At 43.8% G+C, this 72,089-nt stretch overlaps 1 protein-coding gene, 1 long non-coding RNA gene and 1 pseudogene across 5 annotated transcripts in view; 1 reads left to right on the top strand and 2 right to left on the bottom strand.

Annotated features, from left to right (window-relative positions):
• Positions 1 to 12,956, bottom strand: part of LOC311580478 (interleukin-1 receptor-like 1) — a 14,601-nt gene extending 1,645 nt beyond the window's left edge. The window contains exons 1-7 of the mRNA XM_084752117.1: positions 12,271 to 12,956; positions 12,000 to 12,162; positions 10,435 to 10,503; positions 9,017 to 9,158; positions 8,585 to 8,724; positions 5,059 to 5,205; positions 3,416 to 3,583 (exon numbers count right to left, since the gene is read on the bottom strand). Coding sequence (XP_084608243.1) covers positions 3,416 to 3,583; positions 5,059 to 5,205; positions 8,585 to 8,724; positions 9,017 to 9,158; positions 10,435 to 10,503; positions 12,000 to 12,162; positions 12,271 to 12,438 — 997 coding nt within the window. The 5' untranslated portion in view covers positions 12,439 to 12,956. The remainder of the gene's footprint in view (positions 1 to 3,415; positions 3,584 to 5,058; positions 5,206 to 8,584; positions 8,725 to 9,016; positions 9,159 to 10,434; positions 10,504 to 11,999; positions 12,163 to 12,270) is intronic.
• A 13,985-nt stretch (positions 12,957 to 26,941) lies between these two features.
• Positions 26,942 to 47,443, bottom strand: LOC311581175. Of its 3 annotated transcripts, XR_014773680.1 has the most exons (6): positions 47,335 to 47,443; positions 44,131 to 44,245; positions 32,517 to 32,601; positions 30,717 to 30,756; positions 28,366 to 28,583; positions 26,942 to 28,167 (listed from the first exon to the last, which is right to left on the bottom strand). It is a non-coding gene; the product is annotated as an uncharacterized lncRNA (long non-coding RNA). The 3 variants fall into 3 exon arrangements; XR_014773681.1 differs by lacking the exon at positions 30,717 to 30,756; XR_014773682.1 differs by lacking the exons at positions 30,717 to 30,756; positions 32,517 to 32,601; positions 44,131 to 44,245; positions 47,335 to 47,443 and adding an exon at positions 29,137 to 29,954.
• An 18,357-nt stretch (positions 47,444 to 65,800) lies between these two features.
• Positions 65,801 to 66,709, top strand: LOC311581921 (microtubule-associated protein RP/EB family member 1-like; annotated as a pseudogene). Its single transcript has one exon. The product of its transcript is annotated as a microtubule-associated protein RP/EB family member 1-like (transcript).
• The last annotated feature ends 5,380 nt before the right edge of the window (positions 66,710 to 72,089 follow it).

The following is a 72,089-nucleotide window of genomic DNA, read 5'->3' as shown; positions in this document are numbered from 1 at the left end:
TAGTGCTCACTGAAGAAGGGAAACGTGCATGAATGTAATGAAGCCATGAGCAACTCCAGATCTTAGACTGCAATGGTGAATTCTCATCACCCAGAGTGAGAAAATGATGTGAAACAGTGCCAGATGGAGTCTTTTGCTGCTTGAGACTTTTCATGCTGGATGGAAGGAGATGTGGAGTGGACTTCAGGGCAGAGTGGGAGACAGCTAGCCAGAACACATGCACAGGGCAGTGGGCAAACACGAGCTTCCTCAAAGGGAAAAGCCGTGCTCTGTTGGCAGCTGTGCTGTTACTGGGTAGAGGAAGGGTCAGAGTTCATGCACTGAGGAAGGGGATGTGGGAACTATCCAGAAGAGAGCAGTGCAGCCTGGCAAAGATGATAATAGCCTGATTTCAGGAAGCATCCAAGTGTCTGACTTTGGCTGGTTGGAAGTGTTCATATAGATTAGCTGGGTGAAGTGGGAAGATGGAGATCTGACAGCTAGGTAGAGCCCCATAGACAAGGGTGGTCCTATAGATCCTTGAACAGATGTGAGACACAGAAAGAGGCAGAGTGACCAGTGTCCACTATTTTCTACCCCTACAGCAGCCAGAGGGAGAGCTGGGGATACAGGGGAGCTGGGACAATTAAGACTGTACCCTCCCAACTTGTGCATCTTCAAGCCATTTATAATAGTGTCAGCACTGATCAAATATTGGAGAAGAAACCAGATTGCCCTGTGCACATGCCTGTCAATCTATCGGTACTTATGCCCTTCTCTTTTGGTAGGCATGTCAATTTAAAAAGCAAATGTGAACATCATTAGACGTATTCTTATGATACTCTTTCCCCATTCTCATTTTAAACCCTTGCTATCTTCAGGGGAATCAAAGAAGAGTTGGCAGGAGGTCAGAGAAGTCTTGCTCTAATGTGTGGAGGACAGAAAAAATCTGCTTATGTTGCTGAAGTTGTGATAAAACTGTCACAAGTACACAAGATTAACTAAGAATGCTAAGAAACAGACGCCATTGTTCTGCCACCCTGAAAATGCAAACTTGGAAACTGTCTCATCAACCTGAGGGAAATCAGAGGGATTTTCTCTGGTCTTCAGACGCCTTTGATATAGGCTCTCTGGATATCAGAATCCAAATCTTTTCTCTGGATCCTCTGTTGGTCTCCTGGAGAGATCTCAAAATTTCAGAGCTGGCACTGCCCAAGCATCGTGTCCTTCTCCCTGTTTCATGACCCTAGAGACTCCAGGTGCTAACTCAGGGAGCACAGAAACATGGGGGAGACCATTACAGAAAACCCACAACTGGTCCAAAAGTAGAGAGCAAAACCTTGGTGGTGCCAAGCCACAGTTGGTAATCTACCACATGACTCCTTTGCCTAAGGCTCAGGGGACATCTGGGAAGAGAAGGTGAAAAGATGTTAAGAGCCAGAAGACCAGGTCAGCTGTGAGAGGCTGTGCCTCCCAGAAATGACAAGGAGGCTTCACTCACGGCATCTTATCATTACAGATGCCCACATAAGACTTGAATATGTACAAGAGCAACAGATATGCAAACATGTAAAGGAAAATCTCACAGGAGCACAGCCATAGACAAAGGACTACAAGCAAACAAGAAATGTCAAATGTAGAAGAGTTGCCTGGGATGCACCCTCTAAGTGGTTATAAAATACCAAATGGTCAACCCTGAAATCATATCCACACAGGCAACACTAAATGGGATGGTCAGGCTAGGTGTGTGTGTGTGTGTGTGTGTGTGTGTGTGTGTGTGTGTGTGTGTCTGTGTGTGTCTGTGTGTGTGTGTTTGTGTTTGTGCTTACGTACATCAATAACAAAGAAAAAAGACATGATTTAAAGAAAGAGCAAGGGTGAAGAATTGGAAGGAGGGAGAAATTCTATGTTTAACTTTTTCTGGGTCTGGGTTAACTCACTCAGGATGATTATTTCTAGTTCCACCCATTTCCCTGCAAATTTCAGGATTTCTTTGTTTTTAATAGCTGAGTAGTATTCCATAGTGTAAATGTGCCACAGTTTCTTTATCCATTCTTCAACTGAGGGACATTTAGGCTGTTTCCAGGTTCTGGGTATTATGAACAAGGCTGCTATGAACATGGTTGAACATATGTCCTTGTTGTGTGGAGGAGGCTGCTTTGGGTAATGTTTCAGGTTATTCTAGTGAGATGTGAATGGAACAAAGTGGAGGCCATGGCAGCTAGTACCCAGGCAAAGCCCTTGACTGGTACTGCCATGTTCCGTCCACACTGCTGTAAATATGTCATTGTTAGTACAGGAGTCTGGTGAGAACAGCAGATGATGGGCAGCTCCTGAGGGACAACCTGAAAGCTCTGGCTGTGGACCAGCACGATAGCTCAGTGGTAAAGGCACTTGCCACCAAGCCCAAGGACCTGAATCTGATCCCCAAAGGCCATGATAGAAAAAGAGAACTGGCGCTTTGCAAGTTAGCCTCCAACTCTCATGTGCATGTGTGGCACACACAAAATAGACATAATTTGAAATATCTTTGGTTTTAGACAAACATGGTGGCTCATGCTAAGTCATAACTACCGTGTGTTTCAAGCCAGCCAACACTACATGGTAAATTCCAGCTACACAATGAGTACCGTGCATTTCAAGCCAACTACATGGTGAGTTCCAGACCAGCAAGGGGGAACCAGGAAAGGCACTGTCTCAAATTAACCAACCAATCAATACTAAGTCTCTGGTCTTGAGTTTGATGACGAGCAATAAAAGTCCTTTACCAATCAGTCAAGAGGCCAGATTTTTTGCATTAATTACTTTTATTAATGCATATATGTTTATTATAAAGTAAGCATTCTAACCTAAAATACCCATTACAACTCATATGTTGTTATAAAAATGTTAATTATCTCTACTTCTTACTATGGAATTACTATAATCTTCAAAACAGGATGATACATTTAAAAATTCAGCATAGGGAATGTGAGAGTGTAGTCCACCTATCAAATGACAATGCTAAGGTGGGGTAAGAATTTTTATCTCTTTAGAGATCCAGTTATGTTATGTGCGTATGTTTTTGTTTATCCTAGGTGTCGGATGGGGCTCCTTCAGTTGGTACACAGCCATGAACTATGATTGTCTCGTGCTCTAGGAGGGCGTGATTTTTGCAAACATATAATTCTCACTACATATTCCATGCACTTAAAGTTTTTTGTATTTAAAAAATTTTAAATCTATGTATAATGTGTTAACCATCATGATGACAGGTTCTGTGGTTCTCCTTTTCACATCTTTCCCACCCCCCTTTGTCCTTGCACCCCTAATTACCTGCCCCAGACTCTTTCCCTCTGTTCATGTTCTATGTGTCCTTTTCCCCACCACATCCCTCCTCATTTCCTCACATCACCCTCTCTTGTTTTTCCTCCCTGACCCCTGGTGGCAGCGTTACCTTGTCCAGGCAGCAGGTCTCTCCCATAAATGCACAACTTGTAGCCATATTTATTCTCAAGAACATCGGGCAGAGTATGATGAACAAAGAACTCTACAGAGCTGGCTCCTGCTGAGCTGCCCCAGAAGCCCCGTGGATAAATAACATAAGCATCATAGAGCTTGCCATCTAGAATGAGATCAAGAAGCACCACTTCATTTGCTGGTTCTAAAAACTCTCCTCTGTCTACTGAGAGACAGTTTCCTGCCATGGTTTACCGCTGTAAGTAAACATCTTTCATCCCCCAAACACTCTAAAGTCAAGAGATGTCAACAACCCAAACCCATAAAAGGTGACCAGGAAATAAGAGACCTGAACCAAAGGTTTGTTTGTTTGTTTGCTGACATATTAGCTTGAATAATAGAGAACAGAGAGTCTGTTCAGAATACTTCAAGGTTGTTTAAAAGCTTATAGTATTTATCATCATGGATGGGGCTTCCTTCTGTGCCTTTTGCCTATTATATTTTTCCCACACAGCATTCCTTCTCATTTATCCACATAACACAGGTTCAAAGAACTTCAGCTGATACCCGAAGCCATGAATGGTACCAAGTCCTCTATTCTACATTGTCACACACACACACACACACACACACACACACACACACACACACACCACTAAGACTAGTTTACAAACTTAGCACATTAAGAAATTAACAACCATAACTCATAATGAAGATAGAATAGTAGGCAACAGGCATCACTTGATGGCCATTATTTCAAAATGAAATAACTGTTACTCAAACACAAGCTCCATGGTGCTTTCAACAGTAAACTGTTAACTAATACAATAGTTGAGCAGTGGGTGGGTTACAGATACAGCGTGGATACACTGATGCTTCATGTTCCAGGCAGGACAATCACCTACCACAGAATCATGTTCAATTTAAAACTCGTATTTGTTTCTTTCAGCGATTACTTACTTAATCTTTGCAAGCTTCTGTTGACCTTAGGTAGCTGAAATGCCAGGAAGCAAAACCGAGGCTGTGAGGGAACTTCCTCTGGAGGAGTGCCCATGCTCACAGGCTGCAGGCTAACAGTGACCAGGAAGTGGGATTCCCTAAGCAGCCGGAATTCCTCACAATTCAAAATACCACCTGCTAGTCAATTGCTTCGAACACAAAGACCTAGTGTGTTCGCTCCAGGTGAACATGTCCTCCCTTCACCAGAGCACTTCCCTTCCATGTGTAAAAGTTGTGCATGTGTGCACTCACAGATCAAGGATTCAGGGGAAACGAACCCCTCCTCCACCTGCTCAGAACTGGACCCCAGGAATGGTTTCTAGTTTTTTGGGTTGTAGAATTTGATCAACACATACTTGCTGAAACATTGACATCTGTATGGCCCTCAGGCCCGGTCTGCTAGTAGGGACTCCCTATGACCAGCAATTGCACCAAGGAGAATATTTGAGATGAATGTCTGAGGGTCACAAGCATAAGAAGTGACAAAGCAGCATGGAAAATGATCTGTGCAGACTCAAACACCTCACTGATGAGGTTACAAAGAACATGGACATTGGGTTTGGCAATATGACATCAATAGATAAATAACCAGCAGTCACTGGGATTTTTTCTTGTGAAAAGAATCTTGAAGTGGATACTCACCATTCTGAGTTTTGTAAGGTGTCACTATGTCTCTCCAGTAGAGTGCAACTTCAATCCAGAACACTTTTAAAACTATCACCAAGACACTGAGAAGCATTAGCAACATACTGCATCCCACAACTAAGTGGTAGGTGCTTCGACGATCAACTATGAAGAGACGGGGGCGCGAGAGAAATTGTCATTAGTATTAGTGAAATAAGACAGGATGGACGGTTGCCTGAGTGGGGACAGCACCTGAACCCACAAGATATTCTCCCAATAAACCAACATCGATTTTTCATAAATACTTTCAAAGTCAAAATTTTACTAGCCCATACTCTATGGAAGTCTTGAGGCTTGGTAGCACAGGGTGTTCTTAAAGGTAAAAGAGACACATGTAAACCCAACAAAGACAGGCAGTAAAATCTGGCAGAGGCATTTTGAACAGAGGTTGCTCCATTCTAGGATAAAGAAGGAAGGCTTCCTATAGAATGGATCAGTAAAAGATGAAGAGTCCTCAGAAACATCCAGAAAAGGCAATGCTCTCCTGTGTGGAGAGGATGCTGAGGCCATGTGCAGAGGCAGAAGTGTGCTATGAGAACTATATGAACTCAGTGTGGGGAAGTAGTGGAAGATGTGGCCAGGGCTGTGCATAATCAGACTCTTGCAAGGGAATTGGTCCTCACTTGAAAGGGCATTAAAAATGAAAGTGCAGCAGGATTTATCTGATGGTGATGGAAAGCTTGTTTTTATGGGAAGGGATGACATGTTCAAGGGCGACTATTTGGGTGGAAGATGAGGCTTGGAACTCATGAGGTAAATAGAATGGGATTGGCAAGGTCAGTGTTTGCTGGTGACCCAAGGAGCGTAAGTCAGTAGGTCAGGGAGCTTGTGGCATCTAAGGAGGACATAGAAGAAAACCAGGTCACACTCCACTGAGTATGTGTGATGGAGAAATCAAATTGCTGGTTCTGTATGCTGGTGCTTTATGCCATTGAGCTCTTCCCTCAGCATCTCTCAGCTTAGTCCCACATTCCTTGTTTCATAAAACACACAAGGAACATGGCTTCCAACTTCAAGAATTTGTAAGACACAAGTTGAACACAGGAATTGTCACCATTCATGATACTCTCGGCAGTTGTTAACTTTATGATCTTTATAAACTCATGAGCGGCACTGCTTACACATGAATGTGAACAGACTCTCATGTCTAACCTCTAAGTGCTTCTTTTTTAATTTGTTTGTAAGTCCTCATGTGAGTCACCCTATAGGACTTCCAGGTCCTGACATGAAAATCTCTGCTAGTAACAAATCCCTCTCCCACCCTTGATAGTTCATTCTATTTGTGGATCCAGGAAAAGGAACTCGAGACACAAAGTCTGTGACCCAAAGATGAGGAGTGAGCTGAACCCGGCCAGAGCTTGCTGCCTTCACTTATTTAGGTTCAAGTAAGAGCTTCCAAGGAGCTCATTCAGAGGAATTATCCAGAAGTCCAGCAGGATGTGGGCGAGGACAGAATGGAAAGAGCACTTCTTGCTGGAACTCTTGTGGGTGAAGCAGCTATGTGGGAGGCTGAAAGCATTCACATGGGGCAAAACTTGATTCAAGATGTCGAAGAAAGTTGACGTTCAACATCAACCTAAGTGCTTATGCTTTTATAAAGAACAAGTGATATTCACAACAATGACTAGACACAAGCAACACAAATGCCATTGTTTATAAACAGGAAAATCTCATCTGTGTTGAGTCCTGGCTCTAGGATTACAGTTCATGGGAAGCCCCTGGGATCACTCTGCCCTTGATTCCTCAGTAAGTGAAATTGTGGACAGTGTGGGTGTGGTGGTGAGAAAATAAACGAGAAACTCCAAGGGAGAGCAATTAGATCTGGACTGAGCATGAAAGCATTGAATATGTATATGACCATCGCAGACACTAAATTTGCCCCTAACAAGTGTTTAGAAATATGCAGAGGGAGGCTTTTAAAATTTGTTATTTAAATTTAAGAAATATCAGAATTGTAGAAACAAAAAAATTCATTATAATTCAATAGCAATACACACAAGTTTTATTTGATATGCTGAATTGTGGAAACAGTATGAACACATTGATTTGAATAATAATAGTTGAATTAAAAATAAACTAGAAAGTATAAACACACACAAACAAAACGAGTATAAATTTCCAGATAACACAAATCTAACCAATACAAATGTAACTAGAGAATATTCAGAAGTCTAGACAAAAGACAGTGTTGGCAGGAGATGGTCTGAAAGACACTAGGCTGGACTAACTAACAGTGTGGGTGTGGCTTCCCTTTTCCTGTAAGATCCACAGTGATCACTACCATGTTATAACACTGTGCTGTGGTCACAGTCATCCCAAGGAAGGTCTTTATCAGGGGCAGATGCCCAAGATCTCGCTGAACAGGACAGAACTAAAGGTCATTTTTGAGTCACAGCTCTGGTCACCCATGAATCACAACTTTGTTTTGTAAAAGATTCACAAGTCAGAAGCTAAAAGCAAAAGCAAAACAGGCTTTTATCCCAGCACCTGGGGAGGCAAAGGCAGGTGGAACTCGGAGAGTCCAAGGCCAGGTGGGTCTCCATAGTGAAAACAAGCAAAAACAAGAGAAATCCCAAGGACCACATCAGACAGAGACAGTGTGACTGTCAAATCAGTACCTCCATCCTATCCTTTTCATTAATATATTCACTCAAATAAATGTCTCGCATATTGCTATGAGCCTAGAGTCAGTACCTCTTTCCTTTCCCTACCCTCTTGATATTTGAAAAAATAACTAATTTTTTTTTACATTAGTTGTATTGCCTCCAAGGGAGTGGTCAGTACCATAAGAGAGTGATAAGGGTCAAAATATTTTCTCCCCATTCTTCTAAAATGGGATCAAGTCAGTCTTTTCCCTATCACAATGTCTGTGCCTGTGAACTCAGACACCCAGCGAGGATATTAATAACTTCTCAGAATGAAAAGTTTTTAAGTTGTTTTCTGTGACAAGGTCACACAAAGTGACACAATATGTTTGTTACTGCTTTGAGCCCAGTATAAACACCATTGTCCCTTGAACCTGTGTGAAAGATGGCTGTGGAAGGCACTACCAGATGGAGAGGAGCCCAGAGAGGAGGGAAGGAGAGAGAGAGGGAAGGAGAGCATGTGAGGGAAGGAGAGAGAGGGGAGGGAGACCATGTGAAGGAAGGAGAGAGAGAGGGAAGGAGAGAGAGAGGGAAGGAGAGCATGTGAGGGAAGCTGAAGAGAAGGGGAGGATTGTGGGGAGACCAAGCAGGAGGGGAGCACAGGGAGGAGGAACAGAGTGGCAAGGAGCCCCCTGGAAGATGGGACCATTCGGGAGGGACCGGATTTGAGGAGCATCCTCAAAAGGAGAAGCACAATTCATGAGACCGGCCAACTAGCCCCATGCTCACGATGGATGCCCTGTGACCAAGCTGCAACACACAGTCATCTGAGAAAATGGCTGCAGCTTTCAGACGATTCAGCCAGTTTAGTCGAGCAAAGTGTGAGGGACACTCCTTACTTGGCTGTTTCTTTCTCAGTCTTATGGGGTGCCTTGTGCTGCCATGAAAGTTCATGGCCATACAGTCATATTGCTGGGACAAGTCCTTGTCTGTCACTCCAGTTATCCTTAACATGGAGGTTAAACAGCCCATGTCGTTGCTGGAACTGAAAAAGCGGCATGTTACTGGATAATGTTCTCCTGGCAAGTGCGAGGTTTGAAGAGGGAGAAAGGGATGTTCCACCTTCAGTATAGAAATATCTAGGCACGGTGATATATGTTCATATTATATCTCAAAGATGGTATATAATAACACTATCATTCAAGAAGAAGGAGAATCTCTGTGAAGTTGAGGCTAGTTTGGCTCCATAGTAAGTTCCAGGCCAGCCAAGGCTACATAGTAAGGTGATAGATAGATAGATAGATAGATAGACAGACAGATAGATGACATACCTATGATTTTGCCTTTCTTTTTCTTGAATTCTTGGTTCACTATAATTTCCAATGTTGCTTTTGTTAATCTGCCACAGGACAGCAGTCAAGATCTGAGAGCCTTTGCCAAAGCAGGCTACACAGGTGATCGTAACTGTTTTTCCTAGAGGAGAAGTGAAGAGATTTACTAGGAAAATTAAATTCTGCAGGTGGCATGCAGTTTCACTCAATGCAGTAAAATCTTCAGCAGTTCTGCCCATGGCCCATCCTCATCTGCTTCCTGTGTTTTCTGTGGACTCCACCCCCACTTCCCCAGTGTCTCCCTTTCCCTCACAGCCCAACCGGCCTCTCGTCTCAAGGAACACTGAGCTGTCCCTAGGCTCACATAGTCATGTAGGAGTGCTGCTAGTTGAAATGTAAATTTCTTTTTCCCTGGTCCATTTCACGCCTTTCTCTTGCCCCAAAATCCCCCTTTTCCCTCATTGAGGGCAATGAGCTACCTCCAGAGACAAAACAGCTTTACCCAAACTAACTATTCTCCTGGATGTAAACATTCACAAAGCGTGCTCTCCAACGCCCCATTTCCTCCAGCTCAAGATGTTCTTTCAAAAGTGAAAACATCAGAGCTGGTTGTGGCCACAGTTATACATTCAAGCCCCCTTCCTGAGTCTCAGGCTCCCATCAGGAACTTGCCCTAAAGTGAGGCACATAAGAGGCATGAAAACCTGAGAGTCTCTGGAACGCACAGCTATGGAGAAAAGTTCAGAGGCTTCCACACTGCAGGTGGAAAGGGCAGTTGATGCTATAGTTAGATGCTACTCTTTGGCAAGGAGGAGGGTGGCAGGAAGGATTACACACGGAGTTATATGTGATCTATGTTGCTCCCCAGAAATGAGGAACAACGTTGTCTAAAAAGAGACGACTGCAAAGCACAGTATTCATCAGAGTGATACACTGAGGCCAGGAGTGTGGTAGAGTTAGAGGTCTCAGAAGAGTGATGAGGAAGGCATGATCATCATGGTGTTTCACTGAGTAAGTCCTTTCCACTGTGCCCAGCTGCTCATGGAAACCAACAAGAATAGTAACACAGAGATTCATAATCTCTATTCTCATTCTTTGCCTACCACTCATCTGTGACCTTGGGTGTGCCTCTGAGCATCTCTGAGCCTATGTCCCTCAAAATTAAGGTGAGGACATCGGCCCACTGAGTAGAAAGGACAATAATAATAGATGCCTATATGAGAGCTCTATAAACTCCAGGGCTCAATACAAATGCAGTGTTGCATTTTGCTGTGATGGGGATGGGTGTTTCCATACTGTCACCTCACATGATTACCACATGCCTTCTGCTAAATACATGGCCCTTTCATAAAAATACAGACCCCAAATCCAAGGGAAACATCTCTGAGATTAGTAGGAAGTTGGTTAAGATTTCTTACCTATTTCGACATCAAATGTCTCATTTTTTGAAGGGGCTGTTATGACTGGAAAGATAGAAAAGCCTTTTTCTAAAAGTTAGAGACAAAAAAAAGAATATAAGTATTTAAGTATTGATTGGTCATCAATATAAAGCTAGTGTTTTCATATTTTTATTTTATGTCACGGTATTATGTTAACTTTTTTTTTTTTGAAAATAACCTTTGGCAATGAATACACACAAAAGAAACAAATATTTTAAGCAACACTTTTTCTGATTACCATGAATCTTTTCTGTGCTTTCTGTTGTTTTGTATATCACTAGGACAAATTCTGATCTAATACATTGGTCATTTCAAAACCATGATTTTGGAGAATGAGGATAAAAGTACCGAGAAGAGGAGGTCAATTTGCTCATGAACGTGATGCTCTCATGGGCCCACAGGTGTGCTGCTCACTGCTCTCCACCCCTGTGTTTACATGTAGATGGGGATGCTTCTCCTTTCTCCTTCCTGTCACCACTGAGGCTGGGACAGGGGCAAGCGGGGACTTCTCTCTGAGCACACATGAATCCTTCACCCATGTGCTCATTTATTTCAGGGCATTGAGATTAAGAAACATTGCAGCAGTTGACACTAAACAACAAGAGACACAGACACAACTGTGGTCTAGTGATGCTTATTCTAGCAATGCGGAAAAGGCTCTAAGCAAAACATTTTCTCCAACATTGCATCGTCCTTTTCCTGTTCAGTGCCAGTTGGATGGTGAGGCCCCATCTTCCCTTTGGAGGAAACTGTGCCAAGAAGACCATATTTCTGTAAACTCCATCATATATGAATAGGAAATTGACTCCTCTAATAGGTTCTGTAATATTGAAATCACTTTTGTAAAAAAAGCAGTTTTCAAGATACTGATGATGTCAAAAGCACTGTAAACAGAACTGAAGACTACTCAATAGTGTGTATAAAGGTCACTGGGCCCTGATACACTCAGACATCTTTGTTTGTGGCTTCTACATCTATGAACCAACCAGCTACATATGCACATTACTTGCTTCTTTGCTATGTGTGGTGCAGACTTTCTCTTTGTCATTCTTCCCTAAGAAGCAGTATACCTGTTTACGTAGCAGTGCATCGGTTCTTACAAGCAATCGAGAGATGAGGTAGACTTTAAAGGTTAAAGGGAGTAACTTCTGAGAAAATATATAAAAAGGATCATTCAGGATTTAGGCAAATGAACATTCTGAGCATCAGTTAAGAAACAACAACAATAACAAAAATAACAACAACCAACCAAACAAACCAACAAGCAAATCAAAGTAAATTTTGACAGAGTTATCCTTAAAAATGAAGCCTCTCAAAACAGAATAGCTACGGATTTTATTCAATAATATAATATCTCTCTCTGGAATTCTCAAACCATGTGCTGCCACGTCAGCACCTTCCTGTCACAGTAGAGTATGTGGAAATTAAGAGGAAGCACAAGGAAATTGGATATGGCTGGAGGACAGGAAATACTACAGGAAGTACCCAGGTCTTCCTGGTTGTTTTTGTTTGATCTTGCACACCTATTGAAGCCGAGAGCTCACCTTCAACTGTGAATGATCTGCTTGTAGACACATGGTAACCGGTTCCGTTCTCCGTGTGTGTGAATTTGCACGTGTAATCGCCTTCATCGTCGGGGCCCACATCGTCAATGAACAGGTATTCCCTGTGTGCCCTGAACCTCGGTGCCTGAAGAGCTTTGCAGTTCTGAAGCAACGACAAACACATTCCATGCCTCTTCCACTGACTTTGTCACTTGCAACTACATCAGTTGTGCGCATTTTATCTATTTCTCCACAAATTGCGCACTTTTACCTTAAACCACTGCACAGGTGCTGTCCAATTGTAGAGGTCAATTGTTGGACAAGTTATCTTGGAATTCTTGTCTGATCCATGTACTGTTGAGTACATCAAATAATCAGGAATGCTGCAGCCTGGTGGCTTTTTGTGTATGGTGACATTTACATATCCAGTCATGTTCATTCTGGAATTATCAATGGAGACACTTATTACCACGGAGTAGCTTAATCCAGCTCTATCCCTAGCACAATGTTGCTTTTGCAAAAAAAGAAAAAAATTTTGTAGTGGTTCTTCTCTTACTGCAAGAAAATCATTAAAATCTCCAGCTGTAAAGACATCTTTAGCCTTGACATGAAGCAGAGGCCAGAAGTGGCTTCACCATATCCACACACATCACACCCGATGGAACATGAGGATCCTAACTAAAATGTTCATGATCCTTGAGCCAAACGCAGTTAAGCTACCTTTGTGGGTTGCATCATTTTATTCTCACAGTGACCTTTTGGGGATCATAATGATATTACTGTATGAGTTTTACAGACCAGGCAGCAAGAGACAGAGACGTCACTTGGTGGCACCACACACCTAACTAGTAGGAGGGGATGGATTTGGAAACTGTGGTTGCCAAACCTACATCCAAACTAGGTATAGTTTGGTGCCAGATGTTTTATGAGTAGCAGAGATGGTGTGAAATCTAAACATGTGGCAATTGCAATTCAGTCTAAGGGATCTGCAGACATAGACACCATGCCTGTCTCTACAGTCTACCTCTTTGTGATGCTAAATATCTGGGCTTCCATTTGATATACTAGTTTGATCTTACTCCCAGACAACTCTATGGGTCACTAGAAAAGTTGGACATTTTTCTAGTCAGGCTGCAAATGATATATCTTTCTGTTATATATTCAACAGCCCATCACCCCTCAGGTCTTCTCATTTGTCCTTTCTTGTTCAAATCACTTTATTGATTTAGCCATTCTACTGAGAGTCAGAGCAGAAAGAAAGTAAGGACAGCTGGGCTACCAACCATTCATGAAAGAGGAGCAGCCACAGGCTCACAATGCTTTCCTTAGCAATACCTTTTGTTAGTGCAAGTGTAAATCCCAGAGTCATCCACTCTGGCTGGTAGAAACTTCAGACGATTTCTTGAGGCAAAGATCTGATTTCTTCTTTGAGTGGGAATACTTTCGTTTGTGTTTGAGTACCACTCCACAGGGTAAAGGGAGCCTCGTATTATGGGGCAGCTCACAATTAAAGCTTCATTTTCTAGACCGAAGAATTGTTTACCTACAAATAAATATACAAGCATGATCCTGAAATGACTTTGCAAAAAGACCACAGTTCTTTTATATAGATTAATGGCTCTGTTCAGGATTAGTTTTTCAAAGGAATCATATATTGTAATGTTTGAGAGAGAATAAGTTAATGATTAAAAGTGTTTACTACTCACTTCCTTCTGAGAGATTTACCACAAAGAATGAATGAAGTGGAAATAATTTTTCTAGCAAAAGATTTAGCCCCCAACAACTGACAGCAAACAACTTAAATGAGACAAAATATTTCCAGAATTGCTTAAGTTAAAAAACATACCACTTATCTGAGAATCAATACTTACTGCCCTCCGTTACTGTGAAATACACGGGAACGGTCAGAATTGCCAAAGCCCAAGGCCCCATTCTCTGCTTGTCAGTCACAGTCACGTGCTGGTAATTGATTGCTGAGGTCACTCTGATGGATCAATGGCACTGGATGGTAATGGTGTCTTCACAAGGGTGCTGAGGAGTGTTGTGTGACTTAAGATCCAGAAGAGAATCATTGAGATGTAACAAGAATAAATTAATTTAAAAAAAAAGATCCACATTTGACCATGTCCCCTGGAGAGGGACACCTGGTGGCACTCAGAGGAAGGACAGCAGGCTACCAAGAAGAGACTTGATACCCTATGAGCATATACAGGGGGAGGAGGTCCCCCTCAGTCACAGTCATAGGGGAGGGGAATAAGGGGAAAATGGGAGGGAGGGAAGAATGGGAGGATACAAGGGATGGGATAGCCATTGAGATGTAACAAGAATAAATTAATAATAATAATAAAAAAAGATCCAGAAGAAAGATCAATGTAGCTACAGAAAAAATAAAGCATGTAAAATCATTAGTAAAATGTTCATTGTGTCCTGCTTTTTACTTTCTAAAGACCATAAAGGACAGTCAGTTGACACATGTTTATTAAGCTCACATATGCATAATAATAGGTGTCAGGTGTGCAGTATTTCATTCATTCCTAATGAACTTAGAAACACACAGTGATCCTCACAACTAGATTTTTTTTTCACAATTACATCTTACCAGTCTCTTGAGAATTTTCTCAAAGAAGCTAAATTAAGAGGAAAGAAAACAAAGTTTTACATTTGAAAAAAATTAGAACCATAAAATCGAATAGATGCTAGAAAACAGTGTTATGCAAAACCACAGGCATGTAGCAGCCTGGCGGCAACATGCACATGCCTGTTGACTTACATTCCAGGACCACAGACAGATAGCCACCACAGGAGAAACAAGGAGGGGAAACTTTGAGCTAAAACATCAGCCAAGAGGCCATCTAAGGCTCTTCCCAGACTTTCAAAGAATAGTCACTGCTACAGCCTACTCTCAAGAGCCACAGGGGTTTGCCGAAGGTCTGAGAACAACGAATAAACCCCTTTTTAAAAAGAATCAATTATTGTAGCTTTCTCCTTCAACCATCGGGGGAGGGATACAGAAATCGCACAGGTAGGAGTGAGTATGAAAACCTTAGCAGTCTCAAGAGAGCGCATCTCTTTGAACTGCAGCCCTTTTTGCTTCTTACCCCAAATGAAGGGCTGGAGAGAACAGGCTGGGCCAGGGAGCCTACACCCCAGCACCTGAAGCTCCTGTGCCTCTTTTCTGTAGACTCCCCATGTGGGCATGCTCCCTCTTTCATTTAAATACACAGACATCCCCTGAGCAGCCTGCCTGTACCCTGATATCATCATAAGTCCACCATAGGAGTTGGAGACTTATTTGTCACATTAAGAACCTTTACAAATAAGCAGATCTGTACCTTTCAGAAAGTCTTACCAGAACAATTAAAGAATGGATGACTTTGCCCTCCTGTAATTGAAGATCATATTTATTGCCTTTTCAGGCCTTTGGTTGGTTTGGTTTGGTTGCTTTGTTTTCCTAATGAATTGTATGTGGCGCTGTCAGTGCTGGCCTGTCATCACAGGCAATGCACATCCTCTCCTGTATCCTTTGACTCACCTTCTCCAGGCCACTCAAGCTCTGCTGCTTCCTGCTGTTCTTTCTGCTTCAGTTGCCTCTCTGCTCTAGCAATCAGAAGAACAAACTGAAAGAGTAGAGGCTTCCTACCTGCAGAACCTAACACCTGGTGTCCTCCAGCCTTGTCTCCTGCACCCCATGAGGGCTGGCCTCTCTACAGCTTCTCCTGTATCAGTGATGAGCGCACCCTCATTGGCTTAGAACGAAATTCCTCATCATGATCCACCTTCCACCACACATCTGACAGAGAGTTGGCCCAGTGAGTGAGTCACTGATTTTCACCTATGGAGCCTATCCTAGCGCCAATGTCCCCTACCTCCACTCCCACCTTCCTCATCCACAGCATCATCTTTGACTGTGTTTTATTGATAGCTTTATGCCAGTTTCCTTGTGCCTCATTGGTCTCTTCTGAATGCACTGATCCCAGAGAGCCCCTAGAAATCTAAGTCAAGTCATGTGACTCTCTAGAACACTTCTATTTTAGCAAGAGGAAAGGCCAATATCCTAGAATGGCCACGTGGACTTAGTGGTAGGATGCTACCTGTCACCTCTGTGGTCCTGTGTCTTTCTGTCACTTAGAGGTATAAGGCAACTGCACTGTCACTGTCGCTTCATCTCACAGGACACCTCATTGCAGCTACCCATGGACCAACTCTTCTCCTCCAACCTGGGTCTAAGACAGACCTTCACACCAAGCTCAGCCTGGTACCCTGGCAAGCTTTCTGATGTCGTGATGAAGCTGCTCTGACCAAAAGCAATTTGTGGGGAGGAAAGTGTTTGTCTGGCTCACAGGTTACAATCTATCATTAAAGAAAGTCACAGAAGGAACTCAAGGCAAGAGCTGGCAAGTAGGAGCTGAAACAGAGACTAACAGGGAATGCTGCTCCCTCACTTTCTTTTCCTAGCTTGCTTAGCTTCATTCCTTACAGAGCCCCGATCCACCTGTCTGCAGATAGCACTGCTCACAGTGCATTGGGCCCTCTTGTCCCAAAGACCAGTCTGATGGAGGCAGCTTGATGACTCAAGCTCGCTTCCCAGGTTTGTATCAAGCAGATAAAAAACAAACAAACAAACAACAACAACAACAACAAAAACTAACCCTCATTCCTTGTGACTCCATCATCTCCTTCTCTCTCCTGCTCTTCCTTCCTTCATTTTCTTTGGTTCTAGTTTTCTTATACATGTATTTAGATGTGTGTGTGTGTGTGTGTGTGTGTGTGTGTGTGTGTGTGTGTGTGTGTTTGTGATGAAGGAACCCACATGGAAGTCACAGAACATCTCACACAAGTTTCTCTTATTCCAACAGGTGGATTCTATGGATTAAACTCAAGTTGTCAGGCGAGGCAACAAGAGCCTTTACATGCTGAGCCACCTCACTTTCCCTGTCTCTTGTTGCTCCTGATTTTGAGGTAGATTCACATACTGTGAAATGAAGCAGCTGAAAGGGCACAACTCGCTGACAGTGCCTTCGCAGTGCTGAGCGGACACCAACACTAAGTGCAAAGCCTTTCCTTTACCCCCAAACAAAACCTTGTACCTGTATCACTCTCTCCCTGTTCCTCTCTCCTCATCATCCCAGACGAGCACTGACCCATCCTGTGTCTGCATGTATTTGCCTAGTCTGAATATTTCATATCAGTAGAGTGATGCAATATGTCCTCTTGTGTCTGGCTTTTTCACTTAACATGTTTTCAAGGTTCTTCCTTGATGAGCACAGGTTAGGAGTCTTTCCTTTTAATGGGTAAGTAACATCTAATTGTGTGATTGTAACATGATTTGATCACCTGTACATCCAGTTATGACATTTGCACTGCTTCTGCTTCATGAAGTCCATCAACTTCAAACCAGAATAGCCTATTCCCTATCTCCTGATCCTCTTCACACTTTCTCTGGGGCATTTGCCACTTCCTAACATCCTAATTTTGAGCAGTATTTATTCATTTTCTAATCCCCCTCATTGGAATATCAGCTCTAGAAGGCAAAGTTATTTTAACATTTACATTGCTACATGATTATCATGTGAAACACATCTTAAAGAGACAGGACAGCCAAGCAGGAAGAGTTTTGGGTCTGAATACTCAAGCCCTAGTGTGTAGCTCACATTAGAGTGATGTACCTCTATCCAGCAACCTCACCTCTCCTGAATACTGTCTTTTCTTTTCTCAATCATGTTAAGTCAGGCCCAAGTTGCCCTTGGAAGATCCAAGGAGAACTGTTGGCCAAGAAAAAAAGTCATCAGCAAGAAGCCAGAAAGAAGACTTTGGGCTGAGAATAGGCAAGTGGCAATTACTCAAGAAAATGCCTACAGTCTTAAGTGTTTGCACGTGTGCAGTGACTAAGTCATACGTAAGAGCCACTCAGACCTCAGAGCAGTTAGTGGCTAGCCATCTGAGATATGAATCTGTCATACGTTAATTGAGTACGGGTGCATCTTCCTCTGTATAAAAGGTCATTGTGGCTATGATATTTCCCAGATCAGAACTGATTTTGTATATATATTTGCTTTTGAGGTTAATTCTAAAATTTTATCCAAACTTAGAATATCCAAAACACTGTTTCCAAGAAAAGGAATGATTGGAGCATTTGCACAACCTGACATTAAGATTTCTCCATATGGAGCTGAAATAACTGTAGCAGTGTAGTGTCAGCAGAGTTACACACAATGGCCAGAGACTGACAAGGAACATCCAGAAAATGACTCAAACAGAGAGGGAATTGGCATTTGACTAAAGTCTACAGACAAGTATATGGGGAAGTAACAATTTTCCAACATGTGATGATGGAAAAATCAGCTATCTATGTGGGAAGGTTTCAATTTCCATACACAGCATAAAAATCAATTGTATTTTGGAACATAAAATATCTATAACTTAGAACAAGAAAAGAATGTAAACCAGACACACACAAATGACTCCGCTAATCATCAAAGAAAAACCAGTGACATGGACTTTGCCAAAGTGAGATTGTCTCAAAAGATATTGAAATTTAAACATGCTGACCCATAATTTCTGACAAATATAATCTACATATCTGAAGAATGACTTGTACCTGAATTCGCAGAATTACCTTGAAGGCCAATATAAAGAAAATGAAGCAGCCAATTCAAAAATGTGAAAAACATCTAATGTGAAGTTTAATATAAAAGACACTTCATCCTTTGACAATAAACTCATGGAAAAATATTCAGAATTATCAATTGTCACAGACATTAATATAATCAAACTATTATACAATTCTATTTCACATACAATTTTTAAAAGACTGGCAATTCTGAGTATCGGCACAGCTATATGCAATCACAGAGCTCAGACGTAGCACATACATTGATGATGAGAGTGAAAAGTAACACTGTGACTGCAATACAATTCAATCCTTTGCTATAGGACCCAGGAATCGCTCTATGTTTTAGCCTAAGAGAAATAAAAATGTACGCACACAAAAATAGTGCTCCGTGAATGTCCACAGTGCCTTAGTTTATGTAACAAACAGCAGACATGCTGTAATGTTCAGAGTATGTGCATGAACAACCATCTGTGTTCATAGAACAGTGCTCACCAATAAGAAAGAATAAATCACCAATTTTCAACAATAATTAATGCATGAAACATTACACTGAATGAAAGAAGTCACACATAAAAAAATGTATGCTGTGCAACACTCAGACATGGGGTTTCTAAACTACAGAAGATCAGGTGGTGTGAAAGACAAGAGGACAATTATCTTCAAAACACGATATGAGACATACACGGGGTGACACCTGAAATGAAATGAGGTCATGGCCTACACGTTTGTGGGAACTTATCAGGTGTAAAGTGTGTATTTGTTAATATATACAAAGTGTATATAAGAACAAGATAATATAGCAAAAAAGAACTTCTGCTGAGTCTCCCAGAACTTTAACTCCTTGAGAATTAAATCACGATGCCCACAAACAAACCATATGCACAATATCAAATCTGAAAATGATGCAGACATTTATCAAATGTATTGGTAAAGGAAAAGTATAAATAGTCAGTGACAAAAGGAAGGAATCCCTAGGGACACGATGAATTGATGCCTCACAAAGACAGCATGTTCTAAAACTATGGAATCATTTCAAAGTTAAAAATCAAATTCTTCTCCAACATATTCCAAGCAAAAGACACCAAATACAGAATTGTAGGTACTGTCTTTATGTGACACTGAGCAATGGGGATTAAAGGCTGTCACCATGGAAACTAGAAGCAGTGGCCCATTGCAGTAGAGGGGGAGGGGACAAGGTCTGTTTCCTGGGAAGAAGAAACATAGTCTGTGCTGGGTGTGGCTAAGTGGGCAGAGTTTTTTTTCTACACGTGTGATAGGAGATCCTGGGATTGTCACAACATGAAAAAGGTCTGCTAGTGATGGCACAGCATTTTACTGCCCCTTGTCACAGCCCTGGAGGAAACAGGAGACTCTTAACCACTCCAAGAAAGATCGGTTGTAGGAAGAATTGTCTTGGTTTGTGTTTTTGATCGTTCATCATTACTATTGTAATGATGTGACAGCACACTCGGATGGTCAGAGGATAGCTTTTGGGGTCAGTTCACTTCTTCCACCTTTACATGGGGACTTGAAATTAAACTCAGCTGCTAGGTTTGTACAATAGATGCATCTGGATTTTGAGGGGCTTCCCAAGGAACAGTCATGAGGAGAATTCAGAGGACTGAAATGGGCTAATGATTCCTTGGTAAGGATTTCCAGGCCTTTTCAGATTTTATAGGGAAACATATCAACTCTGCATCAAACAGGCTTTCAGCTGCCACCTGCTGAACTTCAGTCGGCTATGTGGGTTAGACACAGGTCCCTGTTTCAGATACTGGAGCTGCAGGAATGTACCAGACAGAACAGAGGACTACAACACTCCCTGCTGTCACAAAGTTCATACCCTAGAAGAAAGGGACCACGGACAACATAAGTAAGTAAAAAGTATTTATAAAAGATTTAGATCATGGTACATTTAAGGAAGAAAGATAAAGTGGACAGGTACAGAGGGTAATTTTTACAACAGATGACCTGAGGAGGCTACCTAGGAAGGTGGATTTCAGAAAACAACAGAAGCACAGTCCAGACAAGAGGAGCAGGCCAGCTGGGAGCCCTGCTGGAAAAGGACATCGCAGAGATGAGTCAGTGAAGCTCTGTGGCCCCAGCAAAGCAAGGGATGGTGGAGACATAAAAGCAAGTCAGAAGGTCATCAAGGTCAACTCCTTGAGTCCTGAGCACCTTCACTCCAAAGTAGTGGGTGGAAACCAAGGAAGATTTTAGACAAAGGTCTGTATTTTGAAGTAAGTTCTAGAATATTCTGAATGATGGAAAAAAAATTGGCTCTTTTCAGTTTATTGCATGAAGGATTCACAGTAGTCCAAGTTAAAAGTGGACCCCGAATGGTTACATTATACAAGCTGTGAGGTTTTTAAACTTGTGACAAGGGACAGAAAGGAAATTCTACTCATTGCAAGGAAATCCTCACGTAAGCTTCAGAGCCACAAGCACTTAAACACATGAACCTTCAGCTGGTCATCCTTGGCCAGGCAATGTCTATCAGGAACTGGCATGTGTTCTTTTTTTTTTAATATTTCATGTTACATCCCAATTTTAGCCCCCTCACTTGTCACTTTGGGTCCTACCCACTTTGCCTCAGCCCCCTTGCCTCTCCCCAAGTCCTCATAGTGGGAGCCCTCCTCTCCTATCATCTGACCCTAGCCTATCAAGCCTCATCTTGTATCCTCTTCCTCTGTGACCTGTCAGGGCTGTCCCTGCCAGGGGGAAGTGATCAACTAGTGGGCACCATATTATGGGACCCACAAGGAATGGAGCTAAACAAGGAGGACCCTAGGGAGGATGCTTAATTCTCATTCAGGAGTGCAAACAGAATAGACATCAGAAGCAGCTGAAGAGAAGGAACAGTAAGGGAGACTACCAATGAGGTTTTCTAAGAGATTTGACCAGGCATGGGATGGAAGCAGATGCTGAGACTCACAGTCAAACTTCCAGGTTGACCACAGGGAGTCATGTTGTGTGATAGAAGGACCAGGAGGGGTCCAAAACTTCACAAGGAAACCAATGGATCCAACAAACTTGGGCAGCTTGGGTGGGGGTGGGGATGCTGCAGAGATGGATGCATCAACCAAGGCCCATGCACGGTGAGGACCTACACACTCTGCTCAGATGTAGTAGATAGGCATGTGTTCTTGTACTGGTCACCCTGTAGCTGAATTACTTCCCCGTATTCTGGATGCTCAATTACAGCCCCGGTGCAGGCACATTTCTTCTTAAATGCCCTCTCTTGTTTCTTTTTATCACAAATATCAGTGATCCCCTAGACAGTAGTGAGGGTCTTTCTGCTGCTCCTCTGTTTAATTCTTACATGGATTATAATCCTCAGTGCCAGCAGGAAGCAGGGCATCACACTTATTTGCATCAGCAAAGGGGCCAAAAGAGTAGAGGTTCTGGATAGCAGACATAGGATCCTGGGGCCCATGAACATATTTTTTAAGGACACTGAGATGAAGAATAGAAACAAGAATGGAGGCAGAAAATATATCTGCTTCATAGAGCACAAGAAAATAATACAGGAGGATACCAAACTCAGTGTCATTTAGGAAAGGATGTTTGCTTTGAAAACCTGTCCTCTTGGAGGTAGTTAGAAAAAAAGATAAGCAGAAAGAGACAAGATTATCGTTTTCATTGGAATTGGTTTTACCTTGGAATGCTGGAGGTTACGTGGGTCATCAGATGTGCTAAGCACGTGCTTGACCACTGAACTACATCCACACTGCCTAGAATATGTATTCATAAAGAGAGAAGAGCCACCACTGTCCTGCTAGTACTTGAAGCATGAGATCCACCTGTTCGAGGTCAGCCTGGGCTACATAGCAAGGGCCAGTCTGAGCTACATGTCAAGTCTCTGTCTCAAAAGGAAAAGAAAGAATACTGAGAGATATTACCAGAAGGAGAAAGAGAGAGAAGGAGGGATGACTGGACAGAGGGAGAGAAGGAGAGAGTGAAGAAGGAAGGAGGGAAAGAAGATCAAATAAATGAATGAACGAACGAATGAACAAGTCAACCAACCAACCAACCAATCAACGAACAAACAAAAATCAAGCAGATAAACACCCAAAAGCTTGTAAGGACCAGAATGCATCCATGTACTGGCTTGTACTACTGTGTGGTGAATGTTTGTTTTAAATCATTAAGGGTCTTAAAACCAGGAAGAACACACCCTTTCCGCTCATCACCCTTCCTGTAGAGCTACCACTCTTCAGTTGAGCTGTGGGTCCAAAAATATGTAGGCACCCAGTAGGTCAATTCTTTACGGTAAACTCTTCCCTCAACAACTCCGCAAGACCTGGAGCTTTCAATGCACAGCCCCAGGACCCACATAGCTGGACAAATAGGTAGACATGGCCAGAGCAGGGAAAGAGACAATGACAGTGATGATCCCTGACGGCTTTTTGTGTTTCTTTCACCACAGCTGTAAGGAGTCTACACCCACTCCATCTTTAGGAACCACCCACTGAGCTTTGTGCCAGCACAGCATGCTGGCTTTCTAGAGAAGGAACCCAAGAGTTGAGAAAGAGAACCAAGCTGCCCAGACTGCTACAGCAAATAAGTACAAGAACAGGAGATAAACACTGGGGTAGGGGTGGAACTATGATAGGACACCTGACCAGCATGCGTGAGGTCTTAAGTCTAATGCCCCCCCCCCCCGTAGCGGACAAGAAAAAGGACAGGAGTTAAATGCTGGTTGGCGTGCCTGAACTGTCAGTCTCAGCTACTATCCATAGAGAGTGGTCAAGGTGGGGTCCAGATGTTCATAAGTGGACCGAGGCAGTGCTGTGACCATAGTGTACCTTGAAGATCCGGTAAGAGACTAACAAATGGCAGAGATGCACTTCGTATTTGGTTTTTAATGTCTGAAGAAATGAAAATGAAAAGCGAATGACCAGTGGGAAAGTTTTGGGGCCAGTTCTGACATATTTTGGTTACACTCTCCTCTGGACACCTTCAGAAAAGCAAGATAGGGGCTGTCCACCTTGTGTGAAATCAGGCACAGGACAACAGTGGGTCTCCTCAGTGATTCCCTGATGCCCAGGCCGACTGACCTTCACTATCCTACCGCATCACATTCCTCCTCCCCATCCCTTAGCCTCTCACTCAACACTTTGAATCAAGAACACTTCATTATTTCATTTCTAAAATTCTGTGGTTCCCAGGTATGATTCAGGAACCCACGTGCCGTCTAGATGGACTGAGCTCTAAGGTCGCACATCTTTCACAGCTTCACCCCAATCCTTCTCAATACTGTAGACCAAAATCCCATCATATACTAGAGCTCAAGGTCTCAACCGTATCGCTCTGTAGCTTGGGTTTTATTTCCATTAATAATACCATTTTCCTCACTAGCAAATGTTGTAGTCATTATTATCTTTAACCTAAATTTGTATTGGAAAAAAATTTTCCCTCTGAGATACACCTATTTTTATTTAAAAAAAAAGAAAAAGAAAAAACTCTTCAAAGGCACTTACCATCACCCTGTGGTCCTGTCAAGCTTTCTTCCTCAGATGCCCACCACCAGAACTTGCCTGCACTCCAAGGTGACCTCTCTAATAGCTGTATGCAAATGTGGGAGCAACCCTATCTTTAAACACCTCCCACCTTCCTTATCAGTTAAGATACAGGAACCCAGGGACTGACAGGCAGAAGCTGACTAATAGGTAACTAAGAGACAGCTGTTACCATCTTTACTGGCTTTCCTGTCTGTCTTAGAGACTCTGTGCCATGCACTTCCAGTTTGAACCTTATCTCCTTGGACCTTCACATGCCACCTAAACGGTAGTTTGCATTCCTTGGTGGGGACTCTCAGGAAAACCAGCCCAGGTCCTGCTAGGAGGTAGGTCTCTTGCTCTTTGGAGAGCAGGCAGAAAACCTTGAATTCCCTGCAGCTGTGCTCTGAGAGTGAAGTTGCACATTTCTGCAGCCAGTGCTGCTGTTGACACTTCTGTGTCAATGTCCTGAAGACTCTGGGACATGTCAGTTACTTAGGGTGCACGCCCAGCTCTTGGTGCACTGGCTGGGCTCCTGTTAGCCTTTGCAGTCTCCACAGCCTGCCAATTGGCTTGGAGGATAGATATCTTGCCCTAGCCACTGGCTAGGACAGTAAAGTCAGAATCCAAAGCTCCCATCACTGGGCTCTTTCCATCTGTTTCCAAATGGATTCTTGTACTTAAGACTATATAGATTCCTCTTAAGCCTTCTAGAATACCAAGTGTGCAGACTTTAATTATCCATACAATTGTTTTTCTGAACATTAGCAGCTTTTGAGCCACAGGGATGTGTAATTAACCAAAGCCCCCCATATGGAGAAAGAATGTGAGTTTTAAGTATGACCTGTTGTTTTTTTGTTTGTTTTGCTTTGTTTTGTTTTGTTTTTCTCTCTTACTTATTGTGTAATTTGGGGGTATTTTTGACTTCTCAAAGGGTATTCTTGCTATAAATAGCCTTTATAAGTTAACCTATATTAACAAATAGTAAAGTTTTTTTTTTGCCTCAAACATGAACATTTCATTTGGCACAACTATAAGGACCAAACAAACTCCATTAAAAAAAGAAACTCCATTTTGTGTTAACCCCAGCCAAGGGCTGAACTCAGATTCCAGAAAAAACACAAACTAGTCTAAACAGAAAAATATTTCCTAGCAACACAATCAGCTCACCTTGGGCAAATCCAAATATACTCTCTGCTGGTCAAGCTGACCAGAAGATGGTCTGGCACATAACAACAGCCAATTAGGAGGGGCCAGGCTAAAGTTCTTGATGCCCCATGACTGCTTCAACCAATATTTTGTATAGGCCAACTTGCCCCTACACCTATTACCCAATCACAAATCACCAAGGCTTGTAACTCCCTGCTTGTACTTCTCTGCCCAAATGTCATCCAGTCATATACCATAAAACCCATTTCGTTGTCTAAAACTTATAAAAACCTTCTCAGGTGAGACTGGGGGCCATTTCCCTGCATCTCCTGTGCCAGTGCATGAGAGGGGTGGCCTGGGTTTGAACCTGCAATAAAGACTTCCTTGCCATTGCATTTGGACTCGGCTCATGGGTGGTCAGTTTGGGGCATCTCTTGACATTTTAGGCATAACACAATGACATTCAAAAAACCAAAACAAAATGAAACAAACAAAAACACACCTTTAGGACTTATTTGAGCAGGCAGAGCTCTTGAAAACTCGGCAGAAGTCACATCTGGTCAAGTCTTTTCTGGGTTTTTGTTTTTTGTTTTTTGTTTTTTGGGTTTTTGGGTTTTGTTTTTTTGTTTTTTTTTGTTTTTTTTGAGACAAGGTTTCTCTGTGTAGCCTTGGCTGTCCTGGACTCGCTTTGTAGACCAGGCTGGCTCAAACTCACAGGGATCTACCTGCCTCTGCCTGCCAAGTGTTGGGATTAAAGGCGTGCACCACCACTGCCCAGCAAGTCCTAACAAGCTTAAGGTGGAGCATGAGTTTTGATCTCTCTCCTTTACTTTTGTCCTGTGTCACAGAATTAGCTATCCCCATCTCAGCCAGATGTGCTCTGTAGTTATGCCATCATGAGAAAAGCTGAAAAGATACCAGTGAAGGGCAGCAGAGCCCAGCTGCTTGCTTACTGCACAGGCTCCATGTGGGCTGTGACATTATGGGGTCACCTACCATTTAGTCCCCACTGCTAGAGATTGAGGAAACACAGGCAGACAGGCAGGGACCACACACTGCCTGATATGCAAAACAGTTTTCCTAGAAACCAAAGCACAAGCATGGGGCACATTATTGGTCTCACAGGATGCAACACTGTACAATTGGCAGAGGGGATACAACATGTCATAAGTCTGAAAATTTGGGGTTCAAACTAACATAGTTACAATAATCAAAATACTTTTTAAAAAACTGGAGTGGATTGTTGCTAAAGTATAGTTGTGTTGGATAGGAGATTTTTTTGTTTTGTTTTGAATTTGACACAATCCAGAATAATCTGGGAAGAGGAAACCTCACATGAGAAATGCCTCCATCACACTGGCCTGTGGACAGGCCTTCTGGCTTCTTCTCATTTAGTGACTAAGGTGGAAGTAGCCGGCCTCTGTGGGTGGCACCACCTGTCTAGAGGGTCGCCTTGGATTGCATAAGAACCCAGACTGAACAAATGTGGAGAGTTTGACCTTAAGCTGCTTCCTTTCTGGCCCCTGCCTCACTTCCTGCCTCCATGTTCCTGAGTGAGGGCCTGTCCCGACTTCCCTCAGTGATGAACTTGACAGGGAAGTGTAAGATCAAATAAACCCTTCCTTCCCCAGGTTTCTCTCTGCCATGGTGTTCATCAGATCAACAGAGATGATATGATAATCTTTCCTCATGAGGGAAACTTTTTTCATGAACTGATGTGGTCAGCCTATGGCTCTACCCTAACTTCAGTCTCTTGATACCATTGATGTCATGTGAGCATGACAAGAACAGTGTTTAAGAGCGTGGCCCATCTCTGCCATGGTTCTTTATCTTTAGAAAAGTCTTTATCAGTCCTTCACGCTTACGTCTCTGGTACTATCTAAATGAGTAGTGGTAGTTTCTATGTTCTCATCAGACCCAGAGAGACCAATGTTGGGGTCCTCCGGGGCCAGCAATAAAAAGGTCATACTGAAAAAAAAATGTCTGGGAGGCCTAAGCAGCCCTGTGTGGCTTTGGATGTGCCTATTTGTAAAGGCTTTGAAAAGTGTGCATCTCAGAGACTGTTGGCTACACTACGTCACATCCACCTCACAGGGAGCGTCTAGCCGAGCTACCTTGGAAAGTCTCCTAGGGCCAGAAGGTCTTGCCTCAACCCAGTCTGATACACCCTCATTTTCCATCCACTATAAAGAACTATAGCCCTTTTTTTGTTATTCGCTTTAAAGGCTTATTGAAGCTCTGCCCCTTCTCCCCTCAGTCACACCCTAACACCCCCTCCCCAGAAATGTACCTCTTAAAGCAAACTCTCCTTGTTGAAAACAGACATAATCAAAGGTGTTTCTGAAGATGGTCAGATAGCTCATGCGTGAAGGTGGTTATCCCCAAGCTGACAACCTCAGCCATATCCCCAGGACCAACATGGTAGAAGAAAAGAGCTTGTTCCCTGTAATCTGGCATCCACTGATAGACACACATACACACATGCACACGCACACACCCACATGCACGCACACACGCACGCGCACGTGTACACACACACACATATGCACGTGCACACACACACACACCATCCCAAGGACAAAAACAGTCAGGGACACAATCCCACAACAGCACAGACTGAAAAAAGTGTCTCAAGATAAAATGTCCTAAAGGCAAAGATAAACTGTGGGTTTGTGGCGGGGTGGAGGATGGGTGCATTGAAAACCAGCAGTTGATGGCACCTTCTCCTAGAACCTTCAAGAAGGAATAAAATCTCAGCTTTACTTTATGCACACAGAGTAGTAACTTCACTTGGAGCTGTCACAGCTCCCTAGTGGTGCATCTCTCCAGGTTCAGGACTTGAGCTGGCTGTCCTTGCTTTGGATGGAGCAGCTGCCTATGGTTACTTCCCATTTTCCTTCTTGATCTGCAGAGGGAAAGGCTGGGCTGCAGTGATTCCTTTTTCCACCTTTAATGAGTTAAAACTTACAGCCAGGGAAATGTCTAGGGTTCCACCCTTCCTTCCTCCTCCCACCCCTGCCCCTGCCTTTCCAAAGTTCAGAAAAGTGCTGTTGAAAGTGAGTCACCATATTTGTGAAGCATCAACCACTGAGGACTTGCTTACCCTGTCTTGGCAGAGTCTGGTCGTCGACTCTGCCCGCACCCAAGCTTGCCCATTTTTAGGCAGAAACTTTGTCTGTGGGAGAAACAAAGATATTTTTGTCCAGTGACTGTTTGGCCACACTCAAAGCCATCTCCACAAGGAGGTTCTTCAATGCTCATCTTCTTCTTTATGGAGGCTGGGTGTTGCCAGGAGTTAACCTGTCTTATTTTCAAACAATCCTTAAAACAAACAAAAAACATTTTAAATGCCATATTCTGTAAGTCTTTGAGGGTTTTGAAGACCTTATCTAACTATTTTACCACAATTATTTGTAGAATCATCTGTTAAACCTAGCATGTATATTCTTATGCTTGACATGACTATGAACTGATCAGCAATTCACTTGTATTACTTAATTATCCTAAACAGCCTACAATAACACTATCAGACTATTGGAAGTAAACTATGTATTAATTGAACTATATATATACAATACCTCATACTAGAGTAGAAATATAATGTGTGAGAACAATACCAGATTTGAATTCCATTTCAATGTATCAAAATTAAACCTACTTTGTATCAACATATAAAATTCTATATCAATGAATTAAAATTAACCCTATTTGCAAGTAACAAGGCTTCAATTGAGGAGTTGATCAATAATCCACTTTTTGTCCTATCGTTTATACATATCTCTATACTCCCCTTTCTTTCTTTACAACCCTTATCTCTATACCTTTTAATGACAATATATATTTCTATAGCCGAAGAAAGCAACCAAAAACCTACCAAACCCCCCTTAAGGGAAAAGGGCATCTTTTTCTTAAAGTTTCTTCAAGCTGATTTAGGGCAGAGAATATCTGTAGGGGGCCCAAATTTAAAAAATTGTTAAACAAACTGTGGTCCAGTCTCTAAATGTTGAGAAATTCTAGGCTTAAAATTAGTCCTGAGTGGGAGAGTCTGGAATGCTAGATCAATTTGGATCAGGAGTCTTCTTTGAAGCTGTCCTCTGATAAGGAACAGCAACCAAAGCTTTTGGGACTGGAACATGAAGGATGCAGGAAGTCAGTGTCTCAGCAGGCTGGAGGAATGAATCCTGTCAAGTCTGATCCAGTATTAATGTCTGGTTCTTTTATTCTGAAAACATATAATTTCTCACAAGCATTATACAGTTCTAAAACTATATAGGTATTAGGTGTGCAGGATGCACATGTCTCAGAACTGTTCCCATGTAGTGGGATTAGCAAGATAAGTTAGCTGCTTGCTCTGCAGTTTGAATTTAATATATTGGGCCAGAAGGCTGAAGATGATGCTCCAACGTTATATAGGGTTTTGGGTGTCTGTTCAGGCAGTAAACTGTCTCTGTCATTTTTTTTTCATTTTGGAAGCTGCTAACCTGTAGTTCCCTTTTACTCAGGTAGTTAAACTTATTCCTTCTCAAGTCTCTGATGGGGTTGAAGACCAGATAGTTGATTTTAAAATTAAGCTTAGTTGTTTAAGAATTAAAAAGATACTTTTGAATCTAGATAGATACTTTTTAAGTTGATGCATTTGAGCTTTAATGGATGTTGATTTAGGTTCAAAACTTTAGATTTACCAAGATTGAATAGATAATATTTTCTACAAGGTTGCCAAATACATTGATTAAAAAATATGTATGTAAGTCTTACCTATTGGTTTTTATAATTTCTCATAATTGTACCTACTGTATATAAAAATGGCCTTTTTTTATTTAGACAGAAAAAGGGAGATGTTGGGGGATGGCCTGATGTATTTTGATGCTAATTACTGCTTGCTGTCTGACCTACCTTTTGCTTAATAAAAAGCCATCCCACCTGGGCAGGACAGGAGATAGGTGGGGTTAGGAGAGAGAGGAATTCTGGGAAGAAGAAGGACCGCCACCAGGAGAAGGAGAGAGACCTGAAGTGAAGAGAGGAAGGCTGCCATTGGTTAGCTGGAGGACAAGCACATGGCAGGCGCAGTGGATGGAGAATCCAGCCGAGATGAAGAACATTAGCAAGTATTTAGGATTATTATGGATGGGAGCTAACTTAATAGAAGTTATTGGAAGCAGATGGTATAGGATTGAGGCAAGGATCCCATGTCTACCCCACTATGGGAGGTAGTTTAGAGGATTGATATCTGCCTTTCCCCATGTTAACTAAGGCTATTTTAAAATATAACAAGTGTCAGTATCTTAATTGATTGCTAGCCCAGCCTACAGATAATACATGTAATTTAAAAACAATGGATTGAACTAGAAATGATCATAATGAGTGATTTAACCCAGAAGCAGAGTCAAATGGTATATACTTACTTATATCTGGACACTAGCCCAAGGGGTATGTCCCATTAAAGTCTTCACTTACCAGGAAAATGAGACAGAGGGGAGGACATCCTATTGGGACTCTAGGTGAGAGAAGCATAGGAGAATGGGGAAATAGAAGGATCCAGAGGGTCCTAGAAACCTACAAGAAGAACATTATGATGGGCAGATCTGGATCCTGGGGTCCTGCTCAAACTATGGCACCAGCCAAGGACAATACTTGCAGTAAACTTTGAACCCCTACCCAGATCTAGCTGATGGACAGGACATTCTCCATCATTGAGTGGAGAGTGGGGACTGACTTTCACACGTACTCTGATGTCCCATATTTGACCATGTGCCCTGGATGGGGAGGCCTGGTGGCACTCAGAGGAAGGATAGCAGGTTACCAAGAAGAGACTTGATACCCTATGAGCATATACAGGGGGAGGAGGTCCCCTCAGTTATAGACATAGGGGAGGGGAGTAAGGGGAAAGCGGGAGGGAGGGAGGAATGGAAGGATACAGAGGATAACAATTGAGATGTAATATGAATAAATTAATAATATGTACATATATAAATTAAAAACAATACCTTCTTTTTTGTCTTCCTAGACAGGGTTTCTCTGCGTTATCTTGGCTGTGCTGAAACTCACTCTGTAGACCAATCTAGCCTTGAACTCAGAGATCTCCCTGCCTACTCTCCTGAGTGCTGAGATTAAAGATATGCACCATTTAAAAAAAACAGAAAGTGAGTCATCATAGGTACTTCCTGTGGGTGTGAGGGACAGGAGTCACAGTCAATGGATCTGTGCACTTGGAAAAAATAACCTTAATGTGATTTTTTAAAATTTTTTTACATTCTCTGTCTCTGAGAGAGAAGATGAGAGGGGAGTGAAAAGAAAGGAAGGAAGGTGAAGAAAACATAGACCTCTTTAGATTTAGTGATTTCTGTGAAACTTGCAAAAATATTTTTACATTTTAACAAGATCCTTTTCTCTGCCTGTTCTTAGATAGATACACTATAAAGCTGCTTTTTAACAGGTGTGGCAGCATGCCTCAGAGATGGTTCCAGGTGAGTTTTCCTGCTTACTCCTTCCAGTCCTCACCACCCACCACCACCCGCCACCACCCACCACCACCCACCACCACCCACCACCACCCACCACCACCCACCACCACCCACCATCCACCACCCACCACCCACCACCACCCACCACCACACACACTGCAGCAGGGCAGGTCAATTTGGCCAATACAAGCTGAAATGCCTGACCTCCTCCAACCTGGGTGGTGACAATTATATGACACCAACCAGGCTCTCTTCTCTGGAATTGCTCCCCCTCCAAGAAGCTCATCGTGAGCGGCTCAGTGGAGTGGCTGGACCGACGCACAAGTCATCGAGTGTGAATTCTCCAGGTCCACTCAAACCCTCAGAGATAAACCCCAAGGCAGAAACACCACCTACTTCACTCTAACTCCAGACTGCTGGGACCCACGTTAGATGCTCATGTTTACCAAATAGGCTGCTAAAGTTTAAATTAATCTTTGTTGTGGCAAGAAATCCTTGTTACTATGTAAATCAACAGCTGATTTTCTTATCTTTTCTTTCTTAGTAGTTTATTTTTTTATTTTTAAATAATTTATTCAGATTACATTTAGATTGTTATCCCCTCACTTGTATCTTCACATTCCTTTCTCCCTCTTACACCCTACACAGCTGAGTTTCCTGTGGATCTACAGATGTAGAAGCCAGGGTTCCTGCTAGGATGGGTGGCTTGATTCCTCTTTCTTTCTTTCTTTCTTTCTTTCTTTCTTTCTTTCTTTCTTTCTTTCTTTCTTTCTTTCCACTTTATTGTGCTTACCACAAGATCAGAAGCTCAGCTCTTGCTCCTGCTCAGTGGGCCTTGTGACATCTGTGGCATCAGGAAGTTGGCAGCACTGGGGTTTCTGTTATCAGAGAAAGATTCTGCTCTTAGAGATTGTTCCACCACTCTGCAAAGATTATCTGGCCCACTCTGAAGACATAAAGCATGATATTATCATATGTCTGTTCGATGTATTTGATGGAAACGAACTCATTTAATAGCGGAAAGAAATACCCTATTATATGTTGCCTGCCACCTGCCATACTCTCCCATATGCTCAGACTGCAAACTTAAGTACAATATATTGTAAATTATAATAAATTATAAATATATAATATACATATAAATAAATTATAAGTTATAAATGTATAATACACATAATATAAGAAATATAATATAGTTAAATATACCATATGTTTAATTTATATATATTAATTAAAGGTATAATAGACACACTCACATATGTATATACATCTTGAGTCACCAAATAATGATCAAGGATCAAACTACCTAAGACATATATATTTTGTTTCTAATTTTAGAGTGTTGGAACAGGAGAAAAGAACTTGAAAAATCAAGGGAAGATACAGGGATCTTGAACCACAGCCAGATATTTTAACATTCATCTTTCAACAATTGTTAGATGAAATAGAAAATTGGTGTGGATAGGATACAGAAAATTTAAAAACACTGTCCCCCAAGGCCACACAACTGACATCAACAGTTACAGACACAGAATTCTCCATCTAATAATTGCCAAGGATGTCATTTGACAATAGGCAAATTAAGGTACAAAATCAATAACATAAAGGTTTATACAAATTAAAACATTCAGAAACTAAATAATAGGACATTTAACAATACCCAGCTGGGAGAAGTCAGGAAGAAATTAAGAAACATTTGAATTAAATTAAAACACATTCTCTACATGCATCAACACTGACACGACGCAATGAAGAGGGGGACGCCCAGCACTGCCTGCCTGGGGTCGAGAGAGGGATGGATGCCAGGGAGGACCCTGGCTGCCACCTAAGGGACTACAGAGTGTAAATGAGGAAATACCATCCTCACAGGAAAAAGGGAAGAGGACACAGAACAACAATGAAGGAAATCCAATGACACCCAAACTGGCTCCTTGAGATCACTAAACGTGATCGGTCCCCATCCAGTCCTGGTGATTGAACAGAAAAAAGAAGAAGACTCAAATGAGCGATGGCAGAGGGGGGACAGTGACACTATTAAGGTCCTACAAGAGTTCAAAAGAAACTATCAAAGATCACAAACAGCAAAGATGACAGTGACATATGCAACCTGGCAGGGGGTGAATTTCAAAATATCTACGAGGATGAAAGAGCCAGATGAGGCAGAGAACACGCTAGCGCAGCTCCTAGTATAGAAAGCTCTGGGAAATCCCGACTGATGCACAATGGCGAGTGTAGGGGTGAAACGCAGGAGGGAAGAGTCTCACAAAGGTATGTGGAAACACTCAGCTTGATGTGTGTTCCGTCTCATCATTGTGACAATAGCTTCCTTAAGACATGTTCACTTTTTCACGTCAGTTGTGTCTCAGTAAAGCTACAGGATTTGCAAATATTTTAAAAGATACCTTCTGCTGTGATCTTAATGTATACAACACACCTGTGTACAGCACATGTGCATATGCGTGTACAGAGACTCGGTACAGCATGTTTAAAAGCCAAGAGTCACAAACTCTTGGAAATGCCCAGCTACAAGGGGAAGATGGTGGCCTTCACTCCTCTCCTCTGGATTTACTATTTCCTAAAATGGAATGTTCGGTTTATACCTATATATCCCATCAAATGTGCTTGTGCCATCAATCTGTCAGCACTTGCTGTGACACACACACACACACACACACACACACACACACACACACACACACGTCTATTTCAGTTCTGTGGACTGCAAATGATGGTCACCTCCAGTGTGGTCCAGATGGTCCAGTCCCCAGTGTGAGAACACAGACCATTATCACTGTGTCAAGGCAGAATCTAGAACACAGAAGAAGCAAGCCCACAGCTGACACTTCAAGCACATTGTGTCTGGGGAGACGCTCAGTGGCAGGGTGCTTGCTGCGTGGGTGAGACTCTGCTGTGGGTTCCCAGCATCCAAAACAAACAACAGTCATGGATAAGTCCCTACAAAACCAGCACAGCCTTGAGAAGTGACTCAAGACCAAATGTCCCAGAGCCAGAGAGGAGAGAGAGACAGAGACAGAGAGAGGGAGAGGGGGAGGGGGAGGGAGAAGAGGTTTTTACGACAGGCTCAGTGAGGGTTATGGTCCTCATGATTCCCCAGGAGTTCTGGGTGAACAGACAGCTCCTGTTCTGGATAAACACCAGGAACTCCGGGCTGGAACTTCTGGTTAATCTGGTTCTTCTTCTTGAGCGATGGGGTCACAGCCCCTTATTTCTGGACAATCTTTTTCCTCGGTGACATCACTTTAACTTAATGAATCTGAGTTTTAAATAGACATGAATGAGAACTATGGCATGTGTGACTCAGAACATGCTCCAAATGTCTGTTGTTTCTGGACTAGAAAAGCTTTCCCTGGAAACCTTCTAACCCTTAGTGAGCATTCCACAGATGTCATCTCCAGTGTTTGGTGGAACTTTAATCCTCATTGTCCATTGCCAGCATCTGCATCCCAGATTGTCCAAACCTCCATGTGCAAAGTGCAAATATGAACATCCATGCTAATTAGTTAAGCAGCCCATTTGCTCCCCACATGCTCTTTAAACTGTTAATTTTAAAAAATGCATGTGGAAAAGAAAAATAAATGAATAAAAATTAAAAATGCATGTGTGTATTTGCATATATGTGCATATGTGGGCATGTGTGTATGTGCATATGTGAGTATGTGTATATACGCATATATGTGCATATGTGGGCATGTGTGTATGTGCATGTGTGAATGTGGGCATGAGTGTATGTACATGTGCATATGTGGGCATATTTGTATGGGCATGTGCATATGTGGGCATGAGTGTATGTGCATATGTGGGCATATGTGTATGTGCATGTATGTATGTGGGCATGAGTGTGTGTGCATGTCTATGGAGGCCCTAGGTGAACTTCAGATGTTAATCCCTGGGCCACTGCCCTCCTTGTTTTTGAGACAATGCTCTGTGGCCTAGAACTGGCAAAGTAGGCTAGGCAGGCTGCCCAGTGCGCACAGAAATCTGCCTCTCCTGCTCTCCAGTGCTGGATGGCACATGTGCAGCACCACATGCACATCTCTAGGTTGCTACCTCAGGGCCTCATGCCTGCTTTATCGCTAGGCTGTCTTCCATGATGACATTTTACTCCTTTTCCTAAAGAACCATGAACAAGTCACCTCTTGCTTTCCATGTCATGAGCCTGAAGTGTAAGGAGTGACATGGAGTAGCCGTATTTCCTGTCGTCATGGCAACAGGCACCTAGGCAACACAGTGTGATAAAAGGTACAAACATTGAAGAATGGGTTGGTTGTGGTTGGCATGCATATGGGTATCTTAAAGGAAAGCTCCCTTGTTGGGACCAGTGCACATGTGTACCTCTGCCCAGGCATATTTCAGCAAACCCTCTGTCCTGGTTGGGAAACTACACATGAATCAGATTTTGAGCTGAATACATTCTCCTCCAGCACAAGGTACCACACTGACCTTGCTGGGCCAGCTCAACCACAGTGAAGGCCACACTCCAAAGAATGAGCATCAGTGAGCTGGCAGGAACCTCATGGTCCAGCTGCATCCTTCATTCAGTAAGCGCTCGCCCACCCAGGCACTGGTACCTGAGAAAACAGCATTACATGGAGATCTTGTTTAAGCCAACAGCTTTGGACCATGACTAATGCACAAGGCATCATGTGTACACAGTGGCTTGAGGCTGCTGGTCAAGACTGTCAAGGTGACATACAGTTTGCCCAGGGAATGGCTTGATGCTTCCTCCTCACTATGTGTGCTAGAGGAAAGGAAAAAGGAAATGACTGAGGCTCAGGAGATGAAAATATTGATTTATAGGCATCTCACTTTCTCATCTCCAAAATGTCTCATTTTCCTTTCCGACTAGTGCGACGGTTTGTTATCATCTAATTTTGTTTTGCTTTGCTTTGTTGCTGATGAGTTTCACTTGTACTTCAGTCCTCAAACTCAAAATCTGCCTTCCTCAGCTTCCTGAGTGCATGTGCCTTAGGAACCACACAGGGTACCTTTGTGAGCACTGGGTTTCTTTGGAGCCTTCGCAGGTAAACTCTATAGGCTCTGATTCTTTGACTTCTAACTCCCTAAGACACGCTGCATGGCGGGTAGGGCTTCTGCATCTTCATTTCACTTGTTCTGTGTGCTAGCATCTTGACCTAAGATCATGTGGTGTTCAGGAGATCTGTGGATACCCAAAATATAGTGGTCAGTCAGAGCCAAGACATTATATAGAACTCTAAAGGAATTATTAATGTCTAACAATGTGCTAAAATAATCAAAATAGGAAATTACTATGTGTGCTTTGTAAAGTTTTTTAGTAGAAATTTTATTGTTTTCTTTTTTAACTGATTTTGGTTTTATTTATGTGTGTGAACCTGCATGAGTTTATATGCACATGTGAAGGGGCCATCAGAGGCCAGAGAGGCATAGGATCCCTCTTGGAAGTGGAGTTACAGATGGCTATGAACCATATGGAATTTGAACTTGGGTCCTTTGCTGGAAAAGCAACATGTGAGCCATATCACAATCCCAGAAGTACTTTGTTTTATGACAAAGAAATTAAGAAACATCCACCCCTAACCCCTTCAAATCTTCCTTTTTAAAAAGGTGTTATTAGATTCATAATTTTAAGTGAAATTCTCACTGTTTATATATATATTTTTTAAGCCTTTTACATTGAAATTCTTAAGAAAGGGTAGCTTTAATTCATTATTTGGAAAAGTATTAGACAAATTAGTTAAGAATGAAAATCAGACATATTACACTGATGAGTAGAGTTTAAGATAGAGATATTTTGGCCTGGTAAATTTGCCAATGGATAGCCATGTGTTATAAATTTTTGAATTTGCTGATATATTGTGTATGTGTGCCAGAGTATGTATGTACACCACCTGTGTGCAGCAACCCTCAGAGCTCAGAGGAGGATGTCTAATCCCTTGGAACTGTAGTGACCGACAGTTGTGAGCCAATATGTGAATGCCAGGGATCGAACCTGGATCTTCTGGAAGAGCACCCAGTGCCCTTAACCTCTGAAGCATCTCTGCAGCCCTGAAAGGCTCTGAAAGCGAATCTGACTGAGGCATTTCTATCAGAGATGAGCACGGGGTTTGTTGTAGGCTCCCCACTGCCCACCACTGTGAAGACATTGTTGAACCTAACTCACCAAAGCACTTCTGATCCTTCAAATCAATCATCTAGTCCTGTGGAGATCTGCCTGTTGACCTAGGGAGCTAACCTGCACTGTATCTCAGGGAAGAAGTTCCTCCTATCCAGCAACAGGGCTTTGCTTTGATACTGCAGGCTCCAAGGGAAAAGCTCAAAGCTGCTACTGACAGGGAGTGCCTCTCCCTATGACATCGCACTGTGTTTCCCACTCAGCACAGGACAGAGCTACTTCCTCTCAGAGCCCGTGATGGGTGAGCATCCCTCAGCTCACACACTGTGCTTAGACATTGGGGTGTGAGTGGGGATTGCAGGGCCTCATTGCACACTGTGGAGCGTTTCCATCCACAGCTCCTTCAGGTCAGGGCCTCTCTCACCTCAGGTCCCACTGCGTCCTTTCCTCTCCCCGCCCATATCTGCTATCTCCCCCTTTCTCCACTCTCACCCCTCCAGCTGCAGCACATGCCCCCCTTCTTCTAACCCTTATCTCATATCTTCGACTTTAATGAAAACAGCTGCCATTGCTCTCAGTCATACTTTTCCCCAATAAAAACAAAATAATCTTTCTCAACGTGAATTTAGACATATACTACAAGTCTACCTGGGTACATGAAAATGCTCGAGATTATATTCTCCATGGAAGAGAAAGTGTCTGATGGATTAGAGATAGTGGTCCTTAGAGCAGGATGATAAAAGGATGGATCTGAAGAAGCTTTACAAAGTAAGGAAGAAAGTCCTAGGAAACCAGGAAGGACCAAAAACACTTAGTGCTACAAGGAGATGACTGGGGCTCGGGTCCCTGGCTCCACCACTTAGCAGAGTAAAGTAATCTTTCCAAACCTGGACCTGCAATATAAATATGACAGAGGCACTGACAGGGTTGTGTAGAAAGATGTAGTGACATTCCAGTACAAAGAACACTTTATAAAATTGGAATTGTGTGGTCATAGGTCTGGCTACTACCTCACTGACGAGAACACGTTTGAAAAGAAGTCTAAATCATCGACTCACGCTGGTGTTTTGACAAGTGAGTGTAGGTGGTGAGCTTGAATCAAAGCCAACTTCCTGTTGGGCAACAGTTCTTCATCCCTCACAGAGAACAAGCTGTGCTTCCCTCTGCTGTGTGATTCGACTCTAAAAGGCCCGGGAACCTCACCATCCCGCAGACGTTGAGGTACATCCCTGTCCAAATGGATCTAGGCATGTAGTATTCTCAGAATCCACTCACATCCACACTCTAGCATGGATAGCTCTGCCTGTACATCCATTTTCTAGATAAGAGAGGTATTGGACCCGCTCAAACTAAGGCACCAGCCAAGGACAATACAGGCGGTAAACCTTAAACCCCTACCCAGATCTACCCAATGGACAGAACACTCTCCACAGTAGAGTGGAGAGTGGGATATTACTTTCTCACATACTCTGATGCCTCACCTTTGACCATGTCCCTTGGAGGGGGAGACCTGGTGGCACTCAAAGGAAGGACAGCAGGTTACCAAGAAGAGACTTGATACCCTATGAGCATATACAGGGGGAGGTAATCCCCCTCAGGAACAGTCATAGGGGAGGGGAATAAGGGGAAAATGGGAGGGAGGGAAGAATGGGAGGATACAAGGGATGGGATAACCATTGAGATGTAACAAGAATAAATTAATAAAGGAGAAAAAAAAGAGAGGTATTGGTGGGATGGACTCTCAGAGCAGGATTTCTCAACAGAGCCTTCCCAGGCCAAGTGAGATCTGTCAGCACATGTATGAAAATGCTTCCTGAAAATCTTATGTTCCCCAACTCTGCCTCAAGCCTGTCCAGTACTAGCATTTCCAGGAAAAGATCTCATAGGTTGCAAAAGCCAATAACCACAGGAGGCTTCAGACTTCCCAGCCCCTAATCACTGAGCCAAAACAACTTTCTCTCTGTGCAGCCCCAGGGCCTCAGCCCATGCAGCCCACTGGGAATCACAGCTGTTTCCTCCTTGGCCTGGGGCACATACTTGGGGCTCAGGACCTGGGGAGCTGTGCACACCACAGATCTCGGTCTCTAGTATCAGTGAGGGCAGGGACAGCATTTCCTACATGTCAGGAGCACTGTCTCTGTGCATGGGAAAACCAGAAGTGTCTGAGGGTTCTTCCTTGATGAAGTCAGGTCTCCCTAGGGTCCCCACAGGCCCTCCAGAGTTTATGTGCACACAGATCAAGGGTGGGGGCAGTTAAAGGAACTAGTTTTAGAATCTCACCAAATGTATGTCCCAAGATGGACCCTGCGATCCTGTGCAGGAAGGTGCGTGCTGACCCACCCTTGCTACTAACCTCAGGAACACAGTAAATCCACATTCCAAACACCAGACGTAGAATTCGGATTACTAGCCATTCAGACCCAGTAAACTATGACTCCTAAATCGAATCTCAGTCTAGTAGAACAGCTCTGATGTCATGGTCCTCTGAAAGCTTCCTGACAGGGCTGCCCCAAGAGCTTGAGCGGGCTGAAAGCTTGCTGACACAGCTGCATGGAGCCAGAGAGAGCTCTGCCTTGTCCCGCATTACCTGCACCCTGTGAGTGTCCATGCTCAGTTTTCCAACTGTTTACACTAATGGGTCCAATCCCATATCAGTTACTCTCCTCTGGATGGTGAGGGGTTAATTTTCATCATGATATTCTCAAGGTTACTTAAGTCATTGCCACTGTGTACAATGGGAACAATTGCAAGCCCTGTAAATGTGATCTGACCTGCTTCCCTTCCGACTTCTCCTCTTCCCAAAGCATCATCTACCAGAACCATCACCATGTTTCCATCCTGCTTTTGCCAATAAGAGTCCAAGGTTCACATCATGCCCAGTCACTTAGTAATTAGAGCACACTGGTTTAGTTATACTGTCTCCGTAAGACTCGGTTCTCCCATTTGAAAAAAAAAATAAGGAACTATAGCCATACTTGCCTCGTTGGGGTTTGAAGGACAAAGCAAAGAGCAGAAGTGTCCACCACAATGAAAATCACAAACTGGAAGCTCATCCAGCCTGTAGAAGTATTGAAGTCTGTGCTGTGTCTCCAGGAACACAGCAGTTTCCTCAGGAGGGGATTACTTAGAGTTGCTTCATCTTTCTGTCTTGCCCTTTCCTTGAGCTACTGAATATGGCCCACTAGTTAAGAAGTCCTTTTAAGGTCCTCTTGAGTTGGCTGCTAAGGCTTCTTAACTCTTTTGACAAATACACTCGCAGTGTGTATAACATGAACCTTACCAGAAACAACAAAAATAATAGCCATGGCCTCTTTCCTAGAGGTGCTGACTGCCTACTATGGGAAACAGATGCCAATCAAATAAGAAATAAACAAAAAAAACCTGCTTTTGTTAAACAACAGTCACCCAGTGATCCCTCTGTTAAAGGTTTGATCGACATTTGGCTGCCAGTATTATGAGGAGATAGTGGAACCTTTTAAAAGGTGTGTGTGTGTGTGTGTGTGTCTGAGAGAGAGAGAGAGAGAGAGAGAGAGAGAGAGAGAGAGAGAGAGAGAGAGAGAGAGAGAGAGAGAGGACAGACAGGCAGGCAGGCAGACAGACAGACATGTCAGACATGTTGTCATGGAAGACATGTCCCCTACGGAACTGTGGGACCCTGACATACAACCGATTTCTTACTTTGTTTCCCAGGAAAATGGCCAGATGTCTGACTCTATACTGATTCACGAGCTGTAAGCAGTGGTCAGTGACTTAGAAGAAAGCTTGGAAAACAGATGAGAAAGACATCTGGAGGACTGTACACGGGAGATCTCTCCAAAAGGCCAAAGGATATAAAGTTACCTGAGTTTCACATAAATACGGTCAACCTCTTTCCATGGCCATCTCTGTCCTTTACCAATAGGGCTGTCAGGAAAGTAGCCATGGTGTCAGGGTTGGAGGTTATGCCTAGAACTGACAACACGGACTTCCACCCACCAAGGCTGACCAGGATACGACTGTTGCTGAGGCCAGGCATGCCAACAGCAGAGACCAATATTGAGCGGCCAACATGGCACCATTTCCCAGGGTGGCTAGCCAGGAACCTGGTATCACAGTAAGTAACTTGGCCCTGTTCATCAAGGAAATGCAATTTTTGCCTTCACTGATACACTTATTCTTGGTGTGGCTTTGTCTCTCCTCTGTGTAATCCTTCAACCAAAATAACCATCCATGGACTTAACAGGTTGACTTATTTCCCATCTCAGTATTCCATATAGCATTGCTCCTGAAAACAACAACAAAAACCCAAAACAAAAAAACCTTGTTTGATAAACAAAGAAATTCACAGAATCAACACCATCTTTCCCATTTTCCTGGAGCGGATTGTCTTAAGAAATGCTGAAATGGTATTTTAACTATGTAGTTAGAGCAGTGAGAAGTGAAAGTAGCCTGCAAGGCTGGGACAGCTTCTGCAAAAGGCTCTGTCTACTTTGCATCAGAATCCTGCATATGGTACAGTTTCTCCTACAGCCAGGAATGAAAATGAGAAAGACACAACCCGTCACCATCCATAGTGACCCATGGGCAACATTTTCCCATCCTGTTCCCATTAGTATGTGCTTTGCTGCCTGTATGATTTTATTCCACATGGTGAACTTTTGCAGGTGTACCCCAAATATTCTATTGAACTAGAAGTGAGGACTTCAGACATCCTCTGACAACTTCAGGCTCATGGTGCCCAAGAGACAACCAACTGAGAAAGGAGTGGTTGCTTTTAGGAGTGACTGGTCCAGACCACCAGGGGGGATCTGGGCCACTGCTTCACAGAAGTGCCTGGAGTGTAACAAATTTTTCAGGATTTTGCCATGTCCTGTGATTCAGATCAATTGGGAACTACAACAACCCAATCCAGGTAAGATAATAAATGGCTTAAACCCCTCAGGAATGAACTGTGGGTCACTAGTCCAGGTACACTGCCAAGAGCCCCTGAGGAGCTGGCTGAGGATGGAAGAAATATAGACTAGGTAGTAGAGGAAGATAGCCATAAATACCAGCTAAGCCACGTGACCAATTAGTGAAAGGATTGTGATCACCATTTTTTTATTTATGAATTTATAAACATGCATTAAACAGATATGTGTTTTCTTTTCTCTACTTCTTTATCATGTAATGTGACATCAATTGACATAGTATCAGTAATTAACTGTTATAAATCTATATTTATCATATCTAAGCTAAAGATTGCTGAAGGACTAAGGTTTCCATGAGAGTCCACAGGGCTGAAGAGATGGCTCAGTGGTCAAGGTGCTTACTGCCTGTGCAGAGGACAAAGTTCAGTTTCCAGCACCCACACAGTCAATCAGTGCTGTCTGTGGATGCAGTTTTTGGGCATCTGTTGCCTCTTCTGCCTTCCTTGTGCTCCTTCCTGTACATTTGTGGTATACGTGTATGCACTCAGGTGGATGCATATGTACATAAAGTAAATAAATAGGTAAATACATTTTTACAGTATTTTTTATCTGGTCTTGACATGGGGTAGACTTGGCTATGACTTTAATTGTATCTGGTGTCTGGTATGGTATTTCTTGAATGGTGAAGAGCCTCCCTCACATGGACAGCGTCTTCTAGCAGATACTTAGAGGGCTGAGATGAGAGCCCCCTCTGCTCCTTACTGTTCAACCCATCCACCTGTTTCTGTTTCCATCTTTCCTGCCATATAAAGCCAGCTTCTTCCAATGGAGACCACAGACCACTGGGTCTCTAGACATCCTCTAGGTCGTGTTTGTAGGCTGAGAGGCTATTTCGTACCTCACCTCCCCAGCCAGCCAGCCATGGTGAGACTACTCAGCCTGTATCGTGTAAGCCAACCTAACCCATCCCATTTGTAATAACATTCCTTCTCTTGGTTATATCTCTCTAGGAAACATCCAACCACCATGACTTAAGTGTCTTCTCCATCTTGCTCCCTAACACTATGTGCTCCCCAACATCATTTGCTGCCTCCTACAGGCCAAAAACAAAAGCACCAAATAGTTACACCTCAAAATAATACTCTTTCCCCCTTAGAAAATGACTATTCAGATATGTGTTACAGAAAAACACTAAGTAATACAAACGCCCAACATGTAAAAATGTATTCCTGATTCTTAATTGAATCCACTTTATATGCTGTCACTCAGTTGGCAGTACAAACATTGTATCCAAAGTCCCTATGTCTTGCTACTGCCTTCAGAGAAAAACTTACAATTCCTGGAAGAGTGACAGCACCATGCTGGACATGGACAGGGGCCCAAGAGGAAAGACAAGGAAATCTGACCTTGTAGTGAAGGTCGTTCTCTATGAGGAGCCCTGACGTGTCTGTGATGATCTGTGGACGGATTGTCAGGAACAGTGAGCGTGGGACCATGAGAACAGTGGCACACAAAGGATCCCTGTGGCAGAAAGAGCAGAGTTCAGGGAACTGAAAGAAATCCAGAGTTTCTGAAGAACTGAGCAAACGGTGGGTGCTGCAAGACCAGGGTGGACACACATTGCAGGCCTCAGGGACACAGTAAGAATTCTGAATCTTCCAGGTGGTGGTGGATCACAACTTTAATCCCAGCACTTGGCTGTCAGAAGCAGACAGATCTCTGTGAGTTCAAGGCCAGCCTGGGTTCCTTAACTGAGAGCAGAGACAGATGCAGAAGTTTGAAGTTGAGAGCTTATGCTAGCAAGTTAAAAACGTGTAAAGGTAAGACATATTCATGTGACAACTATAGTTGTTGCCCTACAAACTGCCTCCAAATCACAAGATTAGAGGGGCCATTTGTGCTGAGCTTAAAGATGAAATCTTTCTCTCCTCTAGACAGACATTCAGGGCTGGAATATAGAAAAAGAAAGAATGACGTAGGACCCTGCATAAGGCATGTTGCTTTACCTGAGAAGAATCAAAACAGGGAGTGAATGGCTGATTCTCTCACAGATAGTAATAGAGACACTCACTGTGTGGCCCTGGGCCAAGGTGACTGAAAGGCTAAAGCCACCGGGTTGTCAGAAGTTGCCCTATCTATGTCTGGGTTGTTATAGATCCCACCCTCAGTTGTCCATCGCACACAGGAAGGCTGCCTTACCTTAGTGACCTTGCTCACAGGACACGTGGACTACTGCTCGTTGGACAGCACACTTGCTAACTAGCACCTGAGATTGACGAGAGATGGGCTTCCTACCTCACTGTTCAGTGGGAAATGCACCAACAGCCATGAGGGCATTGTCTGAAACAATAAATCACTGCCATGAAATAAATCAATACCATGAAATAAAATCACTGCCATGAAGATGGTGCTAAGCGAGAGACTCTTGAACTAAGATGGTGGTAGCAGAGAGTGGGGACCTGACACAGTAAATAAAAGCAGCCAGACTTTATGAGAAAGTTGATGGCAGAGAAAAGATGGAATGGTAAGATTGATGCCTGTTTTTAGGTTTTAAACAACAGAAAGGATGGGCATGCTGTGAGCTAGGGAACGGAGAGGAGGGTCTGCTGCACCCACTGCAGTCACATGGAGGCTAATCTGAATGTGGCTTCAGAACTGTTGGATTGAAACATTTAAGACACCAGAGCGAAAAATTCAGGTGGGCATCTGAAATAGGACCTCAAAAATTAGCATTATAGATGTCAGTGTGGAAATGTTACTGTTTAAAACAATGTTGGAAAACAAACTAAAGTGAGAGAAAAAATTAAGCATAATACTTGGCCCTACCCTTTCTGCCATGGGGAAGCCAGCAAAAAGGAGAGGTAACTAGGAGGAGGCAGGAAGAGCAGTGAAGGGTCCTGGTGAGCAGGGGAGAGCAGTGAAGGGTCCTAGGTGAGCAGGGGAGAGCAGTGAAGGGTCCTAGGTGAGCAGGGGAGAGCAGTGAAGGGTCCTAGGTGAGCAGGGGAGAGCAGTGAAGGGTCCTGGTGAGCAGGGGAGAGCAGTGAAGGGTCCTAGGTGAGCAGGGGAGAGCAGTGAAGGGTTCTAGGTGAGCAGGGGAGAGCAGTGAAGGGTCCTAGGTGAGCAGGGGAGAGCAGTGAAGGGTCCTAGGTGAGCAGGGGAGAGCAGTGAAGGGTCCTAGGTGAGCAGGGGAGAGCAGTGAAGGGTTCTAGGTGAGCAGGGGAGAGCAGTGAAGGGTCCTAGGTGAGCAGGGGAGAGCAGTGAAGGGTCCTAGGTGAGCAGGGGAGAGCAGTGAAGGGTCCTAGGTGAGCAGGGGAGAGCAGTGAAGGGTCCTAGGTGAGCAGGGGAGAGCAGTGAAGGGTCCTAGGTGAGCAGGGGAGAGCAGTGAAGGGTCCTAGGTGAGCAGGGGAGAGCAGTGAAGGGTCCTAGGTGAGCAGGGGAGAGCAGTGAAGGGTCCTAGGTGAGCAGGGGAGAGCAGTGAAGGGTCCTAGGTGAGCAGGGGAGAGCAGTGAAGGGTCCTAGGTGAGCAGGGGAGAGCAGTGAAGGGTTCTAGGTGAGCAGGGGAGAGCAGTGAAGGGTCCTAGGTGAGCAGGGGAGAGCAGTGAAGGGTCCTAGGTGAGCAGGGGAGAGCAGTGAAGGGTTCTAGGTGAGCAGGGGAGAGCAGTGAAGGGTCCTAGGTGAGCAGGGGAGAGCAGTGAAGGGTTCTAGGTGAGCAGGGGAGAGCAGTGAAGGGTCCTAGGTGAGCAGGGGAGAGCAGTGAAGGGTTCTAGGTGAGCAGGGGAGAGCAGTGAAGGGTCCTGGTGAGCAGGGGAGAGCAGTGAAGGGTCCTGGTGAGCAGGGGAGAGCAGTGAAGGGTCCTAGGTGAGCAGGGGAGAGTAGTGAAGGGTCCTGGTGAGCAGGGAAGAGCAGTGAAGGGTCCTAGGTGAGCAGGGGAGAGTAGTGAAGGGTCCTGGTGAGCAGGGAAGAGCAGTGAAGGGTCCTAGGTGAGCAGGGGAGAGCAGTGAAGGGTCCTAGGTGAGCAGGGGAGAGCAGTGAAGGGTCCTAGGTGAGCAGGGGAGAGCAGTGAAGGGTCCTAGGTGAGCAGGGGAGAGCAGTGAAGGGTTCTAGGTGAGCAGGGGAGAGCAGTGAAGGGTCATAGGTGAGCAGGGGTAGCTTTAGTGCTTAGTTTTCACATTGGCCAAGGGAGAACACTTAAAGAAAGGAGAACGCTGTGCTCAGCCAGAGAAGCCCGAGGATGGAGCATCCTAAGGTGGTTGTGGCATTGCTCCTCTACTGGGTACATCATAGAAAGAGAGAGATGGAGGAAGCTTGTGCGGGGGAAGTAGAAAGATACTCAAAGCCTTCATCCCGTGATGACCTGCGGCCTCAACTGGGCCAAATGCAATGAGTGATGCATTTGTGGTCTTATTTTCTTCACTCAGCCTGTCTCACACTTTCTATGTCTTTGCCACCTGGAATTCCCTGGCAAATTCCCTCTGTTTCCTTTTCTGCCTTCCTCTGTTTCCCACTGACCTTGAGCAAACCTTATGTCTGCATGAGCTCAGTGTCCCTTCTGTAGCCAGGTTTCTGAGTGCACATGCTCACTGGCTGTCCCCAAGCGTGGCCACACCTACCTGCCTAGTGGATGCTTCATTCTTCTTCCCAGGCACTTCTTCCTCTTCCCAAGCCTCCATTTCTGTCTCTTTTTAAGATCACACACAGTTGCTTGCTGGAATTAGCAAGCTCACTCATCATTTTAAGATCACACACAATTGGTTGCTGGAATTAGCAAGTTCACTCATCAGTGCTAACTTAAATCATTCCTACACACCATTGTTTTCTGTTTCTAGTTCCCTATAGCTCAGAATCTGATGTCATTTCCTACTTCCTGTTACCTCCCTGCTTTCTGGCTCACCCACCCTTTTTCCTTTCCTTTGTATCTTACACAGGAAAATGTCCTGCATAACCCTACAATTCTATGGCCTTAGTTGCCACATCTAACATCACATGTAAATATACAATGCGAAGAGTCACAAACCAGGCTCCTCCATTGCACTCTCTTGGAATCGTCTTCTTTACTTGGCACTATACTGCACTGTGCTAGGCTGCCTAAAATAGAAAGAGGAAGACTAAAGAAAGTAAAGAATGACTAACACAGCCTGACTTGTTGCCTACCCTGATCACTTGGTAATTCTTTGTACTGAGTTCCTGGGATCATAATGCTGAGAAAGCTTCAGAAATACCTTCCAAATGTGGCATTAGAGCACCATGGTTGGCCACTGCTGTTTGTTATATGTTAGGAAGAATAACTAGAAACCCAAATAGTAGATCAAGTTCATTCCTTGGTAACAGAATTGGATTATAACAGGTCTGTGGTTTAATCCCAAACAGAGATCCATGCAATCTATGCCAATATTGAGAATTTTATGAAGTACCACTTTTTGAAATGTATATTATAAAGTAATATAGTTAATGTTTTTCTTATATATTACATTCTGTTCTTTATATAGTTATTTTGGTGTTAGTTTTCAGAGTTATTTCTGTTACAAAGAGCTTATTAAAGGAATGTCTGAACTGTAAACATTTTAACTTTTATGAATCAATTTCATTCACCAATATTGCCAATACCTCTTGCAGTTGCTTCAGAAGATAGATGAAAGATAGATAGATAGATAGATAGATAGATAGATAGATAGATACATAGATAGATAGATACATAGATAGATACATAGATAGATATGCTGACTTGGAGAGTTGAAAGTCAATTTAAAGTAAAGTGACACCATTGAGCTGTGTGTCATTCAAGCTTATGAACTGCACTGCTTGTTTTGAGTTTTCCATTGCACTGCTCACATAGTGACTAAATATTCATCTCTCTCTCTGAAAACTTTAGACCCCAGATTTTAAAACTTTCTATTAGTCATGAAATACATCCAAGTGCCATGCCAATGTTACTTTGTGTAATATCCCAGTTGCTTTTTAAATTTGTTTTTAAATTAATTTTTTCTGAATATACATTGATGCATGCAATATATAAAATTAAAAAAATGGATGTAAATCATGTAATAAAACAAAATATTGCTGTATAATATAATATTGCATAACATAGTATGTTATACAATATATAACATTATATGTTGTATAATATAAGATTGTATTATAACATAGTAATAATATATGATGCTTACTATAATATATAATAACTCCTTAATAAACTCACATTGACATAAATAAAGCATCAAAGAGGAAGAGTATCCATTGCTCTGCCACATGGTAGTGATTGTTTGAAAGAACTCGATCATCCGAGAAGTCCCTCCACCTCACCTCAGCCTCTGCTAAAGGCCAAGAGTCTGTCACTTTGAGTCAAGGCTCAAACTTTGAAGAAGACCTAACATGGGAAGATCCTGGGCTGTGATTGTCTTTCTCTCTAGTGGGCAGGATGTAGAAATAACTTCAGCTCCCATGCACAGTGAGCTTGTACTTGGAAGCCACCTGTGGCTCTCGTCACTAGCATCAGGCTATTTTCCCTTACACCATGTCAGACCCTTTAACATGATGCCCTGCCATGCACAGCTCCTTCGTGAAGAGGAAGGCCTAGTCTCTACCCACACATCAGACCTAGAATCTAATCTGCATGTCACATTGCCACCCACCTCTACGGCCTGGGTATTGCTTTCCATGTATCCATGAAATGCTACAGCAGACGATCTCCTGAAGAACTAGAGCCAGGGCCTCAGGACTATGGAAGTTTCCACATCGCCTGCACGGTTCAGATTCTTTTTAAATTTGATTGCATGCGCCTTGACTTTGAGTGTGACCTCTGCCCATTATTGGATCCTTTGGAACAACTGTGTAATCTTTCCCCCACAGTATGCTCCTACATAGTCTCCTGCTTCATCTGAATAGACTCACGCACCAGTATTCTTTACTTTCTGGCTTTTAAGTCAGGAGCCATCTGCGGACAGCTGCCATGCATGATCAATTCTTTTTTTTATTTTTATTTATTTATTTATTTTTATTAATTTATTCTTGTTACATCAATGGTTATCCCATTCCTTATATCCTCCCATTCTTCCCTCTCTCCCATTTTCCCCTTATTCCCCTCCCCTATGACTGTTCCTGAGGGGGATTACCTCCCCCTGTATATGCTCATAGGGTATCAAGTCTCTTCTTGGTAACCTGCTGTCCTCCCTCTGAGTGCCACCAGGTCTCCCCCTCCAGGGGACATGGTCAAATGTGAGGCACCAGACTACATGAGAAAGTCATATCCCACTCTCCACTCTATTGTGGAGAATGTTCTGACCATTGGCTAGATCTGGGTAGGAGTTTAAAGTTTATGGCCTGTATTGTCCTTGGCTGGTGCCTTAGTTTGAGCGGGACCCCTGGGCTCAGAAACTAGTACAGCCACTTTGGAACTCTATCTGGTGCTATCTCAGAAAGATGGGAATAGGGCTTCCTCAAGACCCAGCTATTCCACTCCTTGGAATATACCCAGAAGATGCTCCAGCACACAACAAGAACATTTGATCAACCATGTTCATAGCAGCCTTATTCATAATAGCCGGAACATGGAAACAGCCTAAGTGTCCCTCAATAGAAGAATGGATAAAGAAACTGTGGTACATATACACTATGGAATGCTATTCAGCTATTAAAAACAAGGAGTTCCTGAAATTTGTGGATAAATGGATTGAGCTAGAAATGATCATAATGAGTGAGTTAACCTAGAAGCAGAAAGACTCAAATGGTATATACTCACTTATATCTGCATATTAACCCAAGGGTCATGTCCCACGAAAGCCTTCACTTACCAGGGAACTGAGACAGAGGGGAGGACATTCTATTGGGACTCTAGATGAGATCAATTCTTATAATAAAGCTGGATTAAAGAAAAAGGACAGATTTCCTGTCTTTCGTAAACAAGCCTGGAACCCTAAGGCCGCCCCCATATGTAGGCTTCATTCTATCCACAAGAGTGGAATTTAGGGAAAGTGGAGTAAGAGCCCACCACCTCAGGGCAGAGCTTCCCATCCAGTCTCATGAGTAAGAGGAGCCTCCATGGGACCCAGAAGAGGCAGAGATGAAGTCTCGACAGTCCTCAACTTTCAACTCTCTAAAGTCATCAGACTGACATGGCAAAGACAATCTGTCACTTCTTTGGTCAATATTGACCTCCTTGGGACAGGAAGGCTGCAGTTAACTGGAAGGACATGCTCCCTGCTGCAAGGCTAGGGAAGCCCCTGCTGCAAAGCTGGAGAAGCCCCTGCTGTGAGGCCTGAGAAGCCCCTGCTGCTCCTTTCTTCCATAAGAGAAGGATCCAGATTTGTTCCACAAATGGTTCATCCATGGGTTGGCACAGTTGATAAATCAAGTATATTCCTACAACTGACACTGCCCAGTTTCCTTCTAACCTCCAATGGTGCCCAATTACAAGCCACAAATTTGGCTTCAGAAGAAACTGAGCAGCAAACCTAGTGGCTATATAATATCATCCTATTTCCCTCAAATGCCCAACTTAAGGCTTCTTATATCATTAAAATTAAAGGAGACATTAAAGTTGTGGCAAATTTACCTTGAATTGAAGACCAATGTCACCTCCTCCATGGGTTTCATTGAGAGAATAAGGCAGATGGACCGGGGACTTCAGTCCATTGTAGCCCTACTAAGGTGATTCATACAACGCCATGCACTGTGCATTGCAGTCTGTGCATGCCTCAAGCATCACCACACCATTAAACCCACTTATTTCCAGAGAAGGTATTAAACAGGGAAAATTATTCTCCCCTCAAGCCCAGGTGTTATTCCCATTTGTTACATCACGTAAGTTGCCCTAAGCACCAAATGACTGAATGATGTGCCATGACACCAAGAAGGCATGCCGACATCTGGCCAGGTGTTCACTAAGTCTTCAATACGAAAACTTGTTCATAATTCATATATATTTTTGGTTCCTTAAAGTTAATTTGAAGCTAGAAGAACTATATATTTTCTCCATGAGGCAGAGTGCTGCATAGGGACACTGAACAGCACGTAATGCTACTTGAACAGTTAAAAAAAAAAAGGCCAAAATGCAAATTAAAACAAAGTGATCATGAGAAAGCATTGTTTACACCATAAAACTTAAACACATCTGCTTTCTGGAATTTTCTGGACATCAGAGGGGAATGTGCATGGTGACAACTCTGATTGCATGCCATCCTGTGCTTGCCCGTGCATAGCCACACGAAGTCATGATTTGAGGGATATAATCAAATGTACACACTTATAAATTCATAATTCAAAAATAAAGAGGACCAACTGTGGGCCCCCAGAGCCAGTGACCCACAGATTTCAGAAACATACCTTCCAAAAGCCAGAGAAAAATGTTTACTTTGGGGAAAAAGCATAGACAGCAATTCTGTGAAAAAAAATCTCTTATCAAAATACTGGAGTTGGTGCCTGTGCTTTTTGTAATTTGTCTTTGAACTTCAGTTCAGATGTAAGATTTTTGTATAGATGGTAACTATGACATAGTATTTACCATTTACCACATCCTGGAAGGGGAAAACAGCCAAATTTCTACCTTACCTTTGAGCTCAGAGAGGTTTTTAAAAAACCTCTCAATCATGTAACACATAAACTATGTAAATCAAAAAGCTGCCAGACAAGTGACAATAGAGACACTGGGGACTAAAAAACCCTCTGTAGAGAAAGCAGGCCCTGGGTACTTGGACCATCGGGAACCCACACATCATGGTGTCATTTTTAGGCTTCTCTCTGTGAAGCTACAGATTTCAAAATCAGTAGGATGTGAGACCTGCCTCAATATGCTGTACCCTGCCCCCACCGAGGGATGATAAACCAAGCCTCGAGCCACCAGAGTGAGAGGTTTGGGGCAGGAACCCATTAGTTTTTCTCTTTATTCTGTGTCTTATCTGTGAGTTAGAAGAAGTGCCAAAGGGCACAGTGTTTCTGTTCTCTTGTGGGCAGTGGGTGCGGCAGGAGGTAGGCGCTGGCAGCCCTCCTGTCCTGCCCGAACTCCAGTCCTCTTTAGGATAGAAAGGCTGGCTTCCTGTTGGGCGAGGCCTTTTGGGTTTCAGTGCCCACACACCAGGCTCTGAGGGAGAGAAGTGCTCCTTGCTCTATGTTGTTCTAGACCACCAATTGCATAATTTCCTGTCAAGAATGGGTTCAGGAACCCAATCTGTGGGCTTAAACCCTGGAGGTGGTTGTTCTTTTATCATAGAAGAGATAGAGAGTTTGATGACCTTATCACAGAGTAAGTTAACTATCTTTTGGGGTCAAACAAAAGAAACACACACAAGAGGGGAAACAAACCTCAACAGAACTCTAAAGGAAATGATAAAAGACGTGTGCTGCTTCTTAGAATGCTGCTAGCCTTCTGACGCTGTTCAGTCCATAGAGTTTGCCTTCTCAGTACAAAGACCTGAAGTAGATCCCCAGAATTCATATTAAAAACAAACTAAAAGGTGGTTGGCTGGTGCAGACATAATTCCATCACTCAAGACAGACAGCCAAACCCTGGGGCTCCTGAAACTAACTGGTCTTTACTACATTGTTGATTCTTCTTTTTCCTCCCTTTTATCCTCCAGCACCATTTTGCCACCTACCATTAGATAGGAGTGAAGGTAGATTAGATGGGGGGGGTAAGATCCTTGAATATAATTTCTTTCTCCGTATTTCTTTTTTTGAACATGACTATTAACAAACCACAACCACCACCACAGATACTCCTCAACCCCCTGACAACAAACAACCACAACATCCCTGCCTCTCAGTGGCCCTAGCATGTATATACCTTCTGAAAAGTTCCCAGAATTCCAAACATCACACAATTGTGGAAGCTGTGTGGAGGTGACAAAACCACACCTCTGCTAGAACACAAGGCAAATACTATAGTCACTGCTTTCGACAGTCCAAAGCAGCCCCACATCCTGTGATTAAAACAAAAGCACATTCTTATAATATTTCTGCATTTTTAAAAGAAACTGAAATTCTCATATTGTCACTTCAGGCTCCTGAACAGCAGCCTAACCTACTTGACTGGCTGCAGGCTACAGAGAAATCCTGCCTCAAAAAAATTGGCCGTTCCCTTACGAGCTAGACTTAAGGCTTTCTTCTGCCTTGTACGTGCATGTTGATACACAACTCACATCCTGCATCAAGTTAGGCAGACGGCTTAAAGAAAGGAAGATTGACAAAGTAGAGATGCTGGTTTTCCCATCATTCAGCTTTTGTGGCCAACAGGGCACAGCGGTCTTCATCATTGTCCTAAGAGCCTCACATTGGTCAGGGGCCAGGCTAAGGCTGCCTCGGTGCTTTTTGTCTTACACTTCTCTGCTCTTATTTTCTCCACCAGCTGCTGAACAAATCCTGGCTAGACTTAATGTTGATATTTGGCACAATTATGGAATATAGTCATTAAACAGGTTTTGAGCAGAGCTCTGAGTGAGCACTTTGCCTACCCATGGAGAAGTGCGGTTGACAGAAAGGCACACAGAATGACTCTGGTTTCTCCAAACAGAACCTAGAGGCTCAGGTTATCCATCTGTATGGGGAGGGTGTTGACACAGAACAGGCAAAACCTGCACTTGCTGTTGTCTGCATTCCTGTCATTAAGCACCGTTTCAAGTGTCCTGTTCAGCCCAGGTGTCACAACTCAGCGCCCTTGCCAGAGCCACAGGCCCCCATTCCAGTCTGAGGAAAAGGACATCATTGGTCATCATCATCTCTTAGCCACACTTCCCCCTGTCCTCACCCACCTTGATCCATCCTCAGTGTGGAGTGTGTCTCCTTCCTCACACTGAGCTCCCGCGCTTGCATAATAAAGTGGACCTCTCAGGTCTCCTAGGCCCCGATGCCCTCTTACCTGAAAAGGAGCCCTCGGGGTAGAGCCTATCTGCTTCATATGTAGTCACTATGGATGTCTCTGTGTCACTTGTCTCATAGCATAACTAAGGCCCTGTCTGTGCTTAGCTATTCTACAGCACTCTGAACTACACCTTCCTTTTTTCCCTCCTTTTTTCTGTCTTTCCTTCTTTTGTTCTTTCCTTCCTTCTTTCCTTCCTTCCTTCTTTCCTTCCTTCCTTCCTTCCTTCCTTCCTTCCTTCCTTGGCTTTTCACCTAGGAATTATACACCAGCCTTCACCAACCCAGCACCCTTCTGGCCTCTGGAGCCTGAGGTCAAGCTATTGTGGAAGAACTGAACTTTTTACTAAAAAGTAAAAAGCACCTCCTACGCTAACACGAAATGTTCTGCTCTTCGCTCTCCACTGGCACCATTTACTGTTATCACCACCACCACCCCGCCCCCGCCCGTGCTCCACTCCCGTCCTCCAGGATGCCCCACTCCACTCTTGTTTCCATCACTTCCCCCTGTGACCCTGTTTGGTTTCCTTGTCATCTCTCTGGTCTCTCTCTGAGCTTCCTCATTGGTTCCCTGTAAGTGGAGCCTCCACCCAGGGCCTGGCCTGTCTCACTGTTGAGGGTTCTGTAGATTCCCGCAACTCCAGCTCCCAATAAGTGCAGATGGCTTAACCATCCGAGTCAAAAGGCCTTTTCTCATGCTCCTCTTCAATTTATTCCATGAGCAAACTCCTTACTGCCACAGCAGAACCTGCATTACATCTTCTTTCTCCATCTTCCATAACTACTTCATCATCTCTCACAGGACTCCCAACAACAGCATCCCAAGGAACCTCTGTGTGTACACTCATCTCAATGAAGTCAGTTTAGTTTCCTTCATCAAATCAGCAGTCAGTGCTTCACTGGAAAATTGCACAGGAATGCTTTGTGCTGCCCCACAAGAGCTGATTGAATGGAAGTCAGTTGCCTGTGTTGATTCTTTTGTGGTTCAGGGCATGTGTGGCTGGAGTACGGTGTGTCCAGCTGCTGCCATAGAGATCCATGTTCAGCCTTTCTGCCAACCACTGCAATCGGTACAAGCGTGAAGCTTGGAGTTGAGGTCAAGTCTTATCACAGTCCATTCTCTGGGCTAAGTGTGAGTTTGGTCAGAGGACAAAACGCTTTTCCCACCTTCACACAAAGACAGAGTGAAGGGATGAGGCCTCTCCAAGTTTCTCTCTAAACATGTCACTCCTTTTATTTGTCACTCAAATTCAATTTTTTTCCTAACTATGCCTTGTGCATTAACAACCCAGTGAACATGTTTCTGCTGGCTTTACCTAAGGAAATCTCCTGTTCTCACCTGTAGGTTGGGCAGTGTACCTCTCTTGTTTGGAATAATTCCCCCTTGTTTATTCTTAAGGTGCTGGGAATGGCACGCAGGATCTCAAGCATATTAACTATGTGCTCTGCCACTAAGGCGCATGCCAACCATGGAATCCCCCTCTGAGTCTTGATTATACATTTATTGAACATAAGTTCCTTTGGTTAGGTCTGTACTTTACATTTGTGATCAGTTTCCTCCATTCGCTTTGGGTGACCTGTAGGTAGGATGCATTTTACAGCCTATTGATGGTTGTTTGCATGAACAAACAGTAGATTTGTAGCCAAGTTCTATCATTTAAAATCTGGGAAAGGAAAGATAGATAAGAAAGTGTAAGGAAAAAGGATAACAGATCAAATAATTATTTTCTCAAAAAAAGCCAGCTGTCACACTTTCTCTGTGTCTGTCACTGTGTCTCTGTGTCTCTGTCTCTGTCCTCCCCCCTTCTCTTTCTCTCTCATCTCCCTGTCTGCATGGCAATTTCTCTGCCACCATTTCTTGGCACTGGTGTACCTAGCCAAGAGCTGCCACCCAATAAACTTTCCTTTATGCTTTAATAAAATAGCCCATCTGCAAATTAAAATACTTTTCAGTAGCTACAAAATACTATAACCCTCAGACTCTAACATGCTTCAGTGGAAGTTTTGAATTTGTTTTAGGCTTTACTCAATTCAGTGTCCTGGAAGTCTCTTCATAGACCAGGCTGGCCTTGAGCACACAGAGATCTGCTTGCTGCTACCCCTTGAATGCTGAGATTAAATGCATGTGCCACCATGCCCAGAATTTTCAGAGAATGATTTTTAAATAAACATGACTAAAGCAATGCTACACAATGACCACTGAAAAATAAGTCAAGTAAGTCATCTTCCTCCACCAATAATGTTACATTATTATCACATATGTATAACCCTACACATGTGAACTCATACCTAGGGATTTTTCCTAAGATATGCCAGGAAAGTTTTTCCTGCATTACCATGGTGTAGAGTGTTCTTCTTATGGCACTATTAATTCAATGATGGTAGAGTAGCAAATTGCATGATTGTACACTCAATGTTTAGGCATTTTCTGATCATCACTTTTGTCTACGTATTCATCTACTTCTGGGGTCAACATCATTATAACTAATATTCGATACAACAGTACAGTTATCCGGTTACACCCACAGAATATTTGTTCCAGGAATCCAATTTCATCCCTGTTGAGTCTTATATAAAATAGCCTAATACATGCCTATAGCCTATCTACATGCTCGCATTGACTTCAAATCATCTCCAGACTTACAACTCCTAAGTGAACTCAAATGATCTGTAAGCAGTTGTTACTGTGTGACAAGGTGTGGTTAGTGCAAATGCATTTTCCATGAACACTTTTATCCATGAATTGGTGGAATCCATAGATGCATACACACAGATATAGAAAAGTAAGTAACTAGAATAGCTAGGAAACAGGAGAGATGGTTCAGCAGTCAAAAGCACTTGATGGTCTTGCAGAAGACCCAAGTTCAGATTATAGCACTCATGTGGTATTTCACAACTGCCTGTAACTCTGACTCCTGGGGGATCCATAACCTCTTCTGGCCTCTGGTATCACTGCATGCCTGTGATACACATACATACACACAGGCAAGCATCTCCATATAAAAATAAAATAATCGCTTTTTGAAAACATATAGCTAGGATACAGAGTGGGAATGAACTTCTATAAATTTAGGACTTGGGAAGTCAATATAGGAGGATGCCAAATTTGAGGACAGTCTGAGCTATACAACAAAATTATGTCACAAAACAGTCATAAATCAATAAATTCTACAAATATACCTATTGGATCAAATGTTAAGCTAATGATGTCTATAAATACACTGGTGCCTGGAATCATCACACTGACCTCAAGCATTGAGATCAATGACTGGCCAACATTACTACCTTCACCCATGGAGTTGCCATTAGAACACAGAATGTAAACCGTGGAAACATCCTGGAAGATGGTCTGTGCCTGAGTGTCACACTCGCTGCCACCTGACCCAGCCCAGTGCCCCAGTGCCTGCGTTTCCTGAAGTGTCCATGCCATTCTGTGCAACCCAATAGTCTCAAGAGCCAGCAGTACAGCCCAGCCCTTCCTCTAGAGTCACGGGACACTAAGCATTAGAGGTGGCGTGCAATGGAAAAAGGAGAATGAGAATATGTCTAAAAGATGGAGCAAAATAAATTAGGAATTTAGATGAAAATCAGGCTGTGTTTGTTTACAGTTTTCAATGAGGGGATATGAAGATAGGGTGAAGAGGAAGAGGAGATGGATCTTTAAGTGGCTCGTGAATATGGCCAAAATGTGCTATAAAAAACAATAAAAATACTCTTTTGTAACAACACTTTGCAAAACATAGGACTCTAAGACACTCTGGTGAATAAAGACTTTGATGTTTATCAGTGATTTCCTTCATTTTTAGATTGAAGAATAAGGTAGTGATTCAAGCTTGAGCACATACAGAGGACATGGGTATATGCCAATTGTGTGTGTGTGTGTGTGTGTGTGTGTGTGTGTGTGTGTGTGTGTGACATGGATAGCATGGTGGAGAGGCTGAGGAGCTGAGGGATCAGCATCTCCAGCCAGTGTCTTCTAGCAAGCAGCTGAGCTGGCAGCTGTGACCAGTGATTGTCTTTTATTACCATTTTACAAGAAAAAGTGATTTTCACACTTTTATTTTCTGAGAAAGGAAATAAAAGCTCTTCACCTTTTTCTCCGCAGGTCTCAGGAGATGCACCCATTGTGGTTTTGAGAGTCTGTCTGTCACTAAATCTACCTTAGCACTGCCAGGTGTGAAGTGAATAGTCATTTCTTTAGTGTTAGTCAATGGCTCGGGGATTCTGTAGGAGAGCGTCATGACACAGGCCGTGTGTCAGCAAATGCTCCGAGCACAACAGGAAGAAGTGGTAGAGAACTCTTTCCATGGAGGGTCTCATATCCTGGCAGTGATGCCGTCAGGTTATTTTCTTTAAAGAGACATAGTAAGTCAGGTGAAAACTGTCCTGTCAGGTAGGTTCTGAACTGAGTGGGTTTTATTCTTCCTGCTGTTGTGACAAGGAGTAGGGCTAATACTAGGCAGGAACAGCAAGGCAGGGAGAATGAGCCAAGATGATCGACTCTCTAAACACATGGCGTTCTCCCTGTAGGCACTGGTGCTCACTTTGAGCAAGAGTGTGAAGTTTAGAGGAAGTGTTCAAGGACGGTGTGTGAACACGAAGGAGATTAAAGAACACGAAGAAGAAAAGGAGCTAACTCCCAGTCTAGAAGTTTGAAGATGCAAGTGGAAGATACTAGTGTGATTTTTTTGGGCATAACAGAGACATTCTGGATACGTTTATTATTAGTAGTAGTAAGTAGTGAGTGGCTCTTCAAGAGGGACTTGCAGGCAGAAAGTTAACTTGAAGACCCCACCATATGAGGATTAGGTATTCTTGGACATTCTCTGATGCTCCGTTTTGTTCATAATCCTTTGAGTCATGGGTAGTCTCTTCCTTAAAAGAGTTGAGGGGAAGGAGATAAGACCTGATGATGTCCAGTAGTAGGGGTGTGTTTCCCTAAGGGGGAGTTCTCACATAGATTAAGGGTAGTGTCTTGGAAACAAAAGCAGGTGGAAGCACAAATCAAGCATTGGCTTGACTTAGTGCTCATTCCAGATGCCAGGAGGGGATTCTCGTCCTCTTCCACAGCATTCTCGGCTTGCCTTCCTCTGCATCTTTACTTGTGTGGATGTATCACCTGTGTGAAATTTGAACCCCACTTCCATCCTCGCCCTATTTCTTTCCCCAAGAAATCCATGCTACTTTCTACTTACTACTGTGACTTAGAACACATCCTATAATGTTAGCCCCCTAAATCCCAGCCTTCGCATAGTTCCAACGTGACCACACAGTTGTTCCTGTTGAGTAATGAGAAGACAAAGAAGGTACAGATGAAGACCTATTTCACCTCTGACCCCTGGCAACAATGATGTGACCACACTTAGACTCTGTGTCCCTGGTATGCTCAGCTCAAACTGGTCCTGGGACTTAATTGGTGGTCTTAATTAAAATATGTAAATCATACATGAAATAAAACAAGGGAACATACATCTTGCTTCTGTTACTTGAATGACATCAATGGGACCAAGATATTTTTAAACTTCATATTATATTAGAATTGGTAAAGAATTTATTTTCACATCAGGGCACAATTACGGTAAATAGGAATAATTGTTGAAGCTGCATTCAAAGAAACTGAGCTAGTAGAAGAAGCAAGTGACAGCATTATTGGCTGAAAATATAATCAGAAATAAAAATCAAATTAAATGTCCCAATATAAATGTGATTAAAGCAAGAGCTTCAGCTGTCAATCTGTTTTGATGGCACTAGAAAACCACTTAAAGAAAAGCTGTATCCTCTGGTGAAGATTGTGGAATGTGTCTACCTCAGTGAAGTTCTGACTTTCAAACCACCCAAGACATAAGAGTTAATGCAGTCAGAGTAGTAAAGGACCTAGCTAACCTGTGGAAAGAGGAATTCACCTTAAGCCAACCTGAGGAGCTGGGAGAAACAATTATCCCATTAATGAGGTAATTTCTTACCTTTCCTTCTCAGAATGCCCACCGCTGATGCACTGCCAAACTCTGTCAGAGTTGTTTGGCTTTGCTACTCCTGAAGTCAAAACAATTTTTTCTTTTGTGTTTTTGTTTTCCTGTCTCTTTAACATGCTAGCCAGTACCCAAGTAAGCTTGATCTGATCCATTGCATATTTTTGCCATTAAAATTTTTAGTATTTTTATCTGAAAGATAAAAACTCATCTGAGGAGATCAGGGGTTTTCCTAGGACCTTTCATCTGCATTGAATTCATAAAAGAACCTACATCTTCCCCACATAACCAGGAAGGAGGATCTCTAAGAGAATTTTCCATACAACTTGGTGCCAGGAAGATAGAGGAACTGGGTAACCCTGCCTTGTGTCATCTCAGCTTGTGTCAGCTATGCTAGACAGCCCCTGTGCCTCCAAAGTAGGCAACTGTCCACTTAGGCCCATAAACCACTTTCCTCCCAGAGTCATGTGATATTTTCTTTTGGAGCTCACTAGGCTCCCTTGGCTCTTCATGTATGTGCACAGAAGAAGGGCCATGTACAAAAGCATGGCTGCAATGTAGCCCCACAGGATTCTCCCTGTCTCAGCATCTACCAGGTAATAATAGCTAGGGTGGGCCTTCATAAGCTCCTTCCCCATCTGTGCTTGGATTGTGTTTGGCTTCATGTTGTATCAATTTTGTGCACTCCCCTCCCCCTCCCCATTCCTGGCCCCCCTTGTGGCAATCTCAGCGTTGCCTTGACTGGTGTACACTATCAGTGCAGCTCCCCTCGCTCCTCTTCCATCCACACAGGGTACAGGGTGGACACCTGGACAGTGAGTGTTAGCAGGTGACAGTGGCACTCATAAGAGGCATTCGGGGCATTTGCTGAAACATCATTAACTGCCCACTCAAGGATGTCTCCTCACCTACTGAAGGGATCACACCTTAGCTTCTTAAACTGTGGGGAGAGTGACTGAATGTGGAGGTCAGGAAATGTGGCAGCAATAAAAGTGTCTGAATGCAAGAGGACCAAACCAAACCATGAGCCTCTGTTCTGAACACACAGCAGCCACATTCTGCTGAACATGCCATGTTAGCACACAAGGACAATGGACTGAGTCAAGTGGGGGAGAGAGGGGGAGAGAGGAATGGAGGTAACCATGGGACCCCTTGATGTCTGTGCCCCTCATCTTTTAAAATACACAACATCAGTCACAGATGTGGCTGACTAGATTGTGGCCTCCCTCTGACAGGACCAGCAACACCTCTGTGGTTTTGGTAGAGGGGCCCAGTGGTGGTCTGCCTCCCCCACCACCCGTGAAACTTAAGCGTGGGAAAGATCAATAGCTATGGCCATATTGTGTTTTTGACAAGTTGCTGGCTTCAGCCCCACTCAACACCAGCTCCACCAAAGTGTTCATTTTCATGGATGCTGAGTAAGCCACTTCGAGTGATTCCCCCCCCCCCTGGTGTTGGGAAATGTCACCTGATGAAATGGGTATAGAGTGAGTACAGGGAGTATGTTCTGGAGTTCCTGGTCCCCTGTGGAACGAACAGGCTGTTGGTAGCTTGCCCAGGGCTGAGGCTCCTGCATTGCCAAGGGTGAAAGCCAAGTGGCAAATATTGACCTGTTCTTTGGACAATTGTCACCATGTCTCCCCTGCACATCTTGTGGGGTCTTGCCATATTGTGAACCCTTCCATCTTAGCCTGGGGTTATGGACAAGTATAATTTTAATGTCAAGTCGCAGATAATTAAAAGCCAGGCAGAAGTGCAGGGGGGAGGTTCCAAAGCCATCTCTTTCCCCACTGCACAGGTTTGCTTCTTTTGTCCTGAAGGGGGCACCCTGGTGCTTTCCCTTCTGTCTCTGCCTTGAATCTATTTAGAAATTGGAAGCCCGGTTCACACAGCACTGGATGGCGCTGTGCTCACTTCTGGGTCATGGGGTGGAGTGGTGGTTGATCAATAGTTTTGCCCAGGTCTGAAAACCCTGGCCTATAGCAATGACTGGCTTAGCAAGGTGTCCACTGTTGCAATAGTGGCACAAACATTACAGGAGTAATCCACCACTTTCTGATTGGATTTAGGCACATTACACAAGGCAGAACTCAAGCCTGATGCTTATAGGTGGGCCAATAGCACTTGGCTGGGTAGGTCATAGCCCCTAGAGGTGAACACACTATGATTATTCTTCTAAATGATCCTGATATTAAATTGACCCCTAGGTACTTTATACATCCAGATCAGTGAGGTCAACCCTCATTAGAGAAGCTACTTTATTGAGTAGATTGTGATAAACACAGACACTCATAACTAGTTGACAAGTAGATAATCAGAAGCTATTGACAAGAGGTAGTAGGATGGTCAACCTTAAATGAGACATCTACATCCTGCCTCCTTCCCCAAGGCTCAAGGGATCACGATGGAATAGGGACAGAATGTTACAGAGCCAGAGGGACTGGACATTTGCAGTAAAACAGTATTTCCAAGATACGACAGGGCTGTTGACTAACAGTGGCTATCAGTGAGTGCACAAAATCAATACAAGATGAAGCCAAACACAATCTAAGCACAGATGGGAAATGAGCTTGTGACAGCCCCCCGCCCTTAGCTATTAATACCTGGTGGATGCTGGGACAGGGAGAACCCTGTGGGGCTACACTGCAGCCATGTTTTTGTACATGGCCCTCCTTCTGTGCACATACATGAAGAGTCAAGGAGGCCTAGTGGAGCTCCAAAAGAAAATATCATATGAATCTGGGAGGAAAGTGGTTTATGGATCTGAAAAGATTCAGAGGGGGGCCAGATTTGATCAAAACATATGGTATGCATGTGTAGAATTCTTAAACAATAAAAAGAATATATGATGAGCTGGATTTGGGAGAGAGCAAGGAACACACACTGAAAACTGACTGGCCCTCTGACCTTACATTTGTACTCGGCTCACAGGAACTCTCTTGACATAGCACATAGCTTTAGACTCCAGTGACTGGGTGGGTAAGCTCTGCTATAGACTTTTCTAGGTAGAGGCAATCAAGGAAAAAAAGAAGTCTAGGATAAAGCAACAACATAGCTAGGGCACTGAGCTGGGTGCCACCAATTACAAACAAGCGTCTAGTGCTGGTAGCAAGCTTCCTCCCTATGTGCAGAAGGTCTTGGTGACATTTCATTCATGCTTTGTAGATCAGAAGTAGGAAGATCAGGAGTAGGATTGTGTCCTTGGGGTCTGAGGTCCCAACTCAGGTCTGTATTTAGACTTCAGTTGTTTGATCCAGGGCTGGCCTTTCCCCACTGCTGTCTGGGTAAATGGAAGCTGAGGCACTGGACTTGGAATGAAGGCGGAAGGGATGTTTCACGCACCTGGGTCCCTTCCTTCCTTCTCTCCTACCCATGTAGAGCCGCGCGGGAGCAGGAAGAAGTCAGGAGTCTCAACTACGCATGGCGCCAGCCGGGTCTCTCACTCAGGCACTCATAGCTGTTGCCCCTGTTTCCCGCCAAGGATGCCAGGTGGATTTTAGCCACACCTTCATGAACTTTGACAGATTGGAATCTGCACAGAGCTCTGACAGAGGTGAAATGTGTCTATGCGTAGGCTGACATTCTGTTCGTGGCCTCCCAGGGTTTCAGAGGAGGAGACGCCTCCATGCTTCACTCTGGCAGCCACCTGGGTTCTTGTGCTTCCAGAGAGAAGGACTCACTTAGGGAACAGGTAGAGTGGGCAAGCGGTGAAGGGTGATTGTGAGCAGGCAAGAGAGCAGAAGTGGAGGACGCACCTTGCAGAATGGGGAGTGAACCGAGCTTTGGCAACGGCAAACAGCTACTTGTAGGGTTGGAACTCTCCTCCCTTGCCCACCTCTGCAGTGGTGTACTCTCAGGCCCACTCAGGATCCTTTGCCCCCCTTTTCAGAAACCAAAAAAGGTTATGCCTAGATGTGAGCAGTTGCCTGTGCACACCCCTGCACCCAGGCAGTGCCCCAGCACCCACAGGTGTGAGCAGTTGCCTGTGCACATCTCTCACCGCCAGGCAGTGTCCCAGTACCCCCAGGTGTGAGCAGTTGCCTGCGCACATCCCTCACCACCAGACAGTGCCCCAACACCCTCAGGTGTAATCATTTACCTATGCACATCTCTACATGCCCAGGCAGTGCCCCAGTACCCTTAGGTGTGAGTAGTTGCCTGTGCACATTTCTCCACCCACAGGTAGTGCTGCAGCACCCTCAGGTGTAATCAGTTGCCTATCTATGCACAGCTCTTCACCTCCAGCCAGTGTCCCAGCACCCTCAGGTGTGAGCAGGTGTGAGCAGTTGCCTATGCACATCTGCCACCGCCAGGCAGTGCCTTAGCACCCTCAGGTATAAGCAGGTGTGAGCAGTGACTCGCCATTGAGTCTCTTTCAGTTTGCTGTTTGGTGAATTGGTCTTTCCACCATTGTGACACTATCTTCCATCAGGCTGTCAGCAGAGCAGGAGTGATGCCCTGGAGTCCGCTGGACTGTGAGGAGTGCTCCCTTCTTTATAGCGCTGCCTACTCTCTAGCACTTCCTTACAGTACTTAAAGACAGATATTACACACGCCTAGTGAACTTACTACTCTGCAACCTTTCTGGTTGTGCTTAACTATCAGTACTGTCTAATAATGTTTATTATCAGGCCTATAATTATTATTATATCAGTATAACCCGCTAGCAATAATCAAGACACAGATATCTGTTATACATTAAAGTAGACTTAGTTAACCTGGGGCAGGGCAGATATCAATCCACTAAACTACTTCCCATAGTGGGGCAGGCATCCCATACCTGGGATATGGGATGTGGGATCCCTCTCCCAACCCTATGCCATCTGCTTCTAATAATTTCTATCTAGATACCTCCCATCCATAATCCCATGTACTTGCTAATGTTCTCTATCTGGGCCAAATCTCCATCCACGCCAGCCATGTGCTTCTCTTTCATGATGGCATGGGGTTGGGAGATGGCAAAATTTCTTTTCTGCTCTTCTCCTTTACATTTCTCTCCACAAGCCCAGGAACCTTAGCCATACCTACCCATTTGCCCTGCCCAAGTGATGGCCTTTTTTAGCCATCTAGGTGGGTCCTAGAGACAACAAACAGTAATTAACATCAGAATACGTCACACCATTCCCCAGCACTTTCCTGTGAGAGTGAGATTATGATTCGTTGTATTGCCTTGGGCAGGTGGTGTTTGAAGGTGTGAATGAGATGAAGACTGAACCAGAGCAGGGTGCTCAAACAGCAGACACAGGTCCCCTCGGAGCCGAAGATGGCAGTGAATGTGTATTTGATGTCAGTCACCAGTGACACTCTAAGTCAACATACATGCTGGCTTGGATCAATGACTGTCTACAGTTGAATATGATGAAGACAGAACGGTTATGTGCAGGGGCTGCATCCTGTCAGTTTGTGGGCACGCTCTTCCCTGCCTCCATTGCCTTGAAGGAAGGGAAACTGGAAGCTAAGCTCACACATGAACGTACTAGGAACTTCAAAATACTACAAGCAGGCTTCAAGAGGATGGGTGTGGACAAAATTAGTCCTGGGGATACATTAGCAAAAGGAAAATTTCAGGACAGTTTTGAATTTGTTCAATGGCTCAAGAAGTTTTTTGATGCAAATCATGATGGAAAAGAGAATGGCCCTGTAGATGCCAGACAAGATCAAACTGTGGTGGCTCCTTCTCTTGTCACTCCAGCTCTGAGTGAACAGAAGAAAGCTGTCCTCTCTGGGCCTGCAGCTCCATAGAGATGCATTGCCACACAGAGAACTATTGCAGCTCCCAAGGCTGGCCCTGGGATAGTGCAAAAGAATCCTGGTGTGGGCACTGGGGACTGAGAAGCAGTGAGATTGACGCGGAGGGCAAAGTATTGAAGCTGACTGCTGAAGACCTGGGGAAGGAGAGAGACAGCTACTTCAGAAAGCTAAGGAAAATTGAGCTGATTTGCCAGGAAAAGGAGGAGGAAATGGCCATACACTGCAGAGAATTGTAGATATTCTTTATGCCACAGATCAAGGCTTTGTGATACGTGATGAAGGGGGCCCATAGGAGGAACAAGAAGAGTATTAAGCAACCTGGACCAGCAGAGCAACACCTGAAGTCTTCACTCCAAACCATGTCCTTAACTGTTAAATACTCGGTTTTATTATTCTTAGAGGACTCACTGGTTTCTTGCCATAAGCAAAAAGTAAATCTTCTTTAAAGTGCACCTTGCAGAAGTCTCAGCTTTTCAGATGAGTATGAGTTAGGAGCTGTTGCCTTGTAGGAGAACAGTACTAACATCTAGTTGATTCTGGTCACACTGTCTGATGGAAAAGGGGGTTTTATAACACATGAGGTGACAGCCTCAGAGAAATGTAAAGACTGAATTGAACTTTAAGCTAATGTGAAATTCATATAGAGAAGGAATTAATAAATAAATGCCTTAAGTGTAATAAAAAAAAGAGTATGATTTGTTAGGTTTGTTCTGGTTGTTGGAAAGGGGAGAAGATATGGATATGTTTTCCCAGGACACATGTAAAATTTGCTTCTAACTGGATCTGTGTGCTATAATTACCAGTCTACCTTTTCCTGTTTCTCATCCACCCCTTTCTTCTTTTCCATTCTCTCTCTCCCTCCTCCTCCTTGTCATCCTTCTCCTCCTCCTCCTTCTCCTCTCCCTCCTCCTCCTCGTCATCCTTCTCCTCCTCCTCCTTCTCCTCTTCCTCCTCCTTCTTCTTCTTCTCCTCCTCCTTCTCTCTCTCTCTCTCTCTCTCTCTCTCTCTCTCTCTCTCTCTCTCTCTCTCTCTCTGTCCTGTTTCCCATTTTAACTCTCTCCTTTTAACCTTCTCTCCTCTTTTCCCCTTTTCTTCCAGCATCCCTTCTTTATCACACTCTTATTTATTTGCTTATGAGTTTCTTTTAAATTTTTCATTGATTGGGAAAGTATCAATGCATATTATGGGCTTTCATCAAATCCACGTTTTTTCTTTCACTTCCAATTATTTCTCTCTGTCTTTACCACTCATCCTTCCAACTTCATGTGTTTAAAAACAAACAAACAAAGAAACAAAGAAAGAAACGAACAGAAGCCCCACTGAGCCCCGATAGTGCTGTGGGCATGCATGTGTGTATAGGACCACATACAAAAGGTACTTCATCCTTAAAGAAAACTGACTCTCCCTCCCCCAGGAGCCATCCATTGCAAATACATCCTCAGCTAGGCATGGGACTTCATGTACCATAAGTGATTCTGGCTGGCTGGCTTAGTATGGTGTGAGTTCCCAGGCATCAGTCCCAGAAGGTTAGTTCCTGTGTGCAACTGAGCTGTTAGGCCCAGCTTCCCCTCAGACACTGACTTTCTCTGGCCCTTACAATTCCCCCTCTGCCCCCAGTTGATGCCTGAGCTAAGGCAGGGGAGGCACGATACAGAGACTCCCTATAGAGCACTCCACTCCTTATGCCTCTGCCTCAGCTTCACAACTGACTGGGGCTTTGGGATTGTAGGAGACTAAGATACAGCAGAGGAGGAAAGTCCAGAGGCAAAGATATGAGGAGTGCATCCTTGGGAGACCTGCAACCTAGTGCACCTGGGTTTCACTCAATCAAGGGGCCACAACAAGAAAAGCCCCATTATACAAGCTCAGGGGAGGCAGGTTCTAAGCTAATGACCATTAAAAAGTCACAGTGAATCCTTTTGATTTGCCCCCTTTTCTCTAATTTGGGCCAGGCCATGGTGAGGTGAGGCACACCTCTGAATTGTTCTGTTTCTTTTCCTTCTGAATTATCTATCTTCTTTCCCATTCTTATCCATGTGTCTCTCCACAATTCACCATAAGGGTTGTAAGAACCTGGAGACTCAGGGCCAACCCTCAGATGCAGATCTGAGATGATCACACTATACGCTGCCATGCCTGATGCACAGCTTGGCTCTCTCTCCCTTTTTTCTGTTTACCACCCTCAGCATGTGTGACTTCACACACTACCAAGGTGAGTTTACTGTCTCATGGTTTCTGAACAAAGAATTCCTTTTTCTCTCTCATGCCCTTCCTTAGTTCATAACCGCACAGCTCATAATAAGGTGTTTCCCTTTGCCTAACAAGCAAATAAAATGAAACCAACAAGAAAATACTGTAGAAGAGAAAATGCAGCATAAAGTACTGTTAGAAGAGTTAAGAGGAAATTCTTGAAGACGTGAACACTGGGAGGGATTGGGAAACTTCCTAGAAGAGGCTCTGAAATGAGACCACACTTAGTGAATCCCACTGTTGTCACCGGATCTCTGCTGTCCATCTCCACAAAGGCCCCTTCCTAGGAACACTCAGTAAACTTGTGTTTGAAACGTGGCACCACCTCAGTCCATGAGTCAGGTGGCTGCATTAGGATGCTTCTCCAGGCAAAGCATGGGGCACAGAGACTAGAGGCAGAGGTGGGGCTAAGCCAAGTCTTACTGACATGAAAGCACAGTAGTAGACCTAACAGGGGAAAGGCTGAGATCTGACAGACCCATTACCCTGAGTCTTCAAAAGCCACTGGAGCTCTTGTGGAAAGTGAGAGTGAATCAGGATACACTTTTGTACTTAGTGGGGGTTACAGGGCTGGCTTTTGTGTAGTCAGGATGTGAGTCCTACCTGGGTGGAAGCAGCCACCTGCATGTAGGTGCTGTTGGCTCTTTAACCTCAGCTTCCATGATGAGCTGCCCAGGAACTGCTTTAGTTAAGGAAAGGCCAGCCCTAGAAAGTCAGCCCGTCCCTCCCAGATTCTCCTATGCTCTATGCACCACCAAGTTACCTATTGGTGTTTTGTTCACAGGTGATTGAAATCTGACTGTAGAACAAGACTGCAGTCATCCCTAGTACAATTGATTTATTCCAAACATACTGACTTAAAACCAACACACTATTCGAATTTCTTACCTCTAATGTGTTAGCTTATGGTTATATGCATGCGAACACAGGTCCCAGCAGAGGCCAGAAGCATCAGACCTCCTAGAGCTGGAATTATGAGCAATTGTGAGCTGCCTGACAAGGGTCCTGGGAGTGGGACTGAGGCCCTCGGCAAATGCAATATATCCTCAACCCCTCTGGGACGTCTTTCCTGGTCTTATGTTTAAGGTTTCAAACACAATTAAGATATGAACATTGGAAAATAACCTGACTTAGAAATAAGTAGAACCTAAGAAAACAAAATATGTCCTTTTCCAGCAGAATACCCTTTTCAGTCTTATTTACTTTCTTTTATCTACTTTTTTACTTTTGGTGGAACGTAGAAAGAGTAAGGAAGGCAGGACCTAGGATAAGGAGGATTTTTTGGAAGAATATCAGCTTTGGTACAGACAAGAATGAGCTGGGGCTGGGGAGTGTGGGGTGGGGCCGGGTGAAGAGGACCCATGTGAGAGCAGGAGCTCCAGACAGCTATGTGTCTCTTTTCCCCAGAGGGGTGGAAACAGGATAATGTCTTGGGTTATTGGACCGAGAAGCACACCAGTAGCTTCTCTGCTTTGGGTTTGTCATGGAATATCCTTCCACAAGCACACATGCACTCACCTAACATGCATCTCACTGTATGTGACATCTGCAACTGTATGGGAGATGTCTTGCCTAAACACCTCATTACTGCATGACTGTCTTTCCAATGCCCAAGACAGAGACCCCAGAGTGAATGTGCCATTACCAGACCCCTAGCCAGAAGCTTGAGCTCTGGGCATCAAACTCTGCTTCATGGCTTCCCATATCTGGAGAAAGATGAAAGGCTGGAAATACATGTAGGTCTTGGAGTGATGGTCCAGTGGGTGAGAGTGCCTGTTTCACTAGCAGCAAGACCTGTGCTTGAGTCTCCGGCACCCGCGTAAAAGGCCAGGCATGACCAGGTCCCTGAGTATGGGGTGCAGAGATAGAGGGTGCCTGGAGCCTGCTGGCCATCAGCCTAGATCCAGGTTCAGTGAGAGATGCTGTCTTAAGTGACTGAGGTGGCAGATGATAGACCAGGATGCATGACGTCACACCCTGGACCCTGCACAGTTCCACCCCAGCTACACCAAAGGCCAGCTTAACCTCAGCGTGCACAATATATTTCTGCTTCTCAGTATATTTTCTGTTGCATTTTATTGGTAAATTATTTAATTTGCAAGTAAAATGGATACAATAAATGTCTTGTAGAAATTTGCTGCTTTATTTGGTGCCATGAAATATCTCCCTAAAAATTCATTGTGTCTATGAGCGTACACTGTGTGAGAACATAGTGTGTGTGTGTGTGTGTGTGTGTGTGTGTGTGTGTGTGTGTATGAGAGTGTATACCATGTGTGTGAGATACACCGTGTGTGAGAGTATATACCATGTACGTGTGTCTATGTCGGTATTTCCCATGTGTACATATGTTAGGGTATACTGTATGCATAGTGTGTATAGTGTTAGTGTGCACCACATGTGTCTCTGTGAGTATACACTGTGTGTTTATGTGTATGAGTGTGTGTGTGTGTGTGTGTGTGTGTGTGTGTCTACAGAGGTCAGGGTTGTCAGATCTGGAGCCACAGGAAGTGATCTGCTTACAGGTGGTTGGAAGAGGCTACGTGGTAGAATTCAAATATGGTTCATCTGGAAGTGTAGTGCAAACTCTTAACTTCTAGGTGCCTCTCCATCCCGAAGCTTCCAGCCAGAGCAGACTGTGATGAAAATGTCCACACAGACTGCTAGCTCACTGCCATTCCCTGTAATAAAATCACAGAAGCCAAGCGATGTGCCCAATGTCAAGGTCCTCAAGTTACTCTTATTATTCCTGTGACATTCAGTGACTGGCACAATTATGCAGAGATTGTGCGTGTATTATGACTTTCAAGCTAACCCCCACATTGAATTTTAAATAACCCTGAAGGCATTTCACAGCCTAGACGTGCACACTCTTGGTCTCTAACTTCACTGGCTTTTGCTTTCATTTCTCTCATGTGACTTAAAGCAGGTGAATGCCCCTGTTTTGCTGCCCAGTGCTTTGTCACTTCAGATTTACCACCACACACTTGCTCTCAGGCATTAACTCCTGCTTTGGTCTTCTGCTTTTTTTTTTTTTTGGTGTATGTTGGTGACTGTTGAGTGTCCCCTGAGTTCTCACGTAAGTACTTAATTACCTCATTAAGATTCTGTACTTGTCTGAATTCAAATTGCTTCACAGTACAACTTTGTATGAATCCTAGAGGTTCTGTTTCTGGGGGAACTAGGGTTCCCCAAGCCTGCCTGGGTTCTTAGTCTTGCTGATAAAACAACATAAGACTGGACTGAGGCGGAAGCTTGAAGACAGCTTTCTTAGAGTGTCAAAGGATAATCACATGGTGAGCCAGATGTGCCTGTGCCCAAGGGTGATGGCGAAGAGGGAGAAAGCAAGCCTGTCTCTTGAGTTAGAACATAGGCAGGCAGCCACATGGCAGGAGAGCGAGTTTCATCCTTATTACATTTAGGAAATAGAAATATCTGATATCCGCATCCATATGATATTATCTTTCAAATAATAAATGTTGGAAATTTTAATGACAAAAATATGCAATGGATCAGATCAAGCCTACTTGGGCACTGGCTAGCACGTTAGAGAG

The sequence above is a fragment of the Acomys minous genome, assembly GCF_964271855.1.
Source record: "Acomys minous genome assembly, chromosome: 13".
NCBI lineage: Eukaryota > Metazoa > Chordata > Mammalia > Rodentia > Muridae > Acomys > Acomys minous.
This window is presented reverse-complemented; position numbering and strand designations above follow the sequence as displayed.